General features: G+C 54.3%; 2 protein-coding genes across 5 annotated transcripts in view; one reads left to right on the top strand and one right to left on the bottom strand.

The window, feature by feature from the left end:
* Window positions 1-14,003, top strand: part of ECE1 (endothelin converting enzyme 1) — a 32,717-nt gene extending 18,714 nt beyond the window's left edge. For all 4 annotated transcript variants that reach the window (XM_078873360.1, XM_078873363.1, XM_078873361.1 and 1 more), the window contains exons 10-19: window positions 1,901-2,015; window positions 3,072-3,182; window positions 3,601-3,699; window positions 4,246-4,323; window positions 4,818-4,921; window positions 6,902-7,012; window positions 8,171-8,238; window positions 8,816-9,006; window positions 9,778-9,873; window positions 10,894-14,003. In XM_078873360.1, coding sequence (XP_078729486.1) covers window positions 1,901-2,015; window positions 3,072-3,182; window positions 3,601-3,699; window positions 4,246-4,323; window positions 4,818-4,921; window positions 6,902-7,012; window positions 8,171-8,238; window positions 8,816-9,006; window positions 9,778-9,873; window positions 10,894-11,070 — 1,150 coding nt within the window. In that variant the 3' untranslated portion in view covers window positions 11,071-14,003. The remainder of the gene's footprint in view (window positions 1-1,900; window positions 2,016-3,071; window positions 3,183-3,600; window positions 3,700-4,245; window positions 4,324-4,817; window positions 4,922-6,901; window positions 7,013-8,170; window positions 8,239-8,815; window positions 9,007-9,777; window positions 9,874-10,893) is intronic.
* Window positions 14,004-21,054: 7,051 nt separating this feature from the next.
* Window positions 21,055-52,575, bottom strand: FARSB (phenylalanyl-tRNA synthetase subunit beta). The gene is made up of 17 exons (XM_078873358.1): window positions 52,386-52,575; window positions 51,434-51,489; window positions 50,416-50,570; window positions 44,038-44,110; window positions 43,188-43,303; window positions 42,229-42,379; window positions 41,358-41,466; window positions 40,232-40,302; window positions 38,648-38,709; window positions 37,033-37,084; window positions 36,386-36,447; window positions 26,142-26,349; window positions 25,517-25,597; window positions 24,663-24,755; window positions 22,722-22,839; window positions 22,144-22,311; window positions 21,055-21,404 (listed from the first exon to the last, which is right to left on the bottom strand). The coding sequence occupies exons 1-17, from the start codon at window positions 52,441-52,443 to the stop codon at window positions 21,253-21,255; spliced, it is 1,785 nt and encodes a 594-aa protein (XP_078729484.1). The 5' UTR covers window positions 52,444-52,575; the 3' UTR covers window positions 21,055-21,252.
* Between the last annotated feature and the right edge of the window lie 19,514 nt (window positions 52,576-72,089).

Genomic DNA, 72,089 nt, shown 5'->3' with positions numbered 1-72,089 from the left:
ACTGGCAGATGCACACAAAGACTAAGATCCTCCGTATAGCCTGCAGAGGCTGCTGGGGCAAGTGGTGTTTGCGAGTAACACCTATGAAGGCCGGCACGACACACGAAGTGTTGGGTGGCCAGTACCACGCCGGCCACCTTTGTCTCTCCAGTGACGATGTTTACACATCGCAGCAGGTACTCATTTGAGGCCGAGTCGACCTATGGGAGGCCCAGGTCCGGTTCAGATAATCGCCAATGGTGTTGGCCATGAGCGGGAATTGAACTCGGGTTGCTGGGTGTGTAGCGCAATGCACGAACCGCTCGCTACACCACTGCTCCCCACACACCTCCGGGCAAAGATAAAGATCCCCCTTTTATAATCTTAACATATTTTAGGCCAATTTCTGTTAGCATGTAGCACCTATGAAGGCCAATACGGTACACGAAGTGTTGGGTGGCCAGCACCATGCCCGGCCGCCTTCGTCTCTCCAGTGGCGGTGTTTACACAGTGTCCCAGGCACTCATTTGAGGCTTAGTTGACCCAAGCGACGCCCAGGACCGGTTCAGATAATCGTCACTGGTGTTGGCTGTGAGCGAGAATCAAACTCGGGTGGCCGGGTTCGTAGCGTAGAGCGATAAGTGCAACACTACCACTCCCTATTATGACTGTTTTTATTTTACCAGGTGAGCGATACAGCTCTCATTCAGAAGTGACCTGGCCACAAATGATAGCCCAATGAAGTGGCTTATCTCGTGGAAATGTATAGCCGCTAAATCATTTAAATGCATGTTGATTCTAAGTCAGGAGAGAAAAATTGGAGGGAAAAATCCACGGGGAGATCATGCAAACTTCAAATATACAGGTGTAAGGGTCGGGTTCAAACCCACGATCTCCTGCGTACTTGGCGAGGGAGCTAACATCTCGCCACCGCGGCACGTACAAAGTTTCCCTGTGTAGACTCAACAGACTGTTGGGGCAAGTGCGGTTAGAGAGCACCGATGAAGGCCGGCAGGGCACACGAGGGGGTGGATGGTCAGAACTATGCCCTATATGGTCCATATTATATATTATATATGATATCATTTATGGACCATTCAGTAAAGCACCGTCGTCCGCGCTCCTTCAACGGTGGATGAGGAACAACAGAACGACGTGAACCCCACACCTGAAGGCCAGCAGCAGAACTCCACATTGGCGTCTCGCTCTTGAGCACCATCGCACATCGCCACGCGCAATAACAGAGTCGTCTGTTGGGGAATACCGGGCGAGGGAGTCAGCAGCTCGCCACCGTGGCGCCCCCAAACATTGCAACTGGAGTACTCCGGGCGCTCCACTTTCCTCTCGCACTCATTCATGGAGTTGGCCAGAAAATTCAATACGGGACTGCAGAGTTTGGGTGAATATTGGCACCTTTGGAGCATCCAGACCGATAATTGATGTGTTTTGTTGAGAAGGACCCTTGCCTGAAACGTTGCTAATTGTTTTTTTCTTCTCTTTTAAGGCAGTGTTGTTGACAGTCGGTAGAGTAACCAAATTCTTTAATAACGAGCACTGCTTGACACATTTGCAAGGCACCCACGGCCTGGGTGTATCTGTACGTATGTATGTACGTCTGTGTGTTGAACTTCTTTCACACCGTACGTAGCGAACCGAGCTAATCGCAGGTGCGGGGGAAGGACAACAAACTACTAAACGCAAAAAGCAGTTCCTAAAGAAATTCGTTTTCAATCGAGGGTGGAAGGTGGGTTGGGGGTGTTGTGTCATCAGCGTGACGCGCGAACCCGGCTCAACGCCGTGGGATGCGGGTGACATCATCGCGCGTAGTACGATGTTATAGCCCAGCCCTTGGTGCCGCGGGGCAGAGCCCGGCGGCAGGAGCTTGACGCGATGCTGTGTTCCCCCGTGCATCGGCGCGCAGGCTGCTCAACACCTACATGGTGTGGAGCCTCGCCAAGAGGATGGCCTCCAACCTCGACCAGCGCTTTGAGGACGCCGAGCAGAAGTACTTGGAGGTCATCTACGGCACCAAGAAGGTGCACAGGAGCGGGCCGGGGGGGGGGGGGGGGCGGGGAGCGGAGGTGTCCCTCTTGGCAGGGACCCCCCCCCATATCAGCTCAAATTGAGATTTTTAGAGCTGTTTTATGAGGACCGGTGTGTTTATGCTGTTATGGTGTAATAGTGTACTGGGAGTGTGTACAATGTGTGTGTGATGTGTGTACTACCTGGCACTATGCGTGTGTGTGTACTGTGTGTGTGTATGTACACTGTGTGTACTGCGAGTGTGTAAACTGTGTGTGTGATGTGTGTACTACCTGGCACTATGCGTGTGTGTGTACTGTGTGTGTGTATGTACACTGTGTGTACTGGGAGTGTGTAAACTGTGTGTGTGATGTGTGTACTACCTGGCACTATGCGTGTGTGTGTACTGTGTGTGTGTATGTACACTGTGTGTATGTAAACTGTGTGTACACTGTGTGTGTGTATATATATGTACATCACCGCCACAGTAGAGCGGTAGTGGAGTTCGTTCCCGCTCATGGCCGACACCAGTGACGATTATTTGAATGGGCTCTGGACCTAAGTCGACTCGGCCTCAAATGAGTACCTGGTGCGGTGTGTAAACGTCACCACTGGGGAGACAAAGGCGGCCGGGCGAGGTACTGCGCATCCACCCCCTCGTGTGCCCTGCCGGCCTACATAGATGCTGCTCGCGAACAGCACTTGCCCCAACAGTCTGTTAAGGCTCTAGGGGATGTGTTTGCCTTCGTGTGTATATATATACTGTATACTGGGTGTGTGTGTGTGTGTATATACTGTATACTGGGTGTGTATACATTACACTGGATGTGTGTGCCCTGTGTGTGTACTGTGAATATATATTTACGCTGTGTGTACTGTGTGTGTGGGTATACACTGTGTGTGCCCTATGTATGTGTTCAGTGTTAAATTATTGCGTGCATTTCCTGTTTCCTGCCACTCTGTGTGCTCACGGTGTGCCGCGTGCCTGTGTGTGTGTACTCTGTGTGTTGTACATGATTTTGTGTGTGTGCGTGTGTTCCCTGCCACGGGTGTGTGTTGATCGTGAGCAGTCGTGCACGCCGCGCTGGCAGGACTGCATGGAGGACACGGACAACACGCTGGGGTTTGCGCTCGGTGCCATGTTCGTGCGCGCCACCTTCGACCAGAGCAGCAAATCCGTGGTGAGTGCGCCGGCCGGTCGCGGGCGCCCCCGCAACCCGACCCTCGGCGACCGGGTCGCTCGGCACGGCACGAGCTGCGGCACCCCCTAGTGCACCTGTGGCACGGTTGCGGCAGCGCGGCGGTGACACTTGTACCTCGCGCCAAGAAGGGCCCGGGTTCGATTCCCAACGCGAGTCCCGTGTGTTGATGCCGCTTCTCGGTGTGCAGGCCGAGGGCATGATCGTAAAGATCCATGTGTTGATCCACATGTTATTTTGTGCGTTATTCCGTGTGGTATTCCTCGTGTTATTACGTGTATAAATCCGTGTGGTACTCCGCTTGCTGTCCCGTGCATTATCCTGCGCGTTATTCAGCCCGTTATTCCGCGCGGCATTCCGTGTGTCAACCGGCGCGCCGGTGCGGCGTCTCGCTGTGCAGGCCGAGGGCATGATCACGGAGATCCGTTCGGCGTTCGAGGCTGGGCTCGGCAAGCTCACGTGGATGGACCCCGAAACGATCGAGGCGGCCAAAGAGAAGGTGCTCACCGGGCCGCGGCACGGCCAGCGGCCGAGATGCAGCAACACCGCTACGCCGAGTCTCACGACTCTTTTTCGGGAGGGTCTTGCCAAGTTTTCGCAGTAGGGGGAGGTGGGGGGGCAGGCGATGGTTTGTTACGTATATTTTCTAATGGAGCAATTTACAGATACGTTTCTTTAAATTTGACAAATTTGCGTCTCGTGCATATCGGGGGGGGGGGGGGGGGGGGGGCGTGGAGCGGGGGTGGCCAGCAGCAGTGGCTTGGCATGGACTTCACATCTCGCCCCGACGTCTTCCACTGAGCCCCACCGTTCCAGCTGCTGGGGTTTCCACCCCGATCTGATATAGACCCCCACAGCCTCTCCCCCTGGTCCCCACAGCCTCTCCCCCTGGTCCCCACAGGCCCCTTCCCCTGGTCCACACACTTGGATACTGGTCACACTAACACCTGTACCTGACACACTGGTCACACTCAGACACTCCTCGCACTCGGACACCGGTCAGTCACACTGCTCACACGCGCCACTGTGCTGCCGTGTGGTCTAGGCGGACGCCATATACGACATGATCGGCTTCCCGGATTTCATCCTGAAGCCAGAGGAGCTGGACAAGGTGTTCACGCAGGTAGGGGGCGAGCTGGGCGCCGGCTGAGCTGCCGGCCTGCGGCCTTCACCACGCACCAAGGGAACGGCGACGCCGCGTGTCCTCGCCACTTCGGTGCAGCCGCTCGCGTTCATCGGAAGGGTGTCATCGTGTACTGTGTGCGAGCAGGGGTGGCTTGCAACAACGTTGGGGCCAGTGTCCCCCCACCCCCTCTGTATTTGTGAGGTGGATTTACCGAGTTCTGGGCACATGGTCAGCTGTTTGCTTCGTGTGTCTCTGTGTGTCGCGGATAGCACGCTGACGACCCAGGTTCGATTCCCACTCACGGTCGACACCAGTAAAGATTATTTTGCACCAGTGTTGGTCCTCCCCTAGGTCGACCCAGCCTCAAATGAGAACCTGGTACAGTGTGTAAACATCCCCGCTGGCCTTCATAGGTGCTCGCTAACAGCACTTGCCCCAGTAGTATGTTGAAGGCTATACGGGAGATCTTTGTCTTTGTGTGTGTGTCCCAGTATGAGGTTATAGAGGAAGATTACTTCCAAAACGTTCTCAACTACTACAACTTCTCTTCGCGCATGTCATCAGAGCAGCTCCGCAAGCCGCCCAGCCGTGACCAGTGACTACCGCTCACCACACGCTCGCCACACGCTCACCACTCGCTCACCACACGCTCACCACTCGCTCACCACACGCTCACCACTCGCTCACCACACGCTCACCACTCGCTCACCACACGCTCACCACACGCTCACCACACGCTCACCACACGCTCGCCACACGCTCGCCACACGCTCACCACACGCTCGCCACACGCTCGCCACTCGCTCGCCACACGCTCACCACACGCTCGCCACACGCTCACCACACGCTCGCCACACGCTCGCCACACGCTCACCACACGCTCGCCACACGCTCGCCACACGCTCGCCACTCGCTCACCACACGCTCACCACACGCTCGCCACTCGCTCACCACACGCTCGCCACACGCTCGCCACACGCTCGCCACTCGCTCACCACACGCTCGCCACACGCTCGCCACTCGCTCACCACACGCTCACCACACGCTCGCCACTCGCTCACCACACGCTCGCCACACGCTCGCCACACGCTCGCCACTCGCTCACCACACGCTCACCACACGCTCGCCACTCGCTCACCACACGCTCGCCACACGCTCACCACACGCTCACCACACGCTCACCACACGCTCGCCACACGCTCGCCACACGCTCGCCACTCGCTCACCACACGCTCACCACACGCTCGCCACACGCTCCCCACTCGCTCACCACACGCTCACCACACGCTCACCACACGCTCCCCACTCGCTCCCCAGACGCTCGCCACTCGCTCACCACACGCTCGCCACACGCTCGCCACACGCTCACCACACGCTCCCCACTCGCTCGCCACACGCTCGCCACACGCTCACCACACGCTCACCACACGCTCGCCACACGCTCGCCACACGCTCGCCACACGCTCGCCACACGCTCACCACACGCTCACCACACGCTCGCCACACGCTCCCCACTCGCTCGCCACACGCTCACCACTCGCTCACCACACGCTCACCACACGCTCACCACACGCTCCCCACTCGCTCGCCACACGCTCACCACTCGCTCACCACACGCTCACCACACGCTCACCACACGCTCCCCACTCGCTCCCCAGACGCTCGCCACTCGCTCGCCACTCGCCCGTCACTCGCCCGCCACTCGCTCACCACACGCTCCCCACTCGCTCCCCACTCGCTCCCCAGACGCTCGCCACTCGCTCGCCACTCGCTCGCCACTCGCCCGCCACTCGCTCACCACACGCTCCCCACTCGCTCCCCAGACGCTCGCCACTCGCCCGTCACTCACCCGCCACTCGCCCGCCACTCGCTCACCACTCGCTCCCCACTCGCTCACCGCTCGCTCACCAATCACAAACCAATCGCATAAACCAATCACTCGCGTAACCAGGCACACAACTTGCGTGGACCTATCGCAACACGCGAGCACGCTACTCACCACTCGCGCAAACAGTCGTAATGCACTCCAACACCACTCACACCGCCCGCATCACACCCTCCAAAACCTCCCACCACACGCACCACTCATACCACCGCTCATCAGCCCGCTCACATCACGCAAGCATTCGCGCCTCTCGACAACGAGACAATTTAGCTGCGTTGTTTTGCCTCTGGGCCGTGCACCACTTAGCTAGCGTCTTCTGCTGCTGGTGTAGCACTGACCTCAGCTGCCGTGCGCACGCACACGCACACACACACGCGGTTGCATGGTGGGGTTCGGAGGCACAGTGGTTAGCGCAGTGTGCTCAGAACCGGGCACACCCGAGTTCCATTTTCTGCTCAAGGCCAGCATCGGTGACGAATGCATGAACCGGTGCTGGGCCTCCTCTAGATCGACTCAGCTTTAAATGAGCGCACGCACGGTGCAGCGCGTGCTAACGTCGGCACTCGGGAGACCAAGGCGGCCTCGCGAGGAGTTGGCCAGCCGCCCCGTGGTAGGCGCGCGTTAACAGCACTTCCCCCACCGGACTGTTAATAGGCTACCCGGGGGGTGAATCTCTGTCTTTGTGAACAGGTGGAGCATGACGCCGCCCACCGTCAACGCCTACTACTCCCCCTCCAAAAACGAGATCGTCTTCCCCGCGGGGATTCTGCAAGCGCCGTTCTACGCCCGCAACTACCCCAAGTAACGCCGCGCAATTCGCGTGCGCCCTCGCACCCTCGCGCGCTCATCCGGAGAGTAAAAGCCGTGTCGCTGTCGGGTACTCGCTAAGTTGAATGTCGGCGTGCGGTGGAGAACGATGGCTGCGCCTCGCCCGCGATCGAAGTTCCTACCGCTGCTGCTGCTGCCGTGTGTGCCACTGCTGCTGCTGCTGCGTGTCCCACTGCTGCTGCCGTGTGTGCCACTGCTGCTGCGTGTGCCACTGCTGCTGCTGCTGCGTGTGCCGCTGCTGCTGCTGCCATGTGTGCCACTGCTGCTGCGTGTGCCACTGCTGCTGCTGCTGCGTGTGCCGCTGCTGCTGCTGCCATGTGTGCCACTGCTGCTGCGTGTGCCACTGCTGCTGCTGCTGCGTGTGCCACTGCTGCTGCGTGTGTCGCTGCTGCTGCTGTGTGTGTGCCACTGCTGCTGCGTGTGTGCCACTGCTGCTGCTGCTGCTGCTGCATGTGCCACTGCTGCTGCTGCTGCGTGTGTCGCTGCTGCTGCTGTGTGTGTGCCACTGCTGCTGCGTGTGTGCCACTGCTGCTGCTGCTGTGTGTGCCACTGCTGCTGCGTGTGCCACTGCTGCTGCGTGTGCCACTGCTGCTGCTGCTGCGTGTGCCGCTGCTGCTGCTGTGTGTGCCACTGCTGCTATTGTGTGTGCCACTGCTGCTGCGTGTGCCACTGCTGCTGCGTGTGCCACTGCTGCTGCGTGTGCCACTGCTGCTGCTGCTGCGTGTGCTGCTGCTGCTGTGTGTGCCACTGCTGCTGCTGCTGTGTGTGCCACTGCTGCTGCTGCATGTGCCACTGCTGTTGCTGCTGCTGCGTGTGCCGCCGCTGCTGCTGCTGCTGTGAAGCTGTGAAGCCAACGACCCAAGTTTGGTTCCCGCTTGCGGCCAACACCAGTGACGATTGTCTGAACCGATCGTGGACCTCCCCTAGGCCCGCTCAGCCTCAAATGAGTACCTGCTGCGGCATGTAAACATCGCCACTGGGGAGACAAAAGGCGGCCCGGGCGTGGTGCTGGCCATCCCCACCCGCTCGTGCGCCATGTCGGCCTTTAGGTGCTACTCGCCAACAGCACTTGCCCCAACAGTCTGTTAAAGCTGTACGGGGGATCTTTGTCTTTGCTGCCGCTGTGCAAAGGTCACTGAACTTTGGTGGGATCGGCGTGGTGATGGGACACGAGCTGACGCACGCGTTCGATGACCAAGGTATGCCCCCCCCCCCACCCCCCCGTAATTCCGCACCCCGTGTATTGCTGCGTGTAGTATTCTAAGTATCATCATTATTCCGTTTGCAACGCTCATGCACTTAGCTGTCAGGCAAGTCTCTGCAGTTGGTGTGTTGTCGCCCTTGGGCAAAACTGACCCCAACAATGACCAGGAACGGCATGTCCACATACAGCCCCTGAGGCACAGGGCGGCAGTGCGCAAAGATGGCTGCACTGCTGATTCCTAGCAATGACGAAACCGGTGTAAATTTGTCTCATCATCTTGCTGCTGTTGAAAGCAAAATGGCCACAATTTTGGCTCTTGATTTTGCTCGGTGACGCCATCGGCATCATCGTCATCGGTGGTGGTTGACTGAGCGAGTGGGCGAGTGGGTGGGTGAGTGTAAGTGAGTAAGTGGGTGTGTGAGTGGGCGAATGGGTGGGTGAGTGAGTGCGTTGTGTTGTTAGCTGCATTACGGTGGTGGTGGAACACCGTCCAGGCGAGACGAAACGGTCGTGCGAAAACGCCGCTCCGCCCGCCCCCTCCTCTCCCCGCTCCACGCCGCGCCCCTCGCCAGGCCGCGAGTACGACAAGGACGGGAACCTGCGGCCCTGGTGGAAGAACTCGTCGGTGGAGGCGTTCAAGCGGCAGACGGCGTGCATGCGCGAGCAGTACGCCGCCTACGCCCTCTCCGGGGAGCACCTCAACGGCAAGCAGACGCTCGGGGAGAACATCGCCGACAACGGCGGCCTCAAGGCGGCCTACAACGTGAGGCTCTCTGCTCCGCGGAGGATTCCACGTCGACCGTTTTGTCTCTTGCCCCCGCCCCCCCCCCCCACCTTCCACCTTACACCCGCCGCTGTGTTCCGGTTGCCCACCACTTCCACTTGTGTCACCTGACCTCGCTTGACCCCCTCGAGGAGCCGGTTTGAATCGCGAGCGGCCGCCTGAATTCGGATCTACGAGGCTCGTTGATCTGACCTCCGAACCACAAACTCGGCACACCCAGGAACCCGGTTTAACTCGGCGTGTTTGGATCGGCGTCGTTTTACCGTGTGCGGTAACTCGACCGAGGGAACGCGTAGATGAAATCCGCTGGACTAAGACTCGACGAAAGTCCACGGGTTCTTCTCGGCTGCCGATTTCGGCTCGTGCGTGCGCGTCTATGTGTGTGCGTCTGTGCGTGCGCGTCTGTGCGTGTGTGTGTCGCTCCGGTTGCACGGCGGTGTCGCGGTTAGTGTTACGCTGCGCCACGAACCCGACGACCCGAGTTCGATTCCCGCTCACGGCCAACACCAGTGGCGATTATCTGAACCGGACCTGGGCCTCCCTTAGGTCGACTCGGCCTCAAATGAGTACCTGCTGCGATGTGTAAACATCGCCACTGGGGAGAAGAAGGCGACCGTGCGTGGTGCTGGCCACCCACCCCCTCGCGTGCCGTGCCGGCCTTCATAGGTGCTGCTCGCCAATGGCACTTGTCCCAACAAAGCCTCTTGAGCCTATACGGGGGATCTTTATCTTTGTGTGTCCGCTGCGCAGGCGTACGAGGCGTGGGTGAGCCACGCCGGGGAGGAGCCGCCCCTCCCGGCCCTTGACCTCTCCAGCCGGCAGCTCTTCTTCGTGGGCTTCGCGCAGGTGCGCCGCTATCCTTCCCATCCCTCCCGTCCCTCCCGCGCTGCACTCACCGGCTCCTCCCGCGTTTGCGTTAAAACGACATGTGCGTGTGCGTGTGCGTCGAGCGGTTGGGGACACAGGACACGCGGATTGCAGTTTCACGGAGTAACGCGAGCCGTGGCGGGTTTTACACTCTGCAGACGCAGGGGGGGAGTGCACTTTGATGCCGGGCATAAATGTCGGTGACTCATTGCTGCCAGATGTATTTAATCAGACACACAGATGTGCAGCAGGTATGTTGCTGCCTGCAGAGCACGTACCATGTGTTGTGAGGTGCGTGCGTTGAGGAATGTGCGTGTGGCAGTTAGCGTGCGCTCCGCTGCGAACACGTCGACCCGAGTTCGAGTCCCGCTCACGGCCAACACCGGTGACGATTATCTGAACTGCTCCTGGGCCACCCCTAGGTCGACGCAGCCTCAAATCAGTACCTGGTGCGGTGTGTAAACATCGCCACTGGGGGGACAAAGGCGGCTGGGCATCGTGCTGGCCACCCATCCCCTCATGTGCCATGCCGGCCTTCATAGGTGCTCGCTCACGGCACTTGCCCCAACAGTCTGTTCAGGCTATACGGGGGATCTTTGGTGCAGGCGTTGTGAGCCTGGTGAGTGTTTCATTTGCGTTACGGAAAGTGGCGAGTTTTGTTGAGCTCGAAGCCGTGTGTGCTGCGGCGTTACTGTGGTGAGTGCGCCACGTGCCACGGAATGCGTGGCACAGGTGTCTGGTGAGTGCGTTGAGCATGTGGCGTATGTGTGCCATATATTGGCAGGGTCTGGTGTGGTGAGCATGGTGTGGAGAGCGTGGCGTGGCGCGTGCGGCGAGGGTGCTACGTGCGTTACAGGATGCCGCGGCAAAGCCGCGTTGAAGGTGCCGGCGCGGGCCGAGTGTGCCGAGCTCGCCCCGAGGGTACGCGCCACGGCTGTGTCGAGCGTTTTGCCGTGCGCGTCGCTGTGTGTGCGCGTCGCCGTGTGCGGTGCGGCGCAGGTGTGGTGCTCGGTGCGCACGGTGGAGAGCACGCACGAGGGGCTCGTCACGGACCCGCACAGCCCCGCGCAGTACCGCGTCATCGGCACCGTCGCCAACTCCCCCGAGTTCGCGCAGCACTTCAACTGCCCACCCGACACGCCCATGAACCCCGCGAAGAAGTGCGAGGTCTGGTGAGGAGGCGGGATGAGGAGGGAGGAGCGGAAGGAGCGGAAGGAGCGGGAGGAGTGGGAGGAGCGTGGAGTCACGTGCACAGTGCGCCGCTGTGGGTGGGTCGGCGCTTGCAGGGACGTGCGTGCGTGCGCGTGCGTGCGTGCGCGTGCGTGCGTGCGCGTGCGCGCGCGTACACGTTGCTTGCGATTGCGTGAGACGGGCCGCTGGTAGACTGGAGCATGTGGTACGGCACGTGGCCACGTGCGTAGCCACGGCCGTAGCGAGTGGTATACTTGGTGTGGTGTGCCGGGTCCGACTTCCGACAGACCCGCCTACCATTTGAAATTAAGCCCTGGAGATGTCCCTCTGAGATCAGCGTTTGACTCTGCAGAACTGTGTGCCTGCGTGCGTGTGAGTGTGTGTGCGCGTGTGCGCGTGTGCGCGCGCACGCGTGCGTGTCTACTACACTGGACGTTGTCTCGTCCGAGGCGGCGCAAACCCTGGGCCAGTAGAGACGCCGGTGTGGCAGCGGTCGCTTCGTACGTACGTGTGCGCGTGCGTGTGGCTTGTTTTTTGTTGGTAGTCATCGCAAGTAGCAACCAAAAGTGAACACCTTCACTGGAGTCGCCTTAAATCGGAGGGACGGGCCGACGGGCAAAGCCGTGTGACGAGGCGTCGACACGCGGGGACACGCAGACGCGTCATCCAGTGCCAACCGGCAAGGTAACCGCTCGCTCGCTCGCTCACCCGCCCACCGGTCCTGCCTGTCTCGCAAACAGCTCCGCGAAGGCGGTGGGGGGAGGCCTTCGTCACGGCGGTGAACTTGCTCGGAGATGGGGAACGACATCCAGCTCGCTCGTGAATCGCACGCGCGCACACACACACAAGTAATTTGGTTGCGTTTGTCAAACGTAATTTGCATCCAAACCGCTCGTGACGCGGCTCATTGGAAGCTGCGTTCGATTTCCTCCCCGGCAATGCCGCTGCTGCTGCTGCCGTGGTGGTGGTGGTGTGATGGTCGGCGCACTTGGACATTCGGTTTCTCGGCGCGGCAGTTGAAAAACTGTGGCCGAGTTTCCCAATTCCCTCTACACATCCGTCCACCCCAGCATTATGAACGGGTGCACCGCAGTCAAGTCTATCGGCAGGTCGCATGTGGTGAGGTTAAGCGCGGCTGTTCCAAAGTCATCTTGGCAGTGTTGGAAGAGTAGGCCAAATACCATCGGTGGGGGGGGGGGCTCTCTAGAGCTCCCTTTAGGAGAGGCCCTTCCCCGCCAGTGATCGGGACGAGCAATGAAATTTGCATGGCTTGCCCCTCTACCTTGGCACGTGCCCTGCGGTAGTTTGTGAGCTGAACGTATTTCCCCATCTCTGCTTGAAGCGAGGCGCTCCCTAGCAGCGGAGGCCCCCGCCCGTGGCTCGCTGTGGCAGACCCCCGATGGCGCTGTCCCACCGGCCGGGGAGAGCGTGGCGGGGGGGGAGCGCCGCTCCGCCCCGCGTCGCACGGCGACCGCCCATTTACCTTTGCGCAGATTATTTTGCGCGTTGTGCGTGCTTGCGTCGGCGGTGGTGCCCCGCCACTGAGCGGGGGCCTTCTCCCGGGAAGGAAAGCTGCTGCAGGTTTGCCAAAGAGCTCCGCACCCCCACCCCCCACAACCACTTCCTCCCACACAACCCAAGCTCGCTGCTGCACTTAACGCACGTTTTTTCTTTTTACGTCTTCGTATTTAAGTGTTTATTGTTGTAACTGCCATGATTTATTTATTGACATCTGTAAAAGGGAAGGTGGAGTCCAGGTCCCTGGAATGTGAATGGACGGGTCCGTGGCTTGGGGTCCCTGGAATGTGAACGAAGGGGGCTGTGTTTGCACCGTTCCTTTGGGTGGCGCTGGGTTGTCGGCAACTGCCACAGCATCCTCATCGGCGATTCAGTTGCACAGCTTAGTTGCACGCAACTGAATCGCTTGCAATGTGCAACCAAGTTTGTTTTGTTTGACCATGGTGAGAACCTGGTCGTGAGCAGCTGAGGAAGACTTTCAAGCGACCCGTTCGCTGACGTGCAGCGACTTATTTCGCACGTTATCGTCGTGTGCATTTTCAAGCTGCGGCTGGCGGTCGCAACCCGGAGTGCGCCGTTTAATTTCCCCCGCGACCGATTCCGCTCGGGTTTGGGCAAAGCGGTTAGCGCGCGACAATTTCTGAGAGCGATTTGGTTGCCGAACAATTCCCTGGAATGTGAATGAACGGGTCCGTGGCTTGGGGTCCCTGGAATGTGAATGAACGGGTCGGTGGCCAGGGGTGGACAGAGCAGTTGGCGCGCGACGATTTCTGAGAGCGATTTTGGTCGCCGAATGGGCCGCTCCTGGCTGTCGAGGCAGCTTGACCGTGGCACGCCGTCGCACTCGGGGGACCCCCTCCTCCATCCGCCGTCGAGTTTTCCACGCCGCTGGATCAAGGGCGCGGGGAGTTGAGGTGAGGGTGCACTGTGGGCCATGGCGCAGGCCCCAGCGCCACGAGCGGTTCGAGCGGCAGCAGCCGCGGAACAGCGGACAGGGGTGACGGATTGCGATGAGGAAGCGTTGCTGTGCCGTGCCGGCTTTTGAACCCTTTGACAGCCTACCGATTTTTTTCAAAGCTGCATCATATCAGTTCATAAAACAATCTAAATACCGCTTGTTTACGCATTAGCATTTTTTTTTTCATTTAGAAATCGGTACGCAGGTGAGAGGGTTCGATTGTCGGCAGCTTTCCCCATTTCAATCGGTTGCGTGCGGTCGAGTTCGCTCCGCGGTACTTGTTCATTCGGCACCGTGGCGACGGGGGGGGGGGGAGCTCCCGGTGCGTAGTCAAGCGGAAGGTCGGACATCGCGCCCAACTGCACGAGCCGAAAGGGCCGTACGGCGGGCACGCCCGCGAGACCCGTCTCGGCGCCAAACTCCTGCGTGTGCCTGAAATGGGGGGGGGGAGGTGGGGGGCGGTGGGGGGGGCGGCGTTTTCAGCGGGGGCTTTCGCAGCGAGTGTCAGACGGCAGCGGGGAGGTTGGAGGGTCTGCCGGCTCCAGCCGCGGCAGCACGGTAGTCGACCCCCCCCCCCCTCCACCCTTGTGAATGTGTCTACGGACGTACCGAAGGATCGAGCCCAGTCTACACTGGTCATCATCTTCTTCTAGGCCAGAGGTCCCATTCTCCACTAATTTTCAGAGGGGGGTTTCCACTTTCGCCGATAAGACATTATCAGTGCGAGGGCCCGCCACGCACATTATTTGAAACCATTTGAGGTTTGACAGCAGCACGATGACGATGATGGGGGGGTGTTTTCACTTTTTGCGTTTTGTTGGGGGCCGCACGTCAGGGGCCCCACTAAAGGCCACCAGGGGCCGCCAGTGGCCCGCGGGCCTTGCAATGAAGAACGCTGCTGTGTGACAGGTTCCTCTTCGCTCTATGCGGGTTCGGTTTGTGTGCGCGAATCAGCAGGCAGCTGGCTCCTCGTGCGATTTCACTTTGTGTGCCCCTTTTTATTTTGAATGCATCTGATAATAATTATTTACATTTAATATAATAAATTACATTCTAATAACAATTATTTGTAAGGCACCTTCCAGTAATGTCTTAAGGCGCTGCGTCGAGCGAGGGATAGCTGTGGTGCGTGGGATTGGCTGCTCTGACTTTATTTCCCCACGTGCTCACGTGCACTACCCTTATACAGACCTCCATACAGACCCGTAGACTCACACTTACATGGTCCATAGACCTGTACACAACCATAGACTTAGACAAACCACGCAGTCCGTATAATTACGTCAAGACCCATACTTGCGCATACGCTTACACGTTTCACAGACTCCTATACAAACGCGCGTACATGCGGATGATCCATAGACTTGCATAGGGAAGAACCATAGACAGGCATAGCGACCCAAACGATGACGCACAATTACACACACAGAGACCCACCCACACGCGTACACAGGAACTCAACACGTCCGTCAATGAACTCTGCCTTAAAAGTAGACGTAGAATAGGCGACGTTTCGGGGACAGGCCCTTCACGGCGAATAGGGAGGCCACGGTGGTTGCATAAACTTGCACCACATTCTCGGCCAAACGTTCCATCATTATTGCCCGGCGTCGGCTGATCGTGTTTTCCTTCTCCATGTCTTCCTATCCTCTGTCCCTCTTCCTCTGCGGACAATCGTCGCCCTCGAATCTTGCCCCATCGGCAGCTTCTTACCCCACACCTCTGCGCTTTCACAACTCGATTCTCCCCCCCCCTCCCCCCCGTAGATCCCAACCCCTCCACCGTCATCCATGGTCCAGTTCCGAGGCTTTTTCCGGTCGCAGTGGTCGGACCGTGTTTGTGTATGTTTGTTGAACTTCTTTCGCACTGTATGTAGCCAACCGTGCTAATCTGATGTGCCGGGGGGGCGGGGGGGGACAACAACAAACTAAACCCACACAAAATGCAGTTAGAAAGAAATGAGTTCTCAATCTATAAGAATAGGTTTTACCCTTTCTGGCAATAAGACGGGTGTTAAGATGTTAAAACACCAACCTGAAACCTTTTGCAAGTGTAGTGCAGTGACTTCGGAGACGAGATTTGTAGAGGCACCTTCTTTATTAACACGCACGATCTCGCCTGGACACACTCTGTACTCGCTAGCCTATGACACAACACGAGCCGTCTAGCGTCGGATTGGATCGTCTCGTCCCCATCGTCGGCGGCGACGATGGGGACGAGACGATCCAGCGCGGCTTGGCTCCGCCCTGGCCGCGCCTCCCTTCTCGAACCCACTAGCAGGTTCCAGGGGCTTCCAGATGGGGTCCTCCATGACCCTTGCCCCAGTTCCTCCGACCTGCCAACACACCCGTGTATACGCTCGCCGGCGTGTGTACTGTTTGTTCACCGCAGTTTCCGCTGCTGGTCACCAGCCGGCGCTATTACACTACACAAGTAATCATGTCTGCATTAACCACATATACTTGTGGTGAACATGCAAACAAAAAACATGCTCTGGTAGTATGTACAGTAAAACCTTGGATTGCGAGCATAATTCGTTCCGGAAACGTGTTTGTAATCCAAAGCACTCGTATATCAAAGCGAATTTCCCCATAAGAAATAATGGAAACTCAGATGATTCGTTCCACAACCCAAAAATATTGTATTCATATAAAAATTATTAATACAAAATACCTTTTTATATTTTTATTATTTAAATTTAATATAAAGTAATCAAATGTATTAATTACATTTAATCGTGGCTGGTGTGAGGGAGACGAGAGAGAGGAGAGGAGGGTTATTGTGTAGGACGACTTTCACTTGCAGGACAGTTACTAAAGAACAGTTACTCCACTTGGACACAAAATAAGAAAATGCTTTACGCACACACTCGTGGTCACAACACTTTAGTAAACAGTCTACGCTCGCACGGATGTTGACTATACCAGTGAGGCACGCCGACTGAGACCGAGCATGGGAGACGATTACCCACAATCCAGCAGTAAGAGAGAGAAGAACCATCGGCTCAGTTGTGATCACGTGACGCTCGGCAGACAGAGCGTATACTGTACGTACTACAGTACTCGTATTGCAAGACCTGGTTCGTTTATCAAATTAATATTTATTTGAAAAATTTGACCGTCTTGCAAAACACTCGCAGACCAAGTTACTCGCAATCCAAGGTTTTACTGTACATTGTCTTTGAACACGATTCCTTGCCAAAGCTTTCAGTATGGTGTTTAATCATTTGAACACCTGTTTTATTCAGAATCAGAAAGGGTTTTATTCGCCATGAAAGTTCGCACAGACAAGGAATTTACTTTGGCAGGAAGGTGCATGCATTCAACATATAGGAATATTAAATCTTAAATAAGTGGTGTACAAGTCTAACTATACTAAAGGCACAAAGTCTAACGAATACTAAGGTTGCTAAAGTATGTCAAAAAATTGAATAAAATATAAAATAGCTATAATATACAATATAAAAATACAAATAGGGTAACATAGTGCAAATATGTCAAGGTGTCATTGTGCAGATAAAATGTTACAGTCGAGTTAAAACCTATTCTTTTATTTTGATACTGGCAAGGGAGGAGGTCCCATGAGGTTCTCAGTCTAGATGACTTGCACAGCCCCCAGTGGCTTCCTGGTGTGGGAAGGAAGAGCGTTCCAGACGGCCGCGGAAGCGCGCCTGGAAGCGCCGCGATGCGAGTGACCGCCTTCTGTTCGGGGGACCCACGCTCACACCCGGCCTCCAAATGCAGTCAGTCCGGGGGGGGGGATCACGTCGCTCCGCTGTGGTCGCCCCCCCCCCCGCGCAAAACTCGCCCCCCCAGTCCCCCGCGAGATTTTTATACGTCAAAGCGAGCTGCGCTGTCGTTTTCAACGTCGAGATTATCTGCCAATAATCGAGGTTTTTGGGTTAGAGCGCGTAAATATGTAAATGTTATGTCGTCAAACCCGCCACCCACCCGACACGGCCAATTCGTAAGATTCGTCACGTCAATAAAACGTGCCAATTGGTGACGCGTTCACAACTCTGGCTGTCTGCCTGATGATGCTGGTTGTTGTAGTTACTGGTGAAACGTCACGGTACTCGAATTGTAAATGTTGGAGTGGGTTTACTCTCCAACACACCGGTGTGCTGAACTAGTAACGAATTGGCACGTTCTGTTTACGTGACAAACCTTACTAATTGGCTGTGTCGGTGGTGTTAAACCGAGATTATCTGTAAAATCTTCGATTTGGCTGTCGGTCCGAGCGTGACGGTCAACTCCCGTTCCTGCTCGCGGTGGATCGTGTCCCGGGCTGCGGATCGGCCGTGTGAGCGGTAAAAAACATTGGATCAAAATATTTTTCCTCGCGTGCAACGCACGCACGCGTTGGTTTGGTTATTTAGCTGATCCTCACCCCGTCGGGGGTCACTGGCTCGGTGCCCGCGTGAGCGCAAACGCGTCGGCAAGTTGGACCGCTTACAGCTGCTGGACATCTGTGGAAAAGAGCCCCGTAGCTCATTGGATTTCTCCAGGACGAAGAAAGATTCCAATTCCGATCGGTACTTTTAAAAGCAGTGACGGACGATGCCCCCCTCCCCACCCCCCCCCCTCCAATTCTACGTCGTCTCCCTTTGCCAAACTTCTTCCAACCTTGCTCAATTCCGGAGGCGCCGTAATAAACCCTTAAGACGTGTACGTGTTGGCATCAGCGTGCACGTATTACACCTTCAAATAATGGGGCTGTTTGTTGACTGCCTGCTTGACGTATTGGGGTCTTTGGGTGTCCTGCGAAACAGCTTTTTCTTAAAAGCAAAAACCTAGCGAAACATTAAATGCGACGCTTCGCCTGACGTAAACGTAATTTTTTGGGGGGAAATCTGAGCCACCCTTTTAGTCCCCCACCGTTCCTGCGGATAACCGGGAGTTGGCGGCGGCACGTGGAGGCAGCAGCGAGCCGCTGCAGTCGAGGTGACGTGACGAGCCTGCTGCAGTTGTGATGCCGTTCGGGGCAGCCCGACCGTGCCAGTAGCAGGGGTAGGGGAGCGATAGGAGCGATTATCTCGGACGGGCGGCAGCGTGGCGAGGCCATCGGAGCCGCCTGGGGCGTGGCCTTTGTCGAGAGGCAATCGAATCGTTGCCTTGGTCGCGGTTTTGCAAGCGGTGGACTGTGGCAGAGGATTGTGCCCTTGTGCCATGAACCGGCGTGCTTTTTCGGGGGGGGGGGGGGGGGTTGGTGCAGCGATCTTTATCCACATTCGATGGTCATCATGGGTAACGACGGTGAAGTAGGGCGATGATTTATTTTGCGTCGCCGTTGTAACGATTGCAGCGAAGAGGAAAGTAGCTGCTCCACCAAGCGACGAGTATTTTTGATGTTGCGCGGCCTTGAGCTGAAACGATTGCAAATGTTTACACACACGGTGGGAAGCGTACATGGCCTTTGCGGGGGCACAGACATTCGCAGTTCACCCTGCCATCGTAGCAGCGTCTCAACGCGTTGCGCGGTTTTGTTTGCTTTTGTTGCACGTTTTGGATTGTCCGCGCCGCTGCTTTGTGCCGAGACCCCGGCTGGAAAGGACGGTTTCCCCCACAGCTCCTGTGCGTTGCCTCGATTCTTTCCCGAAAACGTGGTTTGGAAAATTTGCACCCCCTCCCCCCTCTCGTCTCCCCTCCCTCCCCCCACCGGTGGCCATTGTTGCGGTTGGCACGACGGTTCTGGCGAAGGACGTTTCACGGCGGTTTGGGATGACTGAGAATTACCGAGGATTTCGTAGAGTGGCCTGCCTCAGCGTCACCTTTTGCAGGCGTGGGGATACGGTATAGGTTGGCGGTGGTCCCGCCGCTACCTTTGGCGTGCGGCAGGTAATCTCGTGCAACTTTTCCACCGCACAACCCGAGCCCGTGCTGAGCCAGCCCGGCGTGGCTCCGGGTTGTTTTTCCACCGCAGAAGCCGGACCCGTGTCGCCGTAGTAGGGCAACCGAGTCGTCGGTGCTGCCGTGTCGTCACCGCGCGGCGACGGATGTCGCACGCAACCGGTGCGTCGTTCGTGCCGCCCCAGGCCCTCCTGCCCCCCCCAAGTCAGATGCCTCCTTGTGATGCCAGCAGCGTAGCACCGTTTGTTTGGTTCTGGCTCAGCATATCTGGGGCCCGGATATGCCAGTGAAAACGAGGGTATCATCATGATGACAATTATTATTCTCACGATGGCCTACCTACAGCGATCTACAGCGATGGGAGAATCGTGTCACGACCGTTCCTCCCCGCAACCCCCCCGGGCCCAGTGTAACAACAGCCTCTCTCGGTAACGTACCTCGATTTTGTGTCTATCAAGGGAGTCGCGTTTGTGTATCGTTCGGACGTGCCGCCCGCCCGCCCGCCCGCCGTGCGTGCCGCCGTCTTCGTGTCGCCGTGCTTTGCGCCGCTTGGCTTCGTTGGAGGCCGTGGATCTCTCGCGGATCGGTCGTTGTCGGTCGCCTTTAACTGCCATGGTCATTTCGCCAACGCGTTGATTTTTCCGACATGATTTTTACTATGGATGTATTTATTAATAGATATGAATCACTTTATCACCAGTAAAATTATATATTCATCATCATGATTATACATCTCCATCATCGAATCGGCATCATCGTCTGAAACCTGTGTAACTGCAAGAGGTCATCGTTTTGAAGTGTTATCTTGTCACGTGTTTGTGTAACATATATACATTGTAATGCGGTGTTGTCAAAATTTACAAGAATAAAAGTTTTACTGCAAAGCGTAATCTGCACGGGCCCGCCCGACGAGACTGTGACCCCCGCGTGTCCCCCGCAGTCGGTGATTGCAGTGACCGCACACCTGGCTTGGTAAGTGCCAAACACCACCCACACCGCAAGGCGGCAACTGCAGAGTAGCCACAGGCCGTAGTAGCAAAGAGGTAACGGTGTATACGGATGTGGTGTGCTGGTGCGGATGTTTTCCGGGTTGTTGATTTGGGACAGGCCTGGCTGAAATTAACCCCCCCCCACCCCCCTGAGCAAAATGTCATTTGAAAACAATGGCATCCTCCTGGCATCGTAGCGACCTCATCTGGCATTGTCCGATCGCAGCATCGTCTTGCCAAAAGCCCCACTCCTCGTATTCCTCAGCGACACAGCCAACACCACACCACACTCAAAGGCATACAGATCCTCTGTATAGTCTGAACACACTGTTGGGGCAGGTGCTTGTTAGTGAGTACCTATTAAAGCCGGCACGGCACACAAGGAGATAGATTGGCCCGCACCGTGCCCGACCGCCTTTGTCTCCCCAGTGGCGATGTTTACACACTGCGCCAGGTACTCATTTGAGACCGAGTCAACCTAGGGGAGGCCCAGGAACCGTTCAGATAATCGTCGCAGGCGTTGGCCAGCGACGATTCGCGCAGCGCGCCGACCGCTGTACCACCGCTCCCCACGCCGCCGCCCGGCACCACAACCACCAGCAGCACCGCCAGCCGCCGGCACCGCACGCAGCAGAAGCACAAAAAGTCGTCCCGTGTCTCGTTTCTTTATTCAGAGGGGGGTAAGCTGGGCTGGCACGGCTGGGCCGGCAGGGGGGGAGGGGGATGGAGGGACAGGGGCACGTTACAAGTGGTCAATTCATGCGAGACTGCCGTGGTGACGTCAGCTGCGCGGGAGGAGTTTGTTACGGACCGACGGCGACCCTCTGCGCCGAGCGTCTCCCCCCCCCCCGCGTCACAGGAAGGGCTCCAGCGACATCTCGAGGGCGGCGCACGGCAGCGAGAGGTCGAACTGGGCGAGCACGCCCGGGTGCAGCACGCCGAGTCGGCCCACGGGCGCGGAGCCCACGCGCACCATCGCACACCGCCCCGTGAAGAAAGTGGGGTCTGCGCGGCGGCACGCACACACACGCACACACACACACACAACGCGCACACACACAACGCACGCACAACACGCACACAACCAACGCGCACACGCAAGCACACACACACAACGCGCGCACACACACACACGCACACAGACAACGTGCACACACACGCACACACACACAACGCGCGCACACACACACAGGTGAGGCTTCGCCAACAACGACCGCCGTTCACCACTCAAGTGGTGGTGACGTCACCACGGAGCTCGTGCCATGCTAGGTGCACTTGGAGGCCACGTGAAGTGTCAAAGGCTCCGCTGGCAAAGATGTTACGGAACAGACCCAGGTGCCATGGGTTGACTGAGATGTAAACTAAACGAAACTTTTTATTTTACCAGCTAAAGCACACAGCGATATGGCTCTTTTCAGAAGTGACCTGGCCACAAGTGATAGTTCAATGAAGTGGCTTATCATGTGGACATTTAGAGCAGCCAAACACTCTAAATGCACGTTTCTCAATGTGGAGAGAAAAACCGGAGGACCCGGAGAAAAATCCACGCGCCCACGGGGAGAACAAATGCATATAATTAAATTAATTTTTTATCTTAATTGTAAACGACTGAAAAGAAAACTAATAAAGGTGTGCAAACTCCGCCCATGCGCTAACCGCTACACTACCGCTCCCCACTACGCACACGCGCGTGCGTGTCGGTGTTCGCGGTGCGTGATTCGGTGCGCGATTGGGCGCACGCTACCCTGGTCTGCCTCGATGTGGTAGGCCTTGTCGTTGCCCGGCGCCGAGTAGCGGCTCGCGACCGCCAGCAGCTGCATGACGCGGTCGAGGAGGCCGTGGATCACCTCGAAGCCCGGGGCCTTGTTGTAGTAGACGGCGCAGAGGCGGCGCTCGTTACGCGTGCCCACGTCTGCACGGTCACACGCGCACACGCGTGAATCCACGAATGCACACGCACGTAGACTAACGCACACATGCACGCGCTCACACGTGAGGCAGACCCCGCACCCCGTGTGTCCTTAACAGACTGCTGGAGCAAGGGCTGTTCGCGAGTAGCAGCACCGATTTATGGGTGTATGTTGAACTTCTTTCGCACCGTACGTAGCCAACCGCGCTCATCGGAGGTGTGGGGGAAGGACAACAAACTTCTAAACACAAACTGCACACAAGTAGCACTTATGAAGGCTGGCACGGCACGTGGGTTGTTGGGTGGTCAGCAGGACGGACATTCTCACCTGTGTCCCACTCTCCCTCACCTGTATCCCACTCACACCTGTGTGTCCCACTCCTCCTCACCTGTGCGTCACCACCCTCCCTCACCTGTGCTCGAGTCCTGCAGCACGACGTCCGAGATCTCAAAGAGCTTGAGAGGCAGCGGCATGTTGCGGTTTGCGGCGATCGTCTTGAGGAGGCCGGGGAGCAGAGTGGTGCGCGCCACCTGGGCATGCCACCCCACACACGCCACCCCACACACGCCACCCCACACACGCCACCCCCACACACGCCACCACACACACGCCACCACACACGCCCCACCACACACGCGCCACCCCACACGCGCCACCACACACGCGCCACCACACACACGCCACCACACACACGCCACCACACACGCCACCCCACACACGCCACCCCACACACGCCACCACACACACGCCACCACACACACGCCACCACACACACGCCACCCCACATACGCCACCACACACACGCGCCACCACACACACGCCACCACACACACGCCACCACACACACGCCACCCCACACACGCCACCACACACACGCGCCACCACACACACACGCGCCACCCCACACACGCGCCACCACACACGCGCCACCCCACACACGCGCCACCACACGCGCCACCACACACGCGCGCCACCCCACACGCGCGCCACCCCACACACGCGCGCCACCCCACACACGCGCGCCACCCCACACACGCGCGCCACCCCACACACGCGCGCCAATCAAACACAAAGACCCCCCTCCTGTCGCCTATAACAGACTGTCGGGGCGAGCGCTGTTAGCGAGCAGCAGCAGCGCCTGCGAAGGCCGGCACGGCACGCGAGAGGGGGGGGGTGGTCAGCGCCACGCCCGGCCGCAGTTTGTCTCCCTCCTGGCGATGTTTTTACACCGCACCAGGGACTCGTTTGAGGCCGAGTCGACCTAGAGGAGGCCCAGGACGGGTTCAGGTAATCGTCACCGGTGTTGGTGGCTGTGAGTGGGAATCGAACCCGGCTCACCGGTGGCGCGGCTACCCGCTACACTACGACCGCTCCCCGCGCGCCATCACCACCCGCGTCGCCGTGACGACCGCGGCCGTGCAGGTGCTGTGGGGGGGGGGGGGCAGGGGAAGTGTGGGAGGAGTGTGGGGGGGCAGGGGGAGGGGGTGGGGGGGCAGGGGGAGTGTGGGGGGGGCAGGGGGAGTGCGGGGGGGGGCAGGGGGAGTGCGGGGGGGGGCAGGGGGAGCAGGGGGAGTGCGGGGGGGGGGCAGGGGGAGTGTGGGGGGGGCAGGGGGAGTGTGGGGGGGGGGCAGGGGGAGTGTGGGGGGGGGGGCAGGGGGAGTGCGGGGGGGGCAGGGGGAGTGGGGGGGGAGCAGGGGGGGGGCAGGGGGAGTGTGGGGGGGGCAGGGGGAGTGTGGGGGGGGGGCAGGGGGAGTGCGGGGGGGGGGCAGGGGGAGTGTGGGGGGGGCAGGGGGAGTGTGGGGGGGGGGCAGGGGGAGTGTGGGGGGGGGCAGGGGGAGTGTGGGGGGGGGCAGGGGGAGTGTGGGGGGGGGCAGGGGGAGTGTGGGGGGGGGGCAGGGGGAGTGCGGGGGGGGCAGGGGGAGTGGGGGGGGGGCAGGGGGAGCGGGGGGGGTGTGTGGGGGGGCAGGGGGAGTGTGTGGGGGGGCAGGGGGAGTGTGGGGGGGGGCAGGGGGAGTGTGGGGGGGGGGGCAGGGGGAGTGCGGGGGGGGCAGGGGGAGTGGGGGGGGAGCAGGGGGGGGGCAGGGGGAGTGTGGGGGGGGCAGGGGGAGTGTGGGGGGGGGGCAGGGGGAGTGCGGGGGGGGGGCAGGGGGAGTGTGGGGGGGGCAGGGGGAGTGTGGGGGGGGGGCAGGGGGAGTGTGGGGGGGGGCAGGGGGAGTGTGGGGGGGGGCAGGGGGAGTGTGGGGGGGGGGCAGGGGGAGTGCGGGGGGGGCAGGGGGAGTGGGGGGGGGGCAGGGGGAGTGCGGGGGGAGTGGGGGGGGGCAGGGGGAGTGTGGGGGGGGGGCGTGGAGGCCACCTGGAAGTCGGTGCTCTTGGGGTTGGCGATGAGCACGGCGTGCGTGCTGCCCACGTCCCGCAGCAGCTTCTCCGTCACGTCCTCGTGGGAGCACTGCCGGCGGGGCGAGAGAGAGAGAGAGAGCAGCGCTCGCGGTCCACACCAAAGACAAAGATCCCCCGGGGTGCAGCGTTGAGCGGGCTGTTTGGGACGAGAGCTGTTTGTGAGCACGGCGCACGAAGGGGTGGGTCGCCGGCACCGACGGCCAGCCGCCTTTGTCTCCCCAGCGACGATGTTTACACGCGGCGCAGGATGCTCAATGAAGGAGGAGACAATCCAGAGGAGGCCCAGGGGTGGTTCCGATATCCGTCACTGACGTTGGCCGCGAGCGGAATTGAACTCGGGTTGCCGGGTTTGTGGCGCAGCACGCGAACCGCTACACACTGCCGCTCCCCACTAGTCCCCACGCACACACACACGCACCACACCCACGCTGTCCCCCACACTCGCGCACACTCACATGCACCACACCCACGCTGTCCCCCACACTCACACGCACCACACCCTCGCTGTCCCCCACACTCGCGCGCACACACACACTCGCACCACGACAACCACTTGCACCACGACCACCACTCGCACTCAATCCTATGTCCACACTCTCGCCGCACCCGCCCGGCCACTCGCGTCCCAAGCCACCTCGCGGCAACCACCGTTCACACGCGGGCCGCGGACCCTCAAGGTCTGGCGCCGCAGCCCGGGGCGCGCTACGCGAGCGGCGCAGGCCCTGCGGTAGCGGCCGTCGTGCGATGGGGTTGATGAGCGGCGAGCGGACACGGGAGACCCGAGCCAGCCCCACCCCCCCCCCCTCGTACCAGCGCGAAGGTGAGCGCCTCCGTGAAGCCCGCGGCTGCCACGTCCACCCGCAGCAGGTCTGTCAGCTTGTTGAGAGGAAACTGCACATGCAGGCAAAGACAAAGATCCCCCCCGCGTAGACTTAACAGACTGTAAGGGCAAGTGCTGTTAGTGAGTAGCGCCTATTAAGTCCGGCACGGCACAGGAGGGGGTGGGTGGCCACGGCAATGGACCGGTTCAGACGTTCGTCACCGATGTTGGTCGTGAGCGGGAATCGAACTCGGGTGGCGGGTTCGTAGCACAAACGCCGCACACACACACGCACGGACGCACGCACGGGAACACGCGGGAGCACGCACGCACGCAAGGCAAACACGGGGGAATGACGGCAATGTTGCCGCGTCCCCGGCACAGGGCGGGCTTGAACGTTTTCCCGAATGGAGGCGGCCCCAGCACGCGCACGGTGCACGATTAGCGCGGTTGGCCACGTACGTACCGTGCGAAAGTAGTTGAACGTATGTACAGTTGCACGCGCGAAGCGCGGGAAATCCCGCCTCCTCCGAAGCACGGAGGAGAATCGCCGCCAGCCTTCAAAATGAGCGGCCTCTACCCCCCGGGAGAGTTCTTACCATCGTCCGTGCTCACCTGGTGGGCGATGGTGAGGGTGCCCGGGATGGTGCGGACGATGTTGTTGAAGCCGTAGGCGATGGCGGCGTCCTCCATGATGTCGCAGGCGTGGATGATGTCGGAGCGGATCGGCGGGATCTCCACGCGGATCTGGGAGCCGTCGGGGGCCACCTCTGACTTGAGGCACATGCGCGTGAGCAGGCGCGCCAGCCGCTCCGGGGACTCGCTGGCCCGCGGCGCCGGGGGAGGGGAGGGGGGCGGCACGGGGGGTCAGCAGCGACTTGGGGACGCGCACAGGTGGCACAACACGGACACTGAACTATTATATATTTTTTTAAACCAGTTAAGGCCCACTGAGCTATATGGAGCTCTTTTTCAGAAGCGACCTGGCCACGACTGATAGCCCAACGAAGTGGCTTATCGTCACGTGGATATTTATCGTAGCAGCCATATAATCTAAATGCACGTTGATTCTAAATGTGGAGGGAGACTCAACTATTTCTATTTTACCAGTTAAGGCCCACTGAGCTGGATAGTTATGGCAGCCAAACACTCTAAATGCGTGATGTCGATTCTAAACGTGGAGGGTAAAACTGGAGGACCTGGAGGGAAATCCACGCGACCACAGGGAGAACACGCAAACCCAAAATATACAGGTGTCGGGGTCGGGATCGAACCCACAACCTCCTGCATACTTGGCGAAGGAGATAACATCTGGCCGCGTACAAAGATCCCCCATAGCCTCAACAGACTGTTGGGGCAAGTGCTGTTAGCGAGCACCGATGAAGGCCCTGCGGCAGGGCACACGAGGGGGTGGATGGTCAGAACTATGCCCTATATGGTCCATATTATATATTATATATGATATAATCTATGGACCATTCAGTAAAGCACCACAGTCCACGCTCCTTCAACGGTGGATGAGGAACAACAGAACGACGCGAACTCCCACTCCTGAAGGCCAGCAGCAGAACTCCACATTGGCGTCTCGCTCTTGAGCACCATCGCACATCGCCACGCGCAATAACAGAGTCGTCTGTTGGGGAATACTCGTCTATGGTAGTCTATGGGCAATGTTAAGTCTATGGGCAATGTTAAGTCTATGGGCAATGTTAAGTCTATGGGCAATGTTAAGTCTATGGGCAATGTTAAGTCTATGGGCAATGTTAAGTCTATGGGCAATGTTAAGTCTACGGGCAATGTTAAGTCTATGGGCAATGTTAAGTCTATGGGCAATGTTAAGTCTACGGACAATGTTAAGTCTACGGGCAATGTTAAGTCTATGGACAATGTTAAGTCTCTGGGCAATGTTAAGTCTATGGGCAATGTTAAGTCTACGGGCAATGTTAAGTCTACGGGCAATGTTAAGTCTACGGACAATGTTAAGTCTATGGACAATGTTAAGTCTATGGACAATGTTAAGTCTCTGGGCAATGTTAAGTCTATGGACAATGTTAAGTCTATGGACAATGTTAAGTCTATGGACAATGTTAAGTCTATGGACAATGTTAAGTCTCTGGGCAATGTTAAGTCTATGGGCAATGTTAAGTCTCTGGGCAATGTTAAGTCTATGGACAATGTTAAGTCTATGGACAATGTTAAGTCTATGGACAATGTTAAGTCTACGGACAATGTTAAGTCTACGGACAATGTTAAGTCTACGGACAATGTTAAGTCTACGGACAATGTTAAGTCTATGGACAATGTTAAGTCTATGGACAATGTTAAGTCTACGGGCAATGTTAAGTCTATGGACAATGTTAAGTCTATGGGCAATGTTAAGTCTACGGGCAATGTTAAGTCTACGGGCAATGTTAAGTCTATGGACAATGTTAAGTCTCTGGGCAATGTTAAGTCTATGGGCAATGTTAAGTCTACGGGCAATGTTAAGTCTACGGGCAATGTTAAGTCTACGGACAATGTTAAGTCTATGGACAATGTTAAGTCTATGGACAATGTTAAGTCTCTGGGCAATGTTAAGTCTATGGACAATGTTAAGTCTATGGACAATGTTAAGTCTATGGACAATGTTAAGTCTATGGACAATGTTAAGTCTCTGGGCAATGTTAAGTCTATGGGCAATGTTAAGTCTCTGGGCAATGTTAAGTCTATGGACAATGTTAAGTCTATGGACAATGTTAAGTCTATGGACAATGTTAAGTCTACGGACAATGTTAAGTCTACGGACAATGTTAAGTCTACGGACAATGTTAAGTCTACGGACAATGTTAAGTCTATGGACAATGTTAAGTCTATGGACAATGTTAAGTCTATGGACAATGTTAAGTCTATGGACAATGTTAAGTCTACGGACAATGTTAAGTCTACGGACAATGTTAAGTCTATGGACAATGTTAAGTCTACGGACAATGTTAAGTCTACGGGCAATGTTAAGTCTATGGGCAATGTTAAGTCTATGGACAATGTTAAGTCTATGGACAATGTTAAGTCTATGGACAATGTTAAGTCTATGGGCAATGTTAAGTCTACGGGCAATGTTAAGTCTACGGGCAATGTTAAGTCTACGGGCAATGTTAAGTCTATGGACAATGTTAAGTCTATGGACAATGTTAAGTCTATGGACAATGTTAAGTCTATGGACAATGTTAAGTCTATGGACAATGTTAAGTCTATGGACAATGTTAAGTCTATGGACAATGTTAAGTCTATGGACAATGTTAAGTCTATGGGCAATGTTAAGTCTACGGGCAATGTTAAGTCTATGGACAATGTTAAGTCTATGGACAATGTTAAGTCTATGGACAATGTTAAGTCTATGGGCAATGTTAAGTCTATGGACAATGTTAAGTCTATGGACAATGTTAAGTCTATGGACAATGTTAAGTCTACGGGCAATGTTAAGTCTACGGGCAATGTTAAGTCTATGGACAATGTTAAGTCTATGGACAATGTTAAGTCTATGGACAATGTTAAGTCTATGGACAATGTTAAGTCTACGGGCAATGTTAAGTCTACGGGCAATGTTAAGTCTATGGACAATGTTAAGTCTACGGACAATGTTAAGTCTACGGACAATGTTAAGTCTATGGACAATGTTAAGTCTATGGGCAATGTTAAGTCTATGGACAATGTTAAGTCTATGGACAATGTTAAGTCTACGGGCAATGTTAAGTCTACGGGCAATGTTAAGTCTATGGACAATGTTAAGTCTATGGGCAATGTTAAGTCTACGGGCAATGTTAAGTCTATGGACAATGTTAAGTCTACGGGCAATGTTAAGTCTACGGGCAATGTTAAGTCTATGGACAATGTTAAGTCTACGGGCAATGTTAAGTCTACGGACAATGTTAAGTCTATGGACAATGTTAAGTCTATGGGCAATGTTAAGTCTATGGACAATGTTAAGTCTATGGACAATGTTAAGTCTATGGACAATGTTAAGTCTATGGACAATGTTAAGTCTATGGACAATGTTAAGTCTACGGACAATGTTAAGTCTATGGACAATGTTAAGTCTATGGGCAATGTTAAGTCTATGGGCAATGTTAAGTCTATGGACAATGTTAAGTCTACGGACAATGTTAAGTCTATGGACAATGTTAAGTCTATGGACAATGTTAAGTCTATGGGCAATGTTAAGTCTATGGACAATGTTAAGTCTATGGGCAATGTTAAGTCTATGGACAATGTTAAGTCTATGGACAATGTTAAGTCTATGGACAATGTTAAGTCTACGGACAATGTTAAGTCTATGGACAATGTTAAGTCTATGGGCAATGTTAAGTCTATGGACAATGTTAAGTCTACGGGCAATGTTAAGTCTACGGACAATGTTAAGTCTATGGACAATGTTAAGTCTACGGGCAATGTTAAGTCTATGGGCAATGTTAAGTCTACGGGCAATGTTAAGTCTATGGGCAATGTTAAGTCTACGGACAATGTTAAGTCTATGGACAATGTTAAGTCTATGGACAATGTTAAGTCTACGGGCAATGTTAAGTCTACGGACAATGTTAAGTCTATGGACAATGTTAAGTCTACGGGCAATGTTAAGTCTATGGGCAATGTTAAGTCTACGGGCAATGTTAAGTCTATGGGCAATGTTAAGTCTACGGACAATGTTAAGTCTATGGACAATGTTAAGTCTATGGACAATGTTAAGTCTACGGGCAATGTTAAGTCTATGGGCAATGTTAAGTCTATGGGCAATGTTAAGTCTCTGGGCAATGTTAAGTCTACGGACAATGTTAAGTCTACGGGCAATGTTAAGTCTATGGACAATGTTAAGTCTACGGGCAATGTTAAGTCTATGGGCAATGTTAAGTCTCTGGGCAATGTTAAGTCTACGGACAATGTTAAGTCTATGGACAATGTTAAGTCTATGGACAATGTTAAGTCTACGGGCAATGTTAAGTCTATGGGCAATGTTAAGTCTCTGGGCAATGTTAAGTCTACGGACAATGTTAAGTCTACGGGCAATGTTAAGTCTACGGACAATGTTAAGTCTCTGGGCAATGTTAAGTCTACGGACAATGTTAAGTCTATGGACAATGTTAAGTCTACGGGCAATGTTAAGTCTACGGACAATGTTAAGTCTCTGGGCAATGTTAAGTCTACGGACAATGTTAAGTCTATGGACAATGTTAAGTCTACGGACAATGTTAAGTCTCTGGGCAATGTTAAGTCTACGGACAATGTTAAGTCTCTGGGCAATGTTAAGTCTACGGACAATGTTAAGTCTATGGGCAATGTTAAGTCTATGGGCAATGTTAAGTCTACGGGCAATGTTAAGTCTATGGACAATGTTAAGTCTACGGGCAATGTTAAGTCTACGGACAATGTTAAGTCTACGGGCAATGTTAAGTCTATGGGCAATGTTAAGTCTACGGGCAATGTTAAGTCTCTGGGCAATGTTAAGTCTACGGGCAATGTTAAGTCTACGGACAATGTTAAGTCTACGGGCAATGTTAAGTCTACGGACAATGTTAAGTCTCTGGGCAATGTTAAGTCTACGGACAATGTTAAGTCTATGGACAATGTTAAGTCTACGGACAATGTTAAGTCTCTGGGCAATGTTAAGTCTACGGACAATGTTAAGTCTCTGGGCAATGTTAAGTCTACGGACAATGTTAAGTCTATGGGCAATGTTAAGTCTATGGGCAATGTTAAGTCTACGGGCAATGTTAAGTCTATGGACAATGTTAAGTCTACGGGCAATGTTAAGTCTACGGGCAATGTTAAGTCTACGGGCAATGTTAAGTCTATGGACAATGTTAAGTCTATGGGCAATGTTAAGTCTACGGGCAATGTTAAGTCTACGGGCAATGTTAAGTCTACGGACAATGTTAAGTCTCTGGGCAATGTTAAGTCTACGGACAATGTTAAGTCTACGGGCAATGTTAAGTCTATGGACAATGTTAAGTCTACGGGCAATGTTAAGTCTACGGGCAATGTTAAGTCTATGGACAATGTTAAGTCTACGGGCAATGTTAAGTCTATGGACAATGTTAAGTCTATGGACAATGTTAAGTCTACGGGCAATGTTAAGTCTACGGGCAATGTTAAGTCTACGGACAATGTTAAGTCTCTGGGCAATGTTAAGTCTACGGACAATGTTAAGTCTCTGGGCAATGTTAAGTCTACGGACAATGTTAAGTCTATGGGCAATGTTAAGTCTACGGGCAATGTTAAGTCTATGGACAATGTTAAGTCTACGGACAATGTTAAGTCTACGGACAATGTTAAGTCTACGGACAATGTTAAGTCTATGGACAATGTTAAGTCTCTGGGCAATGTTAAGTCTACGGACAATGTTAAGTCTATGGACAATGTTAAGTCTACGGGCAATGTTAAGTCTATGGACAATGTTAAGTCTATGGACAATGTTAAGTCTATGGACAATGTTAAGTCTCTGGGCAATGTTAAGTCTACGGACAATGTTAAGTCTATGGACAATGTTAAGTCTCTGGGCAATGTTAAGTCTACGGACAATGTTAAGTCTATGGACAATGTTAAGTCTACGGGCAATGTTAAGTCTATGGGCAATGTTAAGTCTATGGACAATGTTAAGTCTATGGGCAATGTTAAGTCTACGGGCAATGTTAAGTCTCTGGGCAATGTTAAGTCTCTGGGCAATGTTAAGTCTATGGACAATGTTAAGTCTCTGGACAATGTTAAGTCTACGGACAATGTTAAGTCTATGGACAATGTTAAGTCTACGGACAATGTTAAGTCTATGGACAATGTTAAGTCTCTGGGCAATGTTAAGTCTACGGACAATGTTAAGTCTATGGACAATGTTAAGTCTCTGGGCAATGTTAAGTCTACGGACAATGTTAAGTCTATGGACAATGTTAAGTCTCTGGGCAATGTTAAGTCTACGGACAATGTTAAGTCTATGGACAATGTTAAGTCTATGGACAATGTTAAGTCTATGGGCAATGTTAAGTCTATGGGCAATGTTAAGTCTATGGGCAATGTTAAGTCTATGGGCAATGTTAAGTCTATGGGCAATGTTAAGTCTATGGGCAATGTTAAGTCTACGGGCAATGTTAAGTCTACGGACAATGTTAAGTCTACGGGCAATGTTAAGTCTATGGGCAATGTTAAGTCTATGGGCAATGTTAAGTCTATGGGCAATGTTAAGTCTATGGGCAATGTTAAGTCTATGGACAATGTTAAGTCTACGGACAATGTTAAGTCTATGGACAATGTTAAGTCTATGGACAATGTTAAGTCTACGGGCAATGTTAAGTCTATGGACAATGTTAAGTCTATGGACAATGTTAAGTCTACGGACAATGTTAAGTCTATGGACAATGTTAAGTCTATGGACAATGTTAAGTCTATGGACAATGTTAAGTCTATGGACAATGTTAAGTCTATGGACAATGTTAAGTCTATGGACAATGTTAAGTCTATGGGCAATGTTAAGTCTATGGGCAATGTTAAGTCTATGGGCAATGTTAAGTCTACGGACAATGTTAAGTCTACGGGCAATGTTAAGTCTACGGACAATGTTAAGTCTACGGGCAATGTTAAGTCTATGGGCAATGTTAAGTCTATGGGCAATGTTAAGTCTATGGGCAATGTTAAGTCTATGGGCAATGTTAAGTCTATGGACAATGTTAAGTCTACGGACAATGTTAAGTCTATGGACAATGTTAAGTCTATGGACAATGTTAAGTCTACGGGCAATGTTAAGTCTATGGGCAATGTTAAGTCTATGGGCAATGTTAAGTCTATGGGCAATGTTAAGTCTATGGACAATGTTAAGTCTACGGACAATGTTAAGTCTATGGACAATGTTAAGTCTATGGACAATGTTAAGTCTATGGACAATGTTAAGTCTATGGACAATGTTAAGTCTATGGGCAATGTTAAGTCTATGGGCAATGTTAAGTCTATGGGCAATGTTAAGTCTATGGGCAATGTTAAGTCTATGGGCAATGTTAAGTCTATGGGCAATGTTAAGTCTCTGGGCAATGTTAAGTCTACGGACAATGTTAAGTCTATGGACAATGTTAAGTCTATGGACAATGTTAAGTCTACGGACAATGTTAAGTCTACGGGCAATGTTAAGTCTATGGGCAATGTTAAGTCTACGGACAATGTTAAGTCTATGGACAATGTTAGGTCTACGGGCAATGTTAAGTCTACGGACAATGTTAAGTCTATGGGCAATGTTAAGTCTATGGACAATGTTAGGTCTACGGGCAATGTTAAGTCTACGGACAATGTTAAGTCTACGGGCAATGTTAAGTCTATGGACAATGTTAAGTCTACGGACAATGTTAAGTCTATGGACAATGTTAGGTCTACGGGCAATGTTAAGTCTACGGACAATGTTAAGTCTATGGGCAATGTTAAGTCTATGGGCAATGTTAAGTCTATGGGCAATGTTAAGTCTATGGGCAATGTTAAGTCTATGGACAATGTTAGGTCTATGGGCAATGTTAAGTCTATGGGCAATGCTAAGTCTATGGACAATGTTAAGTCTATGGGCAATGTTAAGTCTATGGGCAATGTTAAGTCTATGGGCAATGTTAAGTCTATGGGCAATGCTAAGTCTATGGACAATGTTAAGTCTATGGGCAATGTTAAGTCTATGGACAATGTTAGGTCTACGGGCAATGTTAAGTCTACGGACAATGTTAAGTCTATGGGCAATGTTAAGTCTATGGGCAATGTTAAGTCTATGGGCAATGTTAAGTCTACGGACAATGCTAAGTCTATGGACAATGTTAAGTCTACGGGCAATGTTAAGTCTATGGGCAATGTTAAGTCTACGGACAATGTTAAGTCTATGGGCAATGTTAAGTCTATGGACAATGTTAAGTCTATGGACAATGTTAAGTCTATGGACAATGTTAAGTCTATGGGCAATGTTAAGTCTACGGGCAATGCAAGTCTATGGGCAATGTTAAGTCTACGGACAATGTTAAGTCTATGGACAATGTTAAGTCTACGGACAATGTTAAGTCTATGGGCAATGTTAAGTCTATGGACAATGTTAAGTCTATGGACAATGTTAAGTCTATGGGCAATGTTAAGTCTATGGACAATGTTAAGTCTATGGACAATGTTAAGTCTATGGACAATGTTAAGTCTATGGGCAATGTTAAGTCTATGGACAATGTTAAGTCTATGGGCAATGTTAAGTCTATGGACAATGTTAAGTCTACGGGCAATGTTAAGTCTATGGGCAATGTTAAGTCTATGGACAATGTTAAGTCTATGGACAATGTTAAGTCTATGGGCAATGTTAAGTCTATGGACAATGTTAAGTCTATGGGCAATGTTAAGTCTATGGACAATGTTAAGTCTATGGACAATGTTAAGTCTATGGGCAATGTTAAGTCTATGGACAATGTTAAGTCTATGGACAATGTTAAGTCTACGGGCAATGTTAAGTCTATGGACAATGTTAAGTCTATGGACAATGTTAAGTCTATGGACAATGTTAAGTCTATGGGCAATGTTAAGTCTATGGACAATGTTAAGTCTATGGACAATGTTAAGTCTATGGACAATGTTAAGTCTATGGACAATGTTAAGTCTATGGACAATGTTAAGTCTATGGGCAATGTTAAGTCTATGGACAATGTTAAGTCTATGGGCAATGTTAAGTCTATGGACAATGTTAAGTCTATGGACAATGTTAAGTCTATGGGCAATGTTAAGTCTACGGGCAATGCAAGTCTATGGGCAATGTTAAGTCTATGGACAATGTTAAGTCTATGGACAATGTTAAGTCTATGGACAATGTTAAGTCTATGGGCAATGTTAAGTCTACGGGCAATGCAAGTCTATGGGCAATGTTAAGTCTATGGACAATGTTAAGTCTACGGGCAATGTTAAGTCTATGGACAATGTTAAGTCTATGGGCAATGTTAAGTCTCTGGGCAATGTTAAGTCTATGGGCAATGTTAAGTCTATGGACAATGTTAAGTCTATGGGCAATGTTAAGTCTACGGACAATGTTAAGTCTATGGGCAATGTTAAGTCTATGGGCAATGTTAAGTCTATGGGCAATGTTAAGTCTACGGGCAATGTTAAGTCTATGGACAATGTTAAGTCTATGGGCAATGTTAAGTCTCTGGGCAATGTTAAGTCTATGGGCAATGTTAAGTCTATGGACAATGTTAAGTCTCTGGGCAATGTTAAGTCTACGGACAATGTTAAGTCTATGGACAATGTTAAGTCTCTGGGCAATGTTAAGTCTACGGACAATGTTAAGTCTATGGACAATGTTAAGTCTATGGGCAATGTTAAGTCTATGGGCAATGTTAAGTCTACGGGCAATGCAAGTCTATGGACAATGTTAAGTCTACGGGCAATGCAAGTCTATGGACAATGTTAAGTCTATGGACAATGTTAAGTCTATGGACAATGTTAAGTCTATGGGCAATGTTAAGTCTATGGACAATGTTAAGTCTATGGGCAATGTTAAGTCTACGGGCAATGTTAAGTCTATGGGCAATGTTAAGTCTATGGGCAATGTTAAGTCTATGGGCAATGTTAAGTCTACGGGCAATGTTAAGTCTATGGGCAATGTTAAGTCTATGGACAATGTTAAGTCTATGGGCAATGTTAAGTCTACGGGCAATGTTAAGTCTATGGGCAATGTTAAGTCTATGGACAATGTTAAGTCTATGGGCAATGTTAAGTCTACGGGCAATGTTAAGTCTATGGGCAATGTTAATTGATGAGCGATGTCAAGTCTCTTGAATAGAATAGAACACGCCCACACCATACACACACGGCGGCTACACGGTGCCACTGGGGGAGGGGGCTCTCACCGAATGCCAACGCGAGAGTTGATGTACTCGGCACTCAGCACCTCCGTCCTGTACGGCAGCTCCTGTCAGCAGACAAAGATCCCCCGTAAAGCCTCAACAGACTGTTTGGGGGCAAGTGCTGTTAGCGAGCAGCACCTATGAAGTCCGGCACGGCGCACGAGGGGGCGGGTGGCCAGCACCACGCCCGGCCGCCTTTGTCTCCCCAGTGGCGATGTTTACTACACACCGCACCAGGTACTCATTTTAGGCTGAGTCGACCTAGGGGAGGCCAAGGACCGGTTCAGATATTGCTCACCGGTGTTGGCCGTGAGCGAGAATCTAACTCGGGTCGCCGAGTTCATAGCGCAGCGCGCTAAATGCCACACCACCGCTCCCCACTATGCATAGACACAAAGACAAAGATACCCCCCTGTATAGCCTTAACAGACCGTTGGGGCAAGGGCTGTTAGCGCATACACGCGCACGCAATCGCACTCGCAGCAAGCCCTCTGCTGGCCCGTGTCCATCATCGTCCTTCGCCAATCCACTGCCGGATGAAGGCCTCCCGAAGGCCGACGGTGTCTCTCGCGATCGTGCAGCGCGACGACGGGAGGCCCGTTGCTCACGAGCGAGAGGAAGGGAGCGGGAGGGGTGGGGGGTGTACGCACCGGGAACAGGGTCGTCTGTCCGTCGGGGCTCACCACCTCCACCGCCTCCACCCTGCAGGGAGAGGCCGGCGTCACAACAGCGGCGGCGACGACACCGCCGGTGCTCGCCGCGGCCTTTCACGACGCGCGCGTAAACATCGCTCACGGTGGACGCTGTTAAACATCAGTTTAACCGTGCTCATCGGAGGTGCGGGGGAAGGACAACGAACTACAAAGCACAAAAAGCAGTTCTCATATCGGAAGAGCGTTCCAGACGGCCGCAGAGAATAGCGTGCACACACAGACAATGAAGGGCGATTGAATGTACAGATTTTTAGCAAGATGACGTTTCGTCCCCCCCCCCAAGGAGTTACTGAACGAATGCGAATAATGTTTACTTGTGAAGCATTCTGTGACGATCTTACGGTGAAGGGTGCGACATTAAATAACGTTCGATTCATCGACTGCACAGTTGCTCGACTGGTGCGGTGGCCAGTGATGGGTCAATATTTGTTTGCAGGAGGCCGTTTGAAAGCGGTCACGGGCTCAAGGCACCACTCCACAACCTGCTTTGGGCTATCCCGGGGGGGGGAGGGGTGGATCGTCAACCAAAACAACAACAAGAGACATTTTTCTCGAATTCGGTTAAAAATAAAACCCCGCAAATATTTCAAGGGCCGCAATGCCACGCGGTGGATACGAGACAGTGGCGAGTCCTTAACAAGTAACGGTGACGAGGCGGCCCTTGAAGAGCAGCGCGCGGCTCCGGAGATGCAGGTTGCCCACCCCTGCCCATGGTGAACTGGACTATCATGGTGAACTGGACTCCCATGGTAAACTGGACTTCCATGATGAACTGGACTTCCATGGTGAACTGGACTTCCATGGTAAACTGGACTTCCATGGTGAACTGGACTTCCATGGTAAACTGGACTTCCATGGTGAACTGGACTATCATGGTGAACTGGACTCCCATGGTGAATTGGACTTCCATGGTAAACTGGACTCCCATGGTAAACTGGACTCCCATGGTAAACTGGACTGCCATGATAAACTGGACTCCCATGGTAAACTGGACTCCCATGGTAAACTGGACTCTCATGGTAAACTGGACTGCCATGGTGAACTGGACTTCCATGGTAAACTGGACTCCCATGGTAAACTGGACTTCCATGGTGAACTGGACTATCATGGTGAACTGGACTCCCATGGTGAATTGGACTTCCATGGTAAACTGGACTTCCATGGTGAACTGGACTTCCATGGTGAACTGGACTTCCATGGTGAACTGGACTTCCATGGTAAACTGGACTCCCATGGTAAACTGGACTCCCATGGTAAACTGGACTATCATGGTGAACTGGACTCCCATGGTGAACTGGACTTCCATGGTGAACTGGACTTCAACGGTCAGGGGTCGGCAAGCAAAGTAACAAGAAGAGACATTTATTTTGAATTTCAAGAAGAGCCGCAGGTTGCCGACCCCCTGGGCGAGCCGTACGACGGTAACCAACGGTCTCCCCGGTCACTCGCAGAGCCCCGCCGCTCCACGGAACGAGAGGCGGCAGGGCCTCTCTCTCTCTCGGGCAGGGGCTTTGGTCGCCGTAGTCGTCCGGGCCGAGCGGCGACTACTCACGTGAAGGGCTCCGCGCAGTACTCGCTGAACATGGCCACCAGCGTGTCGAGCACGACCTTGGCCTAGGGCGGGCAAGGGCAGCAGCAGCAGCAGCACGCGGTGAACGCTTCTCCACGGGGACGGCGCCGCTGGCGGCTAACAGCTGTGACGACCGCGCTACCGATTTATCGGTTCAGTTGCTATGTGTGTAGTGTGTGTGAGTGTTGGTGTAGTGTGTGTTGGTGTAGTGTGTGTGAGTGTTGGTGTAGTGTGTAGTGTGTGTGAGTGTTGGTGTAGTGTGTGTGAGTGTTGGTGTAGTGTGTGAGTGTTGGTGTAGTGTGTGTGTAGTGTGTGTGTTGGTGTAGTGTGTAGTGTGTGTGAGTGTTGGTGTAGTGTGTGTGTTGGTGTAGTGTGTGTGAGTGTTGGTGTAGTGTGTGTGTGAGTGTTGGTGTAGTGTGTGAGTGTTGGTGTAGTGTGTAGTGTGTGTGAGTGTTGGTGTAGTGTGTGTGTTGGTGTAGTGTTGGTGTAGTGTGTGAGTGTTGGTGTAGTGTGTGTGAGTGTTGGTGTAGTGTGTGAGAGTGTGAGTGTTGGTGTAGTGTGTGTGAGTGTTGGTGTAGTGTGTGAGTGTTGGTGTAGTGTGTGTGTAGTGTGTGTGTTGGTGTAGTGTGTGTGAGTGTTGGTGTAGTGTGTGAGTGTTGGTGTAGTGTGTGTGTGTTGGTGTAGTGTGTGTGTGAGTGTTGGTGTAGTGTGTGTGAGTGTTGGTGTAGTGTGTGAGTGTTGGTGTAGTGTGAGTGTTGGTGTAGTGTGTGTGAGTGTTGATGTAGTGTGTGAGTGTTGGTGTAGTGTGTGTGTCGTGTGTGTTGGTGTAGTGTGTGTGTGAGTGTTGGTGTAGTGTATGTGTGAGTGTTGGTGGACTAAATAGTGACGGAGCAGCGGATGCGGGCCCATGTCCTTGACACCAGGACCTACCGTGGAGCTGATCTGCCCTCTGACCATCGACTAGTCATCTGTAAGATGCGCTTGCCATTCTTCCACTCCGGTGGTGGGTGTACACCCAGGACCCCATTCAAACCCAAGGTGGCCTGGTCTCAGCTAGCTGATGAAAGTTGCAAGCGAGAATTTCACCATCGCTTGCGGCTGGGGTTGGCATCGTCCCCCACTCCTCCTGATGTCGAGGGTGTGAGTGTTGGTTTAGTGTTGGTGTAGTGTGTGAGTGTTGGTGCAGTGTGTGTGAGTGTTAGTGTCGTGTGTGCGTGTGTGGGTTATAGTGTGGTGAGCGATAGTGCAGCGGTTAGCGCGCTGCGCTCCGAACCTGGCGTCCCGCGTTCGATTCCCGCTCACGGTCAACGCCAGTGACGATTATCTGAACCGGTCCTGGGCCTCCCGTATGTCGACTCAGTCTTAGATGAGTACCTGGTGCGGTGTGTAGTAAACATCGCCCCTAGGGAGACAAAGGCGGCCAGGAATGGTGCTGGCCACCCACCCCCTCGTGTGCCGTGTCGGCCTTCACAGGTGCTCCTCACGAACACCCCAACATTCTGTTAAGGCTACAGAGGGCGTGATCTTTTGTCCGGCTGGAGTGAGCGTGAAACCGCCGGCTGTCACCTTGTAGGGGTCGGTGGCCGTGCACTCGACGAAGATGTTCCTCGTCGACAGCGTGATCTTCGAGTGGTTCCCTGCACAAGCGAGCCGAGCGCACGGAACGACGCAAACCCAGCGGGGAGAACGAGCCACAGAGAGACCGATCAGCGACCGCCATGAGTCAAGACGATTCATCCCATGATGATGCTGGTTGTAATTACTGGTAAAACGTCGTACTCAAGATTGCAAATGTTGTGAATATACTCTCCAACACACCGGTGTTGCTGTACTAGTAACGAATTGGCACGTTCTGTTTACGTGACACACCTTACTAACTGGCTGTGTCGGGTGGTGCCGGGTTCAACGACACATTTATATTTACGCGATCTAATCCAAAAACGCTGTAATATGGAAGGTGGGGCTGTTAAGACGCCCAAACCCAGTGGCGTGGCCGTGGTTCACGCGGGCCCTGCTGTTAGGAATTAAATGCGCCCCCCCCCTCCTATCACTGCCCCCCCCCTCTCCTACCTGGCGTCTCCGCGTTTGACTCATGCGAGCGGCACTCCCTAACGGCGTACTCTCGGCATCGTCACGCGAGCAGGCCATGTGACGCACACCGACCAATAACAGAGCCGCCTCACCGCAGGCATTGACGCTGCCGCCCCTGGCCGAGTCTCGGCCATCTGCCGTGCGGCCGAGGCAGACGCCACCATTGCCTACGCGGCCTCAAGCCGGCCCTGCCAGGGCCCTCCCATCCAGCTGCCAGCACTTGCCCCAACTCCCCCCACCCCCACCCCAAACTCCCCCCCCACCACCTTCCTACCCTTCTTGTGTAACCTGGCACCAGAGCCCCTCCGGCACATTGGGAATCCCAAGTGCAGTTACACCGCCTGCACACCCTACGGCCGCGTTCTTCGTTGCAAGGCCCACGGGGCCACTGGCGGCTCCTGGTGGCCTTTAGTGCGGCACCTGATGTACAACCCCCCGACAATACACAAAGAGTGAAAACACCCCCCCATCATCATCATCATCGTGCTGTCTGACCCCCATGGTTTCAAATGTGAGGCGGCCCCTCACACCGACGATGTCTTATCGCCAAAAGTGCAAGCAAGTGAAGAACGCTGCCCTACGGCAACGCCACGGCGCCTACCGTTGATGATGGGCGGCATGGACAGCACGACTCCGTGAGCGTCCATGATGACGGGGTACAGGGGGCGGCCGTCCAGGATGTGCAGGTAGTGACGGAGGTGGCTGTCGGTCTGCGGAGTAGACACGACCGCTCCGTGAGCCAGGGGGTTCAACTCGGAGGGGCGGAGATCCTCTGGCTCGCGGGCAGAACGCGACCCACGACTTGAGTTTCGCCACGGCCGTGCAATCGTCGCCTCACCCATCGGCTAACGGAGGGGAATGTTTCTGACCGTAGGAACACCGGGTACGGTGGGCGTGGGCGACAATTGCAGCGATCGCGACGGGAGCGCTGGCTGACCCGGTCGAGGTCCATGAGCTCGTGTGGGTATGATTACCCCATGAGTAACCCAACCGGTAACGGATACACATTGTAGTTGATATGCACACATGAACTCGCCCCCCCCATCTGGCCTTCGCACCCGATTGGCTCACAAGTGATGGCATCTCTCCCTCTATTTAAGACCGAAACAGGAGGATTTCTCCACAACTCTGGCTGTCGCCTGATGATGCTGCTTGTTGTTGTAATTACTGGTGAAACATTACGGTACTCGGTTTGTAAATGTTGTAGAGGGTTTTACTCTCCAAAACACAACTGGTTAGTGCCGTACTAGTAACGAATCTTACTGATTAGCCGTGTCGGGTGGCGGCGGGTTTAACGACACATTTATATTCACGCGATCTAACCTACAACAACAACAACATATCTGCCGCGAAACCCTTCTACGTGTTAAACTGGTCTGGGCACGGTGCGCGTGAACGAACGAGCGAGCGGGCGAACGAGCGAGCGGGCGTGTGCGACGATTGCAGCGATGGCTGCGGGAGCGCCGGCTGACCCGGTAGAGCTCCATGAGTTCGCAGGCCGTGTGCTCGCGGCTGCCGTTGAGCGGCGTGAACTTGATCTCGGCCGGGGGTCTCGCCGTGTACACGAATGGGCCCGACACCGTGTCCAGGTCGTGCGTGCCGATCGCCACCAGCGTGCGCTTCCTGGTGCACACCGAACACCGCCGTCATCATCATCGACATCACCACCGCCATCACCATCGTTACCATCACCACCACCATCTCCCATGGCCACAAGCATCGTCATCATCATCACCACCACAATCACCACCACCATCACCATCGTAACCACCACCAACATCATAACCACCACTATCGTGTATCACACCACCATCGTCATCATCATCAACATCACCACCACCATCAACCCTATAACCATCATCACCACCACCAACATCATTCCTACCACCATCATCCATCGCCACAGCCATCATCATGGCCAATGGTCCAAGAAACCTCCACCACCATTACCACAATCGTCACCACCACCATCACCATTTGGCACAGCCATCACGACTAGAACCTAACAAACCAAAGGCTATTTGCCGTGCTTAACGATGACCAATCTGGCTCGGGGCCAAGCAGGGCCAGGCGCGCGGCTAACGATGCGTTCAATGCACCTGGCGGCAGTCAGGTGCACTAACCACACGGCTCGCGACGCCGGTTTGTACACTGTGAAGGGCGCGGTGAGTAAACTGCTAGGGGCGTCTCAACGCAGCATGGCGTACGGGCTCCGGCACAACTCGGATGTGCCAGTGGAAAATGTCATGAGCCTGCCTCTAAGAGACACGGCGATTTACACCGGGTCCAGCGGTCCAACGTGGTCGGCATGCGCCAGGCCACCCTCCCCCTGCCGGCTCTCCGTCAAATCTCCCCGGCTCTTCAGAGCCCGTCGCCTGGGACGCTCCGGTGCAGTTGCACCGCCTGCGTCCCGGGCGGTCTCCCCGCGCACCGGCACACGTTCTGGTGCAGCTTCTCCTGCAGCTCGATGAAGCTGTCGTAGCGCTCCTTGTCCAGAGAGATGTTCCTCAGCACCGCGGCCACGGCGTACGGGCGCACGGACGCCGTCTATCGCGTACACACGCGGCACGGACACGTCCAATACGGACACGTCCAACACGGGGCACGGACACGTCCAACACGGACACGTCCAACACGGGGCACGGACACGTTACACACGCGGCACGGACACGTCCAACATGGACACGTCCAACACGGAGCAGACATGGTACGTAGACGCCATCGAGGCAGCGCTCACACAGACACGTCTACCATGAAGCACACACGGACACGTATGTGTGTGTATGTTGACGTTGTTTCGCACCGTACGTAGCCAACCGTGCTAATCGGAGGTGCGGGGGAAGGACAACAAACTACCAAACACCAAAAGCAGTTCTAACGAAGTGAGTTTGTCAATCTAGATGATGATGATGATTTTAAAGAGTGCACACAGCTCCCAGTGGCTTCCTCATATCGGAAAGAAGAGCGTTCCAGACGGCCGCAGAAGCGCATTTGAAAGCGCCGCACAATGTGGTGAACGCCGTCTTTGTTCGATGGTTAGCTATAAAAGCCGCTGCGAGGATGACCGGAGTTTGCGCGATGGTTTATGCTCCTTGACGAGACACGTCTAAACACACAGCGCACTGGCACGCCTAATATGACACAATTTGGAATTATACAGCACAAAGCACTTTGTGTGAGTGCAGTGACGTTAATGGCGGCGGCCGTGCGAACGCGATGTCTGCGGTAATGCCGATGTCGTGCGTGCCGTGACGTGGGAGTGTGTGTGTGTGGCAACGCACCTCTGGTGAGATGACCAGACGCTGCATCTTGCCATCGGCTGGCTCCACGCGGCGATACACCGGTGCCTCACACCTGTGAGCGAAGCCATAGGCAAACCATACAACCCCCTTCCTTACGGGGGGCCGGATATGACTGCCAAACACTGCTGGGCGGGCAACCGCACGTGATCGCATCGCTTCGTGGCTTGCGGGAGTGAGAGAAGCGAGCGAGAGCTCCGCTACAGTGGGACGTCGTGGTGGTGCCGGGTCGGGAAATATCTCCCTGCGGTGCCCGATCAGAGCAGCTAAGATGGCCGCAGTGACGGATACATCTCGGGCCCACTGCGAAGCGGAAGGCCTCGTGTGGCCATGGGCCGGAGGTTCCCCACCAATGCCCTACACCCTGCACACACACACACACTCCCTACACCCTGCACACACACACACACACTCCCTACACCCTGCACACACACACACACACACGCTCCATACACCCTGCACACACACACGCTCCATACACCCTGCACACACACACGCACTCCCTACACCCTGCACACACACACACACTCCCTACACCCTGCACACACACACACGCTCCATACACCCTGCACACACACACGCTCCATACACCCTGCACACACACACGCACTCCCTACACCCTGCACACACACACGCATGCTCCCTACACCCTGCACACACACACACGCTCCATACACCCTGCACACACACACACTCCCTACACCCTGCACACACACACGCTCCATACACCCTGTACACACACACGCTCCCTACACCCTGCACACACACACGCTCCCTACACCCTGCACACACACACGCACTCCCTACACCCTGCACACACACACGCATGCTCCCTACACCCTGCACACACACGCATGCTCCCTACACCCTGCACACACACACGCTCCATACACCCTGCACACACACACACTCCCTACACCCTGCACACACACACGCTCCATACACCCTGCACACACACACACTCCCTACACCCTGCACACACACACACACACTCCCTACACCCTGCACACACACACACGCTCCCTACACCCTGCACACACACACGCTCCATACACCCTGCACACACACACACTCCCTACACCCTGCACACACACACACGCTCCATACACCCTGCACACACACACACTCCCTACACCCTGCACACACACACTCCCTACACCCTGCACACACACACACACACTCCCTACACCCTGCACACACACCCTGCACACACACACACACACACGCCCTACACCCTGCACAGAGACAAAGATCCCTCCCCTATAGCCTGAACAAACTGCTGGGGCAAGTGCTGTGAGCGAGGAGCACCTATGAAGGCCGGTACTGCACGCGGGGGGCCAGCACAACGCCCGGCCGCCTTTGTCTCTCCAGTGGCGATGTTTACACACCGCACCGGGAACTCATTTGAGGCTGATTCGACCTCGGGGAAGCCCATGAGCATGTCGCCGGGTTCAGAGCGCAGCGCGCTAACCTGTGCGCCACCGCTCCCTACACCCTGCACACACACACACTCCCTACACCCTGCACACACACACACACGCTCCCTACACCCTGCACACACACACACACGCTCCCTACACCCTGCACACACACACACACGCTCCCTACACCCTGCACACACACACACTCCCTACACCCTGCACACACACACACTCCCTACACCCTGCACACACACTCCCTACACCCTGCATGCACATTCCCTACACCCTACACCCTGCACACACACTCCCTACACCCTGCACACACACACACACACACGCTCCCTACACCCTGCACACACACACACTCCCTACACCCTGCATGCACACTCCCTACACCCTGCACACACACACACACACTCCCTACACCCTGCATGCACACTCCCTACACCCTACACCCTGCACACACACGCACACACTCCCTACACCCTGCACACACACTCCCTACACCCTGCACACACACACACTCCATACACCCTGCACACACACACTCCATACACCCTGCACACACACACACTCCATACACCCTGCACACACACACACTCCATACACCCTGCACACACACACACTCCCTACACCCTGCACACCCACACACTCCCTACACCCTGCACACACACACACTCCCTACACCCTGCACACACACACACTCCATACACCCTGCACACACACACACTCCATACACCCTGCACACACACACACTCCATACACCCTGCACACACACACACTCCATACACCCTGCACACACACACACTCCCTACACCTTGCACACACACACACACTCCCTACACCCTGCACACACACACTCCCTACACCCTGCACACACACACACTCCCTACACCCTGCACACACACACACACACACTCCCTACACCCTGCACACACACACACTCCCTACACCCTGCACACACACACTCCCTACACCCTGCAAACACACACACACACTCCCTACACCCTGCACACACACACACTGCCTACACCCTGCACACACACACACTCCCTACACCTTGCACATACACACACTCCCTACACCCTGCACACACACGCACTCCCTACACCTTGCACACACACTCCCTACACCTTGCACCTACACACACACTCCCTACACCTTGCACACACACACACTCCCTACACCTTGCACACACACACACACACTCCCTACACCCTACACCCTACACCCTGCACACACACACTCCCTACACCCTGCACACACACACACTCCCTACACCCTGCACACACACACACTCCCTACACCCTGCACACACACACTCCCTACACCTTGCACACACACACACTCCCTACACCTTGCACACACACACACTGCCTACACCCTGCACACACACACACTTCCTACACCTTGCACACACACACACACACTTCCTACACCCTGCACACACACACTCCCTACACCCTGCACACACACACTCCCTACACCCTGCACACACACACTCCCTACACCTTGCACACACACACACTCCCTACACCCTACACACACACACTCCCTACACCCTGCACACACACACACACTCCCTACACCTTGCACACACACACACTCCCTACACCCTACACCCTGCACACACACACTCCCTGCACACACACACACACACACACACTCCCTACACCTTGCACACACACACACACTCCCTACACCTTGCACACACACACACTCCCTACACCCTACACCCTGCACACACACACACACCCTACACCCTGCACACACACACACTCCCTACACCCTGCACACAAACACACACTCCCTACACCCTGCACACACACACACTGCCTACACCCTGCACACACACACTCCCTACACCTTGCACACACACACACACTCCCTACACCTTGCACACATACACACACTCCCTACACCCTGCACACACACACTGCCTACACCCTGCACACACACTCCCTACACCCTGCACATACACACACACACTCCCTACAACCTGCACACACACACACTCCCTACACCCTGCACACACACACTCCCTACACCCTGCACACACACACACTCCCTACACCCTGCACACACACACACACTCCCTACACCCTGCACACACACACACACACTCTCTACACCCTGCACACACACACACACTCCCTACACCCTGCACACACACACACTCCCTACACCCTGCACACACACACACACTCCCTACACCCTGCACACACACACACTCCCTACACCCTGCACACACACACACACACTCCCTACACCTTGCACACACACACACTCCCTACACCCTACACCCTGCACACACACACACACCCTACACCCTGCACACACACACACTCCCTACACCCTGCACACACACACACACACTCCCTACACCCTGCACACACACACACTGCCTACACCCTGCACACACACACTCCCTACACCTTGCACACACACACACACTCCCTACACCTTGCACACACACACACACTCCCTACACCCTGCACACACACACTGCCTACACCCTGCACACACACTCCCTACACCCTGCACATACACACACACACTCCCTACAACCTGCACACACACACACACACACACTCCCTACACCCTGCACACACACACACACTCCCTACACCCTGCACACACACACACTCCCTACACCCTGCACACACACACACACTCCCTACACCCTGCACACACACACACACACTCTCTACACCCTGCACACACACACACACTCCCTACACCCTGCACACACACACACTCCCTACACCCTGCACACACACACACACTCCCTACACCCTGCACACACACACACTCCCTACACCCTGCACACACACACACACACTCCCTACACCCTGCACACACACACTCCCTACACCCTGCACACACACACTCCCTACACCTTGCACACACACACACACTCCCTACACCCTGCACACACACACACTCCCTACACCCTGCACACACACACACACACTCCCTACACCTTGCACACACACTCCCTACACCTTGCACCTACACACACACTCCCTACACCTTGCACACACACACACTCCCTACACCTTGCACACACACACACACACTCCCTACACCCTACACCCTACACCCTGCACACACACACTCCCTACACCCTGCACACACACACACTCCCTACACCCTGCACACACACACACTCCCTACACCCTGCACACACACACTCCCTACACCTTGCACACACACACACTCCCTACACCTTGCACACACACACACTGCCTACACCCTGCACACACACACACTTCCTACACCTTGCACACACACACACACACTTCCTACACCCTGCACACACACACTCCCTACACCCTGCACACACACACTCCCTACACCCTGCACACACACACTCCCTACACCTTGCACACACACACACTCCCTACACCCTACACACACACACTCCCTACACCCTGCACACACACACACACTCCCTACACCTTGCACACACACACACTCCCTACACCCTACACCCTGCACACACACACTCCCTGCACACACACACACACACACACTCCCTACACCTTGCACACACACACACACTCCCTACACCTTGCACACACACACACTCCCTACACCCTACACCCTGCACACACACACACACCCTACACCCTGCACACACACACACTCCCTACACCCTGCACACAAACACACACTCCCTACACCCTGCACACACACACACTGCCTACACCCTGCACACACACACTCCCTACACCTTGCACACACACACACACTCCCTACACCTTGCACACATACACACACTCCCTACACCCTGCACACACACACTGCCTACACCCTGCACACACACTCCCTACACCCTGCACATACACACACACACTCCCTACAACCTGCACACACACACACTCCCTACACCCTGCACACACACACTCCCTACACCCTGCACACACACACACTCCCTACACCCTGCACACACACACACACTCCCTACACCCTGCACACACACACACACACTCTCTACACCCTGCACACACACACACACTCCCTACACCCTGCACACACACACACTCCCTACACCCTGCACACACACACACACTCCCTACACCCTGCACACACACACACTCCCTACACCCTGCACACACACACACACACTCCCTACACCTTGCACACACACACACTCCCTACACCCTACACCCTGCACACACACACACACCCTACACCCTGCACACACACACACTCCCTACACCCTGCACACACACACACACACTCCCTACACCCTGCACACACACACACTGCCTACACCCTGCACACACACACTCCCTACACCTTGCACACACACACACACTCCCTACACCTTGCACACACACACACACTCCCTACACCCTGCACACACACACTGCCTACACCCTGCACACACACTCCCTACACCCTGCACATACACACACACACTCCCTACAACCTGCACACACACACACACACACTCCCTACACCCTGCACACACACACACACTCCCTACACCCTGCACACACACACACTCCCTACACCCTGCACACACACACACACTCCCTACACCCTGCACACACACACACACACTCTCTACACCCTGCACACACACACACACTCCCTACACCCTGCACACACACACACTCCCTACACCCTGCACACACACACACACTCCCTACACCCTGCACACACACACACTCCCTACACCCTGCACACACACACACACACTCCCTACACCCTGCACACACACACTCCCTACACCCTGCACACACACACTCCCTACACCTTGCACACACACACACACTCCCTACACCCTGCACACACACACTCCCTACACCTTGCACACACACACACACTGCCTACACCCTGCACACACACTCCCTACAACCTGCACACACACACACACACGCTCCCCACACCAGCTGCCTCCTTTCCTGCCCCCTGCCCGGCCGCACACCTCTCCTTGAAGACTTGCAGGCCGCGCGCCAGCCCCTCCACGCACAGCAGGTCGTAGCGGTTGGCCGGCACGTCGATCTTGTAGACGACATCTTCGGAGGCTCCCACGGCGCGCTCCTCGCCCTGCTCGCGGCTCACCTGCTCCTTCTCCGACGTCTACGCAGCTCGGAGGCGGGAGCACAAAAAAACAAAGACAAAGATCCCCCGTGTAGCCTTGAACAGACTGTTGGGGAAAGTGCCGGGTGGCCAGCACCACGCCCGACCGCCTTTGTCTTCCCAGTGGCGATGTTCAGGGGAGGCCCAGGACCAGGTTCAGATAATCGTCACTGGTGTTGACCGTGAGCGGGAATCGAACTCGGGTCACCGGGTTCGCAGCGCAGCGCGCTAACCACTACACTACCGCTCCCCACTGCGCGCGCGCACACACAGACACTATAACGCACAGACACACACACACTATAACCCACAGACACACACACACACTACAACCCACAGACACACGCACGCACAGCGGAGTCGCACGGTAGCAACAGCGTCGGATCGCACAGCTCACATTAACACACACACACGTAGATTAAGTACACGTGCGTGTGGGCAGGGTGACGTGGGCTGGTGAGTGGAGGGTCACGTGGGCTGGTGAGTGGAGGGTCACGTGGGCTGGTGAGTGGAGGGTCACGTGGACTGGTGAGTGGAGGGTCACGTGGGCTGGTGAGTGGAGGGTCACGTGGGCTGGTGAGTGGAGGGTCACGTGGGCTGGTGAGTGGAGGGTCACGTGGGCTGGTGAGTGGAGGGTCACGTGGGCTGGTGAGTGGAGGGTCACGTGGGCTGGTGAGTGGAGGGTCACGTGGACTGGTGAGTGGAGGGTCACGTGGGCTGGTGAGTGGAGGGTCACGTGGACTGGTGAGTGGAGGGTCACGTGGGCTGGTGAGTGGAGGGTCACGTGGACTGGTGAGTGGAGGGTCACGTGGGCTGGTGAGTGGAGGGTCACGTGGGCTGGTGAGTGGAGGCGTGGGACTCACCACTTCATCCAACTCCAAACCAAACTCAAAGCACAGCTCGTCAAACTCCTCGTCAGCTGTCAACAGAGACACGCACACACAGACACGCACACAGACACACACACACAGACACACACAGACGCAAAGACACACAGACACACACACAGAGACACACACAGAGACACACATACACAGACACACACACACAGATACACACACACAGACACACACACACACAGACACACACACAGAGACACACACAGAGAGACACACACAGACACACACACACAGAGACACACACACAGACACACAAAGAGACACACAGAGACACAAACACACACACAGACACACACACAGAGACACACACAGAGAGACACACACAGACACACACACACAGAGACACACACACAGACACACACACAAAGAGACACACACACAGAGACACAAACACACACACAGACACACACAGGCGGCCTCGTTAAGCAGGTACACTGCAAGTGCGGTTCGCGAGCACCAGGCCCGGCCACCCGGCGTGGTGCTGCACCACCAACCACGTGGCATCACAATCCGTTTCAGCTGTGACGCAATATCCTGCCCTGCCCTTACAGCGCCCCTGCCCGGTCTTCACCCTGCCCCTACACTGCCCTTACACTGCCCCTGCCCAGTCTCTACACTGCCCCCCTGCCCGGTCTCCACCCTCCCCCTACACTGCCCCCTGCCCTGCCCCTGCCCCGACAGTGACAGACACCGGCCACATGGGTGACAGGAAATTGGGATGACGTTGATGCCGGCGATGTAATGAATGTCACGCTGTCGATGATGTTGGTGATGATGTAGGTGATGATGTTGGTGTTGTTGGTGATGTTGTAGTTGATGTAGGTGATGATGTAGGTGTTGATGTTGGTGATGTTGGTGATGATGTAGGTGTTGATGTAAGTGATGTTGGTGTTGATGTCGATGTTGGTGTCCTCACTGTAGACGCGCCCCAGGGCCTTGAGCAGCGCCTCGCGTCTCACCCCCACAGTCGGCATCGCGCCCGCCCGCACGCCTCGCTCGCTCGCTCTGCCGCGCGTTCGGGCGCCTTCTCTCCACCGAGTGTTCGTCTTCGTCTTCCTCTGCCGGAAGATTCTTCCTGTGTCGGAAGAGGCTTCCTCTAGCGGAAGATTATCCGTCCGCCTCCGTAGAGAGAGACAACGACAGATTCTTGGGGCTTTCGGTAAAGTCACGGAGAGAGGTTCAAAGAAAATAACAAACACAAATAACAAACACAAACGACGACGTTTCGATCGCGACGCAAGCGGTCGTCTATTTTTTTTCTTTCCTGAAGACGACCGCTTGTGTTGCGATCGAAACGTCGATGTTTTTTGCTATTTTTGTTATTTTTTTTTGTTATTTTTGTTATATTCCTGCAGTCACGAAAGCTTTAAGAGAAGAAATAAAACGACGTTTCGGTTGGTCCACCTTCTTTCGGAAGTCTATTCCCGTTCCGGAAGATTCTTCCCGTTCCGGAAGACTCTTCCCGTTCCAGAAGACTCTTTCCGTTCCAGAAGACTCTTCCCGTTCCGGAAGTTATTTCCGGTTCCGGAAGTTTCTGCCCGTTCCGGACGATTCTTTCCGTTCCGGAAGACTCTTCCCGTTCCGGAAGACTCTTCCCGATCCGGAAGACTGGAAGGGCAGTGGAGGGCTCTGAGACTCCTTGTTCATCCTGGAGGTGCACACGCATGCCCAGCCCAGTAGGGGCAGGCCACGGAACGTTATGACAACAAACACAATACACAAACACAATACACAAACACAATAGGAGTGCAAAGTATAGAAAAGGTAAACAAATACAGTATATACAAATACAACTTAACTGTGTTTCATCTTTCCTGGAAAAGCCCCACTGAGCTATTAACTGAGTTATATTTTCACAAGTCCTAGTTCCATTGATGTCAACCCACACGGTTTGCCGTGTGGGTCTTGTATAGGGGAATTTAGTTTTTAGGTCCATACAGCATACGCCTTGGGTTTCTTGTATTTGACAATGGGGTTCATGAATTAGCTAAGTAAGATTTGCCAATAAGGGGCCGTCCATAAATGACGTCACGCGATTTTGGACGATCCCCCCCCCTCGTCACATGGCGTCACAAAAAAGTCAGACCCCCCCCTCAAATATGACGTCACAAAGCTCTGCCAGGCCCCCCCCAAATAAAACATGCTTCAAATCGCTTTAAACTATTGTCATTGTAGTGCGTATTTAATGTGGCGCTACACTCTATCAGTAAACTGTACGGTAACTAAAGAATAGTACCTGTCAAATAAGATGGTCCAAATATGTGCAGTTAAATCTTTTTCGCATGGTTAATAACATCTTTCCAATGATTACTCAGTTTGTACCCATCATCACGGTTGAAGTTATGTCTGTGTTTGTATATCTGGATGTCTTCGTGTACAAACCTTTGATGGTAGCCAGAGGGTTTGCAGAGCACCTTGGTCTCGGAAAAGACAATCTCATGAGAACCCCCAGCGTTATAGCAATGATCGGCAACGCGGAAGACTCAGTTTTTCCGTGTTTCAGATCTGACTTGTGCTCGCGGACACGATCAGAGATCTGACTCAAAAATTCTAAACAAACATAAGATCCAAGTCCGATTCAGTACAGTACATAAAATCCGTGATCTAATTCCAGCTGTGAAATATGTCATTCCTGACTTGCAATACCCTGGAGTCTATAAACTGAGTTGCAGCTGTGGTGATTGTTACATTGGGGAAACGAAACGTCATATCTCTGATCGTGTCCGCGAGCACAAGTCAGATCTGAAACACAGCAAAATTGAGTCTTCCGTCGTTGCCGATCACTGCTACAACGCTGTGGGCTCTCATGATATTGTCTTTTCCGAGACCAAGGTGCTCTGCAAACCCTCTGGCTACCATCAAGGGTTTGTACACGAAGACATCCAGATATACAAACACAGACATAACTTCAACCGTGATGATGGGTACAAACTGAGTAATCATTGGAAAGATGTTATTAACCATGCAAACAAGATTTGACTACACATATTTGGACCATCTTATTTGACAGGTACTATTCTTAAGTTACCGTACAGTTTACTGATAGACAGCCAGTTTTGTTTTATCATGTTTAATTTCTTTTTTCACACGCTGGTTGCCTGCCTTGAGTTTTACCCACCCAGCAGCGTAGCAAGGGGCTGCTTGGTCCTGACTTGCTTATCTGCTTCTGCCATCTACATGACAAAAGGCTCAGTCCCAGCAGCAGCAGCAGCCGTACTAACCATCTCACAACAACTCCTCTCCCGCGGCGCATCCTGGCTCCTCCCCCCTCAACCAGTATATATACAAGGTCGGGTGTCTTGGGATTTCTCTTTACTTAATACAGCAATTGTGCTGTGACGGTTCCACCTGAAGACGGAAGCTTGTGTTGCCTCCGAAACGACGTGATTTATTATTTTATTTCTATAATTTTTTCTAATATTTTTTTTTACCTACGTGACTTTACCGAAAAAACCTAAGAGTACAAATATATCTTATTGAATACTAATATGTACATTGCAAAGGTAGGCACAGTGTAGATATAAAGAGGCAGAGTCATGTCATTTGTTTTTTTTAATTCATAAGGCGAGAGAGAAATTCAACACCGGAGGATTAACTTTTCAAGCTTTTTGTTCATTGCAAAACTAGCAATAACATCTTCAAACGGAGTTTTTCGCACCATCTCATTCTCAACAGAGAGTAGCAGTGCAAGGGACGACGAGGCGTTCGTGTCCTGGAAACGAATTAGCGCGTGAGATACAAGCGGAGTGGCAGCGGCGGCAGTGGTGAGTAGTGACACGGGGCAGCAGCAGCAGCCGTAGGAAGTTACCACTGAAGGCCGACGAGACAGAAGTGCCTGGGGCCTCCAACACGTGGCTCTTAGCTTGAGGTGCATGCCACCCCCCCCCCCCCCCCGGGTGCGAGATGCGCTTTCTGGGGGGGTGCGAGACACGGCCAGATTTTTTTCGGGAAGATAAATCATCGACAATACAAATTAAGCACGGCCAAGTAAGTAGCAACTACCTTGTTCTTAGTTCTTTCGGTAAAGTCACGTAGAAGGGAAATAATAAAATAATAAAAATAAAACATAAAATAATTCTCACGACGTTTCGGCCACAACACAAGCAGCTGTCCTCAGGTGAAGAACAGAGCTGTCGGAAAAAAAAAAACATCGTCTCAAATGAAATTTTATGTTTTATTATTTTATTATTTCCCTTCTACGCGACTTTACCGAAAGAACCAAGAATATGAATCCCTGCAGTCACGAAAGCTTTAAATCGAAAAGCAACTACCTTGTTTCATCAAACCCTGTGTGTTTATTAACATTATACATTTGTTTAATGACTGAAAACCATAGGGGTGCAAGGCTGCAGTAAAGGTGAAGAACCCACTCACTGGTCGACAAGAACCTCAGTGGGGCTCTGCACAGAGCCCAGCAACAACAGCAGTCTACGGAGTGCTGCTGTGGCTTGTCAACCCCCGGGGTACGTGGACCCCTGGGGAGTAACTTGGCAATGTCCCAGGGGGGGTCACGTGAGGTGCAAGGCCGTAGCCATGGAGTCAACATTGGGGGGGACCAAATCTTCCAGGGTGTCTGGGGGTCTCAACCCAGAAAAATATCTACATTTGAAAACGAATTTCCTGCCAAAAATATTAAAAAAAATTCACTAACACATGGGATGGACTTTTTATTTATTTTTTACAATAATGTCTAATAGTGTATTGTATTACATTGCTCTGTTTTTTCTTTTTTACCTTTTCTTGTTTCATTGTATGTGTAATAAAGTACTCTCTCTCAGATGTCGATCTCCGTTGTCCTTTATTGGGTTCGTAGAATATCGTTACCACGGCATCCTCGCTCAGGCCCGCGTCCCTCCCGACGATCTCTCCACAGCCACTCGGCTGCTCCGATATGCAGTCTCCCTGCTGCTCCGTTAGGCAGTCTCCCTGCTGCCCCACCTTGCAGCCACACCACTGCTCCGCTCTCTAGCTTCACTGCTGCCCCGTATACAGCTAGCCTCTCACAGCTGCTAGCTCTCTGCGTCTGACACCGATGGCTGACGGTATCGACGTCTCCCACCGCATGGCGACCGCGCCACTCTCTCTGTCCTGCCCAGCGTGGCCTCCTCCTGTTTCACTCCGTCTCAACTCCCCTTTCCCCTTCCGGTTCTCCCCCTAAATCCTCTCTCCCACGTGACCCTAACTCCGCCCACTCCCCACGTGACCCAGACTCCACCCCCCCTCAATCCTTGCTCGCATTACACGACCCCCCCCCCTAATGAAAACCCAGCCGTCCCCGGCTGCAATAATTATAATAAAATAATGCGAGCAACATTGTAACCATCTGGCATCACTGGACAACGGAGAATATAACAACGATAACAAGAACAACAAGAACAAGAACAATCAACGAAAGGAAAGGGATTTGGAACGCGTGCGGGTCGCCGGCCCGTCACGAACGGGCGGCGGTCCCCCCACAGACCGAGAACGCGACGGGGTTTTAAGATCGACGGGAGTAGAACCGCCCGCCGCTGTTGGAGGCCTGTCAACACCAAGGTCCCGTTCCCCAGAGAGACCCAAGTCCGGGGTCTCTGGCAACCGTATCTGTGGTGGGGTTGGAGGGGCAGCGGGGTCAAGTGGCCCCATCACCGTGGTAGGCCCACCCAGAGCAGGATTCGCCACATCCGCCTGCGTCACAGTTGGTTCGTCTGTAGAAGGCACGACAGGCGCGCTTGCAGAGTCAACAGGCAAGGGCAGAGGTGCGTCGGGTGCAACAGACACCGGCAAGGCAACATCAGGGGATGACGCATCCGTCCGCGGGGCTACGTAGGGCTTCAACCTAGACGTATGGACGTACCAGCGCCGCGATCCGAACCGAACCCGTGCAGATTGCGGATTAGGGACTTCAATAAGCTTAACCGGCCCCTGCCATGGTTTGTGAAGCTTAGGGGAGGTCCCTGGCCGCACCTGCGGGCAGTGCAGCCATGCCATGTCCCCCACTCGCCAGGGGCATGTACCGGTCGAGCGCCGGGCGCAACGCTCGTTTCGCGCCTGAGTCTTGGCAGTAGTCAATCGGGCCCCCTCCTGTGCCTCGGCGATGCGTCGAACAGTGTCCTGAATGTATTCTGGGAGAGGTTTAACAGGACCCTTCGCCCCCGTACCCAGCTGTACTTCCACCGGCGGCACATTCTCGCGGCCGTACATTAGAAAAAATGGAGAATACCCTGTGGACGCATGAGGCGTCATCCGATACGCGGAGAGTACCCCAGGTATATGCAAGTCCCAATCAGCTTGTTTCTCGTCAACCGTGTGACATAGCATGGCCGACAGCGTCCGATTAAGCCGTTCCACTATGCCATCCGTCTGCGGGTGGTAAGGAGACGTACAAACCTTCTTGGTTCCCAGAGCAGCGCACACTTTCGCCAACAATTTGGAAAAAAATTTTCGCCCCTGATCCGTGAGTAGCCTCTCCGGCGCCCCTTTGTCCAGCACATATCCAAACAGGAAGGCGTCCGTGATAGACGCCGCCGACTGGTCGGGTAAGGGCCAAGCCATCGGCCAACGGGAAAGATATTCCACCCCGACCAGCAAATATTTATTACCCCTAGCGGATGACGGGAAAGGTCCCAAAATATCCAGCGCCACCAACTCGTTGATTCGAGACACCTGTATAGACTGCACCAGCGGCACATAAGGGTTTTTAGGCGGCTTCCGCCGGGCACACTCGGGACACGCCTGAATGTGTCCGACAACATCCGTCGTCATGCCGTGCCAGAAGTAGTCTTGCTGCAATGTTAACAAAGTCTTCTGCACCCCGAGATGTAATAAAGTGTCGTCGTGCAGAGTCCGAATCAATTCGTACCGTAACGACGACGGTACTACCAGACGCCAGCGGTCATGCAATCCCTCCCGCCACATGAGCAAACCATCGCGGAGAGCGGCCCCCGGCGTCCCACCGGACAGCAATCTCCCCGCTCCCTTCGCAGCCCGACTCCGTAAAGCCCCCAACGAGTCGTCAAGCAATTGTCCGCGAATCCATACCGAGCGCAGCAGGTTCAGAACCCCATCGGCCGGTCCTGGGCACACCGGAGCCCCAGGCACCTCGACAGCTGACACGACAGGCCGAGGGGGTAGCTGAACCGGCGTACACCTATTTGTACCCGACGCGCAAGCGCAAGGAGACCCCTGCGGTAATCTGGAGAGCGCGTCCGCATTCGCGTGACGCGACCTCTTCCGATATTGTATGTCGAAGGAAAATTCCTGCAGGGTCTCCAACCATCTTGCTAGTTGGCCAGATGGTTGGTCCACCCTCAGGGCATACTGCAGAGCCGCATGGTCCGTGCGCACAATAAACGACCGGCCGTAAAGATACGGCCGATATTGGTGGAGAAAATAGACAAAAGCCAATAGTTCGCGGCGAGTAACGCAGTAGCGGGTTTCTGCCGGGGACAGTACACGGCTACCGTAGGCTACCACGCATTCCACGCCGCCCTTGGACTGTGACAGAACGGCCCCGATCCCAGTGTCACTAGCGTCCGTATCCAGAATAAAAGGTCTATCAAAATCCGGATAGTCCAATGTCGGCGCCGTCGCCAACCGATCGCGTAGGCCCTCAAACGCCGCTTCCTCCGGCGGACCCCAACTGAACCTCCGACCCTTACTCGTAAGGAGGTGTAAGGGCCTAGCGATCATAGCAAAGTTTGGAACGAACCTGCGATAGTATGAGGCGAACAACCGAGGCCGGGGTTGGCCAGTTGCGGACGCACACCGTCTTCTCCGGGTCCGTGGCCACCCCGTCCGCACTGATTATGTGTCCCAAATAACGCACGGATCGTTGCAGTAGGTGACACTTTTTCGGTTTGAATTTTAAATTGGCGGAGCGCATCCTAGCAAAAACCGTCTCCAATCTCAGCAAATGTTCGTCAAATGTGCGGCTAAAGACGATGACATCGTCTAAATAAATCAAACATGTCTCCCACTGCAGACCCGTTAACACCAGCTCCATCAACCGCTGAAAAGTGGCGGGGGCCGCATTCAAGCCCATCGGAAGGCAATTAAACTGAAACAGTCCCTGCGGCGTACAGAAAGCCGTCTTTTCCCTCGAGGACTCGTCGAGGGGAAGCTGCCAGAATCCTGAGGAGAGATCCAGTGTTGAAAAAAACTTCGCCCCAGACAAGGCATCGAGGGAATCATCCATATGCGGCAGGGGGTACGCGTCTGCGACGGACACCTTGTTCAATTTTCGAAAATCGACGCAAAATCGCAGTTTCCCATCCTTCTTCTTCACAAGTGTAATATCGTTGAGGACTCTTGGACGCCGGGGTTGAGGCACACGTATTTATTCCGCAACAGTTGTCACAACCGCGGACATACAACACTGGAGGGGGTATCGGCCCCCTCACCCGGCTAGCTGGGAATACACTGCTAGCTATCTCTGACCTACCTCCTAGTCCTCCACTAACAGGCTAGGGGAGGCTGTCTGGCCCGACACTGGTAAGTCGGGCTACGGTACCCGGAGTCCCAGAGCACTAGCTCTGGTTCTCGGGACCACGCCGCTGGCTCGGTCCTGCGCGGCCCTGACAAGGGCGGCGACCCAGGGGAGTCCAGGGCTCTAGCTAGACGATATTCGGTCTTCACTGGTTTAGCTTTAACATTGTTCCCCGAGCTCTCCGGCTCATCCCCTTTTATACCAAAACCCCCCGCTGAGGGGTGGGGCCAGCCCCCCAGGCTGCCCTGTGCGGACGTCGTTGAGATCACCTCCCCGTGCACTCACGAAGCCCCGCCCACTGTGTTTGTTTCCCGTGTGATCCTATGTATACAGCCCCTCCGTAACACCCCTACACAAGGACTACCGGCGCGCCCCATGGACTGTTAGACGGGGATATTATGTCAGACGCCAGTATATCCTTCACTGCACCGCGAACCTGATCCCGCTCCGTCGGGCTCAACCGATGCGAGTTCAACCGAATCAGAGCGGCATCCCCCGTATCAATGTGGTGGGAAAGCAGGGAGGTGCGTCCCAAGTCAAAATCATCCGAGCTGAACACGTCGGAATAACTTAGTAACAGCGCGTGAAGCGCGGACCGTTGTTCTCCGGTCAGGGATGAATTCTCCCCGCATAACTCGGCAACCCAATGATCATCCTGCCCCGTAGGCCCCGAAACACCCCCTACCATGTCCCGGCGGGCCCGGTTGTCATGGGCCGTGAACGCGGTCGTGGCGTGAGCCAAAACCGTTCCGGCCGGGACACTGACATTCTCCGCACTCCCATTTAGCACCTGTAAGAACGGGGACTGGCCCGGCCGGACAATCATTTGTGCCCCAACCAGCGCCGATCCGCCCGTTATAGCCGTGGACGGCGATAACAGAACCCCCGCCGCTCCCTCAACGCCAGGTACTGGCTTCCGATATCTCAACGGGATAAGCATCTGTGAACCAGGTGGAATGTCAACAGATACTTCGGACAGCGCCTGCACCTGGCAAACAGGGGCAGGCCGGCCCCATGGCGATGGTAGGAACGAAATTTTCCGCCCCCCTGGTAATTCAATGCAATTTTGATCAACCCTTATTTGAATGGGCATTTTTGCCAGGAAATCAGTCCCAACAAACAGGGTACCGCGAGGGACCTAGAGATCAAAACGGTCCCTGAAGCCGACACCCCCCCAATCGATATGTTGGCGTCCTCCTGGCCCACAATGCCCATACTTCCCCCGTTCGCTGCTATGCATGAATCATAAACCGCTCGCACTCTCCCTGGCGGAATGCTCAAAAGATGGAAAATGACATCCGAAATAATGGTCGCGGACGCACCGGAGTCCACCAAAATACGCACCTCGACCCCCTGAATAGACCCCGGTACCGTGGACGACCCCGTAGCGGCCGCAACTACCCTCCGTGCCAATCGGCGCAATTGTGTCAGCGAGCGACACGGGTCAATCTGAGGCACCTCGTTGTTAACGACACACGGACCGCGCGGCGATGGTGATGCATGAGGTGACAGGCCTTGCCGGGTGTCTGATGCGCACCGACTTGCCTGTCCTGGCTGGTCTTTTCGCACGACGTCCGTGGTCGAGGCCTCCTGCTGGGGCAGCCCCGGGATGCGAGCCCAACAGTCCCTGGTGAAGTGGCCCTTACGGTCGCAGCGGAAACACTCCACGTCGTTCCGGCGCGCGGCACCCCCTCTGTCCCGACGTTCCCGCGCCGGCGGGCCGGACCTCGGCCCCGTTCCCCACCAAGCAGGCCACTGGGCGGAGGCGGCCGTCAACTCCTGCAGACCCTTGTCGTCAGGAACGTAGACCGCCTTCTTAGGATCCCACCCCGTAGCACCGCCTTCAACGATGGGGCCCCCCGTCTAAGCTGACACCTGCTTCCAGCGTAGGAGATTAAATTGAGCATCCAAGCACTTAGCCGCAGCACGGGACGTCAATTTATCATGGCTGCACACCGGCATGGGGATCACCAGGTCTCTAGACAATTCCAGCATCTTGCCCAACACAAGGGGCTCCAACAGATCCGGCTCCGTCTCGGGGTATGCAGCCATCGCCAGTTCCAGAACTGCGCCTCTGAAAGCCACCGGCGATTCATCAGGCGCCCGTTGGCGCTGAATAAATCTACGATGGGCATTGTCCGGAGGCTCGTACGCATCCGCCATTTCCTCGAAGACACCCTGCAGCGTCTTCTTCTTCTCGGCCTTGATGGAGCGGAAGAACCGGACGGACTCGTCGTCGAGAAGTGTTGGTAAGACTTCCAGGGCCTCCGCGTCTGTCCATTTGGTGGAGCGTACGGCCGCTTGAAAACGGCAGGCGAATGCGCTCCAATCGCCGCCGATGGAGAATTCTTTGACCGTTGTTGCGGGTTCTTGCTGACGGCTGCGGGTTCTTGCTCCGCCGTCCTCCGCCGATGGTGACTCACGCGGCAGCGACAAGATGGCGTCACTCCGCAACGTGTGCAAGATGGTGGCTTCCCGCGGCGGAGGGCGCAAGTTGGCGGCTTCCCGCCGTTCCTCCTTGGCCACGCCCAAGATGGCGTCTTTGTGCCGCGTGGTCGAGAGGGCTGATGGCGACGGCAAGGCCCCGGCCCGTTGTTCCCCGCCGGGCCTCCCCGAAGTCGTCGCCGGCGTCACAATGTCGCACAACTGCGCCAACACCGTCTTCAGCGCCTCCAGTTGCGCCGCCACCTGTCGCCATCCGTCCTCAGCGTCCAGTCGCGCGGATGGGCCCACCGAGGCGGCCACGTCTTGCACGCCCGGACCCCCGCTCGTCTCAGCGCCGCTTTCTTCCTCCATCGTCGGTAGTGCCACCGCTGGAGGGAGGTCGTTGTCAGAAGATGCTGCAGAAGATGGTGCAGGGACGGTCTTCTTCCTGAGCTGTTTTGACATGCCGTTTCACTTCTGACACCAATGTAATAAAGGACTCTCTCTCAGATGTCGATCTCCGTTGTCCTTTATTGGGTTTGTAGAATCTCGTTACCACGGCGTCCTCGCTCAGGCCCGCGTCCCTCCCGACGATCTCTCCACAGCCACTCGGCTGCTCCGATATGCAGTCTCCCTGCTGTTCCGATATGCAGTCTCCCTGCTGCTCCGTTAGGCAGTCTCCCTGCTGCTCCACCTTGCAGCCACACCACTGCTCCGCTCTCTAGCTTCACTGCTGCCCCGTATACAGCTAGCCTCCCACAGCCGCTAGCTCTCTGCGTCTGACACCGATGGCTGACAGTGTCGACGTCTCCCACCACGTGGCGACCGCGCCACTCTCTCCGTCCTGCCCAGTGTGGCCTCCTCCTGTTTCACTCCGTCTCAACTCCCCTTTCCCCTTCCGGTTCTCCCCCTAAATCCTCTCTCCCACGTGACCCTAACTCCGCCCACTCCCCACGTGACCCAGACTCCGCCCCCCCTCAATCCTTGCTCGCATTACATATGTAATGACTGAGATTAGGGATTTATAAAGTACAACCATAACCACAATCATATAAATCTATACATTGATTTACATGAAGACAAGTCCAGATATTGTGGCCAAGGTTTAGCAAAGTGTTCTTTTTATTTATATAGCATAGCAATTATTATTTTATAGCAATATATTGGGGGGACATTTTGAGCATATTTGAATATTGGGGAGGGGGGATGTGTCCCCCCCAATATATAATTACGGCCTTGGTGAGGTGATTTATAAACGCGTGAAATCACATCATACCTGAGAGTCATTGGGTGAATTAATCACGTTGTATGACTCTGCGAAAATAAAATAACTACGATGACATTTGATCCCACGCGGTCACTTAGAACGATATAAAATACGTTTATAAACTCATCGATCGTAATACAATGCGGGCTTCCAAGGGCAATCGGCGAGCGCGAACGAATCACGCGATTTTGGACGATTTTTGACCCCTCCCCCATCGTCACACGGCGTTACAAAAAGTCAGACCCCCCCCTCAAATATGACGTCACAAAGCTCTTCTCCCCCCCCCAAAAAAATATAAAACATGCTTCAAACCGCTTTAAACTATTGTCATTGTAGTGCGTATTTAACGTGGCGCTGCACTTTGATATTTAATTAAGTAGAACGTGTTGTCTATATTTATTTAAAGTTGCGCATTTAGATGTGACGTCACATTTTTCAATCCCCCCCCCTCGTCACACATCGTCACAAATGACTAACCCCCCCCCCCCAGGTGCGTGACGTCATTTATGGACGGCCCCTTAGGATGACGATACCTCACAAAATGGACAATTGCTTCACAATGTTGACGATAATTATTATCCATGCCTATGTGTGTTTCCTTAGAGCCATGTTGGGTCAGGCAAAGGGAGGGCGGGGGGGGGGTGGTTACTTGGTTTAAACAAAACTCAACACGGTAACCAAACAAGGATCGTGACAACTGATGTGGTAATGCAGGAGACGCTGTCCAGGCCCAGCTTCCGATCTGTCGGTATTCGGGCGCATTCTTCCTTCAACACATCTCGAACACACCGCCGTGTTGGAGAGCAATATACACAACGTACTGGGTTTGTAAACATGGTGGATTTTCTCTCCAACACACAACCGGTTAGTGCTGTACTCGTGTAGGACTTGAAATGTCACGCGCCACACGTTCTGTTGCTAGGGGAGCGAGCAGCGTGGGGGCAACTGAGGATACAGTTGTTGTTGTGTACCATTGAGGGGGAGGTCATTAAGAGACACCACAGGTGATAAGGGTAACTGAGGACGCAGGCCGGTGATTGGTCAGGAGGGTGAGTGGCTGATGACTGGCGCCAGGCTGACGGCAATAACATGGTCACGTGAGGCTGGGGGCCTGGGGGCGAGTAGCGAAGCAGGGGATGAGATAATTAATTGGGGCTGATTGGTTCGGGTATAAAGCACAGCGTAACGGAGAGACGGGAGTCTTGGTTGGTGTTGGAGTCGGAGTTGGAGTGGTTGGTGCCCGGGACAGAGACGGAGCAGCAGTGAGCAGGAATAGATACGATAAGGGTGGACAGAGAGAATACAGATAGGGTAGCAGTGGATAGAGAGAATACAGATAGGGTAGCAGTGGGTAGAGAGAGTACAGCATATGGTAGCAGTGGATAGAGAGAATACAGATAGGGTAGCAGTGGATAGAGAGAATACAGATAGGGTAGCAGTGGGTAGAGAGAGTACAGCATATGGTAGCAGTGGATAGAGAGAATACAGATAGGGTAGCAGTGGACAGAGAGAATACAGATAGAGTAGCAGTGGGTAGAGAGAGTACAGCATATGGTAGCAGTGGATAGAGAGAATACAGATAGGGTAGCAGTGGATAGAGAGAATACAGCGTACGGTAGCAGTGGATAGAGAGAATACAGATAGGGTAGCAGTGGACAGAGCGAGTACAGAGTAGGGTAGCAGCGGGGTAACGGACCTTGGGGGAGAGAGAGAGAGCGAGCGAAGTCGCGGAGCGGAGCGAGCGAACGGAGAGACATGGAGTGATGATGATGGCGGGTTGTGCATTGGAGCGAATGGAGAGGCATGGAGTGATGACGAGAAGGAGGTGTGAACTATATGCATGAATAAAAGATACGAGAAAGACAAAAAGCCGTCACATCAGTACGGGTCCTACAACTGGTGTTAGAAGTGATTAAAATAACTACGCCGATATGTCAAAGAAAGTTACGAAGAAGAAGAACTTGCCGGCGGCCTCGTCGGCCGACAGCAGCGATGCGGACGTGATACCTCCATTGGGAGTGGAGGCTCCCGCTTCCCCGGGGGACGCGACTGATGTTGGCGCCGCCGCGTGACAAGGGCGACCTGAACGACGAGGATGAGTCGAGCCCGCCTCACGTATGGAGAGCTACGATGGTGGCGTGGGAGGTCAGGATGGCGGCGCTCACGAAAGAATTTGAACAGTTTATGCAGACGATACGGGCGGCGCCAACGGGATCGGATCAGCGGCCGCACGACCTCGTTACATCTGCGGGGGCCGGCGGCGCGGCTGGATCTCCCGATGCACTAAGTGCACAGCTGGATGCTGTGGAGGAGCCGGAGTCGCTGACTTCGAGCACGCGACGCCGACTGCACGTGGAACGCTTCGTGGTTACAGTCGGCGACTGGACGGCGTTTACACGACGGTTTCGGGCAGCGTATGAGTCGCTCGGGTGGACGGAAGCTGAAGCGCTATGGGCCCTGCCAACAGCCTTGGACGACGATGCGCTGGCGACGTTCTACGGCCTCCCTGGGGGGGTTCGCTTGTCATTGTCAGGGACATTCACGGCGATGCAGGACATTTATGAACCTTGATCGGTCGCTAAGCGCAAGTTTCAGTTGAGACGGCGGGCGGAGACGGAATCTCCCCTCGCGTATCGCAGTGCGCTATTGACCCTCGGCCAAGCGGCTTACCCGGCGAGGAGAAGCTGTTGCAGATGGCAAAGGAGCTACGAGTCGTCCTCTCACTTCCCAGCAACAGCGACGACGGCGGGTCATCTTTGCAGATTGCCAGGAACATCCAGGCCAACCTGGATCTTCGCGACGAGCCATCGGCGGTGCCACCACGGCCCCTGGTGGTGGGCGCCGGTGCGGATGGTGGGTGCCGAGGTCGCTGACGGCAGCAGCCGCACGACCGCTGTTGGGCCCACCTCGCCGCTCAGGGACGTTCGGACGTGGCGGTCCGCTGACGTGCTACGAGTGCGGGCGTCGAGGACACTTCGCACGAGACTGCTGGAGACGGAGAGGCGTCTTCCCACGATCATCAGGAGGCTACAACCGCGGATTCTACCCAGCGCAGGATTATCAGGCGAGACGCGACACATGCAATACACAGCCGTATCCTACACCTCACCCATCCGCGACACCACACACTGTTGATCCCCCTTCGTATGACGCACAGGGGACTGCTGTATGGGGTGCGTTGGCTCATCGTGTTTTGGGAGCTGCGCCGGGTTCGTCGGATGTGATGGCGCTTGTTCAAGGGGTTCAGGTTCGAGTCATTGTCGATACAGGGGCTTCGGCGACCCTTATTTCCTTGCAAACTTTCCGATTATTACCAACCTCGCCCCATGTTTTGGAACCAGTGGATGGCCCGTGTATAGCGGCAAATGGGGGCAGTTTGGGAATTTTGGGTCGAGTACTTGCAACGATACAAGTCGGGGAGGTGTGCGTAACAGGATACATTTTGGTTTCGTCTGTTTTGGCTGTACCTTGTTTGTTGGGCACGGATTTTTTGCAAAAGATGCAAATTAAGATTTCGATTGAGAAGGGACGATTGGAATTGCCATCGGGGAAGTGCCTTAAATTTTTGGGAACTCCGTCTAAATTTGCTCGTGTCAACGCTGTGGTTCAGGCGGTGGTTAGCCGCACGGTGCGCGCTCCGCCTGCGATGCAGATGCTTGTGCCGTTAAGGTTGAAAAAAGGGCTGTCAGTGGGTAACTTGGAGGAAGGCATTCTGTTGTCACCCTTGAATGCCGTGGCATGAACGCCCTCTTTGGTGGGTGCTTTCACGATGGTGCTGGCGACGGCCGAACCGTTCATCCAGATTGTGAACACGGGGCACAAGCCAGTCGTTATTCAAGAGGGGACTACGTTGGCGCACGCGCCGGTTGCGCGGGGTTCGGAAAGGGATGCGTGCTTGGCAGCCGGGGAAGGAGACATGCTGCCACGGGAGGAGGAGGAGCCGAGCTGGTTTCGCGATTTGTATGAATGCAACGACAATTTTACACCCGAGCAGCGGACGCGTCTAAGGGAGTTGCGTTGGGAATTTAGGGACGTTTTTAGCTCAGGGAAGTTTGACGTCGGTCGCACAACCTTATTGCGACATCACATTGATACTAGGGATGCGCCCCCAATTCGATTGAATCCTCACCGTGTGAGCCCACTGGAGAAGGATTGCATTCGGAAAACGGTTGACGAGATGTTGCAACAGAATATCGTTTCCCCTTCTTCCAGCCCATGGGGGGCTCCGATCGTATTGGTTAAAAAACGAGATGGTTCTCTACAATTTTGTGTGGATTACCGCAAATTGAATAAGGTTTCGGTGGCGGATGCATACCCGCTCCCGCGCATTGACGACTCATTGGACGCATTGTCCGGTGCGAAGTTTTTTCCCACTTTGGATCTTTTGTCTGGCTTTTGGCAATTGCCCTTGGACGAGGAATCTAAACCGAAGACGGCCTTCCGCACGCCGCAAGGGTTGTTCCAATTTAATGTACTACCGATGGGGCTGCACTCCGCGCCAGCCACCTTTCAAAGATTGATAGAACTTGTATTGTCTGGATTGCAGTGGGAGTCATGTTTGATATACCTTGACGACGTCATTGTGTTCAGTAAGGATTTTGAGGGACATTTGCAGCGGCTACGGGCTGTGTTTGGCAGGGTACGGGAAGCCAATTTGAAATTTAAACCCCAAAAATGCCATTTGTTGAGAACATCTGTTAAATACTTGGGGCATGTGGTCAGTGAAGCGGGGGTCGCCACAGACCCGGAGAAAACCAGTTGTGTACGTGCATGGCCAGTGCCTAAGACAGTGTCAGAAGTGCGTAGCTTCGTGGGATTTGCGTCATACTACCATCGATTTGTTAAAAACTTTGCCACAATTGCGAGGCCGCTGCACACGCTGACTGCTAAGGGTAAGAAGTTTCTGTGGGGTGACGAGGAACAGCGTTTGTTTGAGACGCTCCGGGACGCTTTGGCTGACGCGCCACCGCTCGGATATCCAAATTTTGCGGAAATGTTCATTTTGGACACTGATGCCAGTGACACGGGCATCGGCGCTGTATTGTCGCAAAAGATTAACGGAGTTGAAAGGGTCGTCGCGTATAGCAGCCGTGTACTGTCCCCAGCAGAGCAAAGATATTGTGTAACACGCAGGGAATTGTTGGTGATTGTACACTTTGTGCAGCTGTATCGACCATACTTGTACGGGCGACAATTTTTGGTCCGCACTGACCACGCGGCACTACAGTACTCCTTGCGGATCGATCAACCCTCGGGCCAAATGGACCGGTGGCTTGAGGTCCTGCAGGGATACTCATTCAGGTCCAGCACAGGAAAGGGACGCGTCATGTTAACGCGAATGCGCTGTCCCGATTGCCTCAGTCATCGGGCTTGTGTAGATGCTCTGAGGGATCGCTGCGCTGCGGGCCGCCACTGCAGAGCATTCCGGCCATGGCCGCTGCAGCCGATTCAGACTGGGTCGACGAAGTACCGGCTAAGGAGCCTGGGTTGCTGGGATTGTCACGGAATCGTTGGGCGCGCTTGCAAGCGGACGATCCTTCGCTTACCAAAATGAGGCTTCGGGCCTCTCGTTCCAAACAGTCAGATGATCGGGCCTTTCTTCGACTTGTTGACGACCTCCTGGTCAGATGGGATGTCGTCTTGCAGAAGTTTTGTATTGTGGTACCACTATGTTTGAGAGGGGAACTTATTCGCGACACGCACGAGCGATTGATGCACTTGGGGGAGAAGAAAACGGCTTTGACTTTGAGTAACGATTTCTATTGGCCGGGATTACAAAATTATGTTCATTTGTATGTTAAGGCTTGTCACGAGTGCGCACGGCGGAAGGCGCCGGCACAGCCATATCGGGTACCATCGCAGTCGATACGTGTTTCGCGGGTGAACAAGATTGTAGCCCTTGATATTCTGGAACCGTTCCCCGTTACCCCGCGGGGTCACAAATACCTACTTGTGGGGGTCGAGTACCTCACTCGGTGGCCTATGGCGTGGCCGCTAGCGGACCAATCGGCAGGATCGATCGTGGAGGCCTTCCTGCAGGGTTATGTTTTTGACAAAGGTGCCCCGGAGCACCTGCTTACGGACCAGGGTAAGAATTTTTCGTCCCGCCTATTGAAGGAAGTGTGTGACGCATTTGGTACAAGGAAAATTCAGACATCTCCATACCACCCGCAAACCGACAGGATGGTCGAGCGTCTTCATCGAACATTGACGTCTATGTTGTGCCAACAGGTTAATTCGACTCAGACAGACTGGGATCTACATGTCCCGGCGGCCTTAGCCGCTTATAGATTAGCCCCACACGCTTCGACAGGGTATTCACCCTTCTATTTAATGTATGGTCGTGAACCAGAATCCCCGGCCTTGGTCAGGCTGGGGGTGAAATCTAAAGGGAAGTCGCCAGCGGTGCCTGTCCCCATGCTTGAGGCATTGGATCGGTTGAAAGAGGCCAGGGAGGCCTCGCTGGGGAATACGGAACGAAGGCAGGCGGCTAATGAGCGCCTGCACGGTACACAGCCTCCACGTGAGCCATGGCAGGTGGGGGACAAGGCCTGGTTACATTGTCCGATGGTGCCGGTAGGCATATCACCGAAATTCCGTCGGCCCTGGCAGGGGCCCGTTGAGATTGTGGAAGTTCGTCGGGATCAGAGTGTGAGGATTCGATACGGTCGCCGATTGTGGCATATTCACCCGTCACGCTTGAAGAAATATGTGGTGCCTTATGATGCGTAATCTCCCATCCCGGAACGGCCTGTATTGGATGTGTCCGACGAGCGTCCTGTGCGGCGATGGGTGGACGCACCTCAGCAGTCTACCCCCCGTGTGTCTTGCAGGATCGCCATTTTTGAGTCAGGGGACACCCCGGGACACACGAGGCCACGTTGGGGTCTCATCGAGGAATGGCCGGTGTAACGAAGATGGGCGCACGTTTCGGGCAGGACACTGCCCCGCGCCCACGGACAGAGATACCCTTCCCCCTATTCAGTCGAGCTGGGGTGACGGACCGGCTGCGGGAACCCGCTCAAGAAGATTGACTTTTTCTTACAACTTTGGGAGTTGGGGATCATGTACATTTTGTTGTATGTTGTGTTTTCCGCGTGATGCGTTGTGCTTAGCCGGGACGGCTAACTTTTTCAACAGTGGGGGGGGGTGATGTAGGACTTGAAATGTCACGCGCCACGCGTTGTTGCTAGGGGAGCGAGCAGCGTACAGTAGGGGCAACTGAGGATGCAGTTGTTGTTGTGTGCCATTGAGGGGGAGGTCATTAGGAGACACCACAGGTGTTAAGGGTAACTGAGGACGCAGGCCGGTGATTGGTCAGGAGGGTGAGTGGCTGATGACTGGCGCCTGGCTGACGGCGAAAACATGGTCACGTGAGGCTGGGGGCCTGGGGGGCGAGTAGCGAAGCGGGGGATGAGATAATTAATTGGGGCTGATTGGTTCGGGTATAAAGCACAGCGTAACGGAGAGACGGGAGTCTTGGTTGGTGTTGGAGTCGGAGTTGGAGTGGTTGGTGCCCGGGACAGAGACGGAGCAGCAGGGAGCAGGAAAAGATATGATAAGGGTGGACAGAGAGAATACAGATAGGGTAGCAGTGGATAGAGAGAGTACAGCGTATGGTAGCAGCGGAGTAACGGACCTTGGGGGAGAGAGAGAGAGCGAGCGAAGTTGCGGAGCGGAGCGAGCGAACGGAGAGACATGGAGTGATGATGATGGCGGGTTGTGCATTGGAGCGAACGGAGAGGCATGGAGTGATGACGAGGGGAGGTGTGAACAATATGCGTGAATAAAAGAGACGAGAAAGACAAGAAGCTGTCGCATCAGTACGAGTCCTACACTCGTAACGAATTGGCACGTTCTGTTTACGTGATTACCCTGACTAATTGGCTGTGTCGGGTGGTGGCGGGTTTGACGACACATTTATATTTACGCGATATAACTCAACAAAAAAAAGCTACATCATGGATTTATACAGTTTATCATCATCGATTATCCTGCTGCTGCTTCCAATGTTATCCACCAGGTCCAGAGCCGATCTGGCGAAATCGGTAAATCCGAAATCAGTGTTCAATAGATACGGTACATTATACACTTCATGCAACTACTTAAACAATGAAGATACTGCACGTATATACATCAGCCCATGCATGAGTCTTCGAGATTGTAGTTGTAAGTACGGTACAGTGAATACAGTCACTTTTTAAAGTAGGATATTTTTCGTCTATTTGTATGTTTATTTATGCCACTTTCATACAGTAATCCATAATATAGGTTTTTTGGGTTAGATGGCGTAAATTTCAATGTGTTGTTAAACCCGCCACCAACAATTTAAACACTAAAAACAACACAGAGAACAACACCGAACAATGTCATACAAGAATGTGCAAAAATAAGCTATTTAAAATAAACTCTCTGGTTCTTTCGGTAAAGTCACGTAGATAGAAAAAATAGTCAAAGAAAAC

This window comes from Lampetra fluviatilis, chromosome 36 (assembly GCF_964198595.1).
Source record: "Lampetra fluviatilis chromosome 36, kcLamFluv1.1, whole genome shotgun sequence".
NCBI classification, from domain to species: Eukaryota; Metazoa; Chordata; class Hyperoartia; order Petromyzontiformes; family Petromyzontidae; genus Lampetra; species Lampetra fluviatilis.
Note: the sequence above shows the minus strand (reverse complement) of the source record. Positions and strands in the feature narration are given on the sequence as shown.

What these genes read in the sequence shown, in the direction of transcription:
- FARSB (XM_078873358.1), bottom strand. Translation starts at nt 52,443, where the DNA reads ATGCCGACTGTGGGGGTGAGACGCGAGGCGCTGCTCAAGGCCCTGGGG. An exon ending in CTGCAAGTCTTCAAGGAGAG is followed by an intron (nt 44,111 to 50,415) that starts GTGTGCGGCCGG and finishes CTTCGCTCACAG; the next exon opens with GTGTGAGGCACCGGTGTATC. An exon ending in GCTGCAGGACTCGAGCACAG is followed by an intron (nt 22,312 to 22,721) that starts GTGAGGGAGGGT and finishes GTGACCGTGCAG; the next exon opens with ACGTGGGCACGCGTAACGAG.